This window comes from Nicotiana tomentosiformis, chromosome 2, assembly GCF_000390325.3.
Source record: "Nicotiana tomentosiformis chromosome 2, ASM39032v3, whole genome shotgun sequence".
Taxonomy (NCBI): domain Eukaryota; kingdom Viridiplantae; phylum Streptophyta; class Magnoliopsida; order Solanales; family Solanaceae; genus Nicotiana; species Nicotiana tomentosiformis.
This window is the reverse complement of record NC_090813.1, coordinates 16,016,290-16,088,378: the sequence shown is the minus strand read 5'-3', so window position 1 is coordinate 16,088,378 and position 72,089 is coordinate 16,016,290. Positions and strand designations below refer to the sequence as shown.

General features: G+C 39.6%; 1 protein-coding gene across 1 annotated transcript; it reads left to right on the top strand.

Moving 5' to 3' along the window:
* The first annotated feature begins 44,599 nt into the window (after window positions 1-44,599).
* On the top strand, window positions 44,600-46,441 carry LOC138904388 (uncharacterized). The gene is made up of 3 exons (XM_070192890.1): window positions 44,600-45,084; window positions 45,241-45,556; window positions 46,124-46,441. The coding sequence occupies exons 1-3, from the start codon at window positions 44,600-44,602 to the stop codon at window positions 46,439-46,441; spliced, it is 1,119 nt and encodes a 372-aa protein (XP_070048991.1).
* The last annotated feature ends 25,648 nt before the right edge of the window (window positions 46,442-72,089 follow it).

Below are 72,089 nucleotides of genomic sequence, written 5' to 3'. Positions count from 1 at the left end.
TATATATTTTTGTAGAGCCCGGGTGCACGAAATACCTAGAAGTGTGAGCCTTGGTCATGATTCTCTCCTGGAGACCATCTACATTTGGAACACATAGATGCCCTTGGTACCTTAGTCTACCTTCACCCATGCCAAGAGAAAAGGCCATGGTCTTATATTTATTAATCCCCTCTTTCAATTGTGCCAATAATGGATCGTTGTATCGCTTCTCCTTGACTTCCACAACAAGTGATGATTCAGCCCTATTTTGCACAATCACCCCTCCTTCACTAGAGTCCGCAAGACGAACTCCCAGACTAGCCAATCAGTGAACTTCCTTGGCCAATGGCCTTTGATATGCCTCCAAGTGTGCTAAACTACCGATAGATTTCCGGCTAAGAGCATCCGCCACAACATTAGCCTTCTCTGGATGATATAGAATATCAATGCCGTAGTCCTTTAGTAACTCAACCCATCTTCTCAGCCTCAGATTCAATTCCTTCTGCTTGAAAATATATTGAAGGCTCTTATGATCCGTGAATATATCCACATAGATCCCATATAAATAATGACGCCAAATTTTCAATGCAAATACCACCGCCGCAAGTTCTAAGTCATGCGTGGGATAGTTCTTCTCATGATTTTTGAGTTTCGTAGAAGCATAAGCGATCGCCTTGCCATGTTGCATCAATACACACCCAAGTCCGATTCTCAAAGCATCATAATATACTACAAACCCATTTGTACCCTCTGATAGGGTCAACACCAGTGCCGTAGTCAATCTTACTTTCAACTCCTGGAAGCTCCTTTCGCAAGCATCAGACCATTGGAGTTAGAGTTTTGTATGATCTTCTAGTTGCTCATACACTTGTGACACCAGGTCTTGGTACACATACTAGTAGACCTTATGAATTTGGAGTATTTATATCACTATGATTGCACTCAGTTGCTTTCATTTTATTTATTTAAATTTTTTACTTCTTAATCTCTTAATAAATGGAATTTAATTATTTGAAAACTTATTAAAAAGAGTAATCGCATAGTTAGTTCATCGTTGGCTTGCCTAGCGGCGACGCCGGGTGCCATCACGGCCTATAGGAGAAATTGGGTCGTGACATACTAGTGGTCCAACAAGACAAATACAGTAGAAGTAAACAGATGCGAGTCAGAGTAAATAAACGACATAACAAGTATAAATACATGGTACAATTCTCCTCTCAACAATAAGTCAAACCCTCGGCTAGTAGTTAACTCCTCAATCGGAATGTATATAATGGACCTCGCTAGATAGGTCGTCACAGTTCAAATCAGAAAAACTCCCAGATATACTGGCTTCTTGTCAATTATTACGCACGATTTCATAGGAGTATTTTATAGGAATGTCGAGGCGTACGGTCTGATCCCATCATAATATATGCACTGCCGAGGGTTGAACGGCACGAACCATAGATACATCTATTAATTTGCCGAGGCGAACAGCCCGCTCCTATGAGAGTGTGATACATAATCATGCCGAGGCGTACGGCCCGATCCTATCATAATGTGCGCTTTGCCGAGGGTCGAACGACACGAACCATAGATGTATCTATTATACTATCGAGGCGAATGACCCGATCCAATTAGAATAAGAAGCTTTAACGGGTCCTTGATCCCATTCACGAATAGACGTGTGAGTTATATATTTTAAGGAAAACCTTTCGATGAAAACGCATAACGCGGAAGAAATTCGTAAGATGAGTATAATTATTTTGCGGCTAATCATAAAACACGTCGAATCTCTACCATATCAAGTCTATCACTCTACGCAAGCCTAATATCAAGTTGTAATGTAAAATAAGGGATTTAATAGACAAGGGACAACTCAAATAGTACAACTATAGCATGGTGTGAACCTAAGTCTACCCGGACAATAACACGAATTTAGCTAAGTACGGACTCTCATCACCTCGTGCGTACGTTGCCCCCGCAACAAGTAGCACACATCAAATACATCACCTAGGGGTAGTTTTCCCCTCACACAGTTAGACAGGAGACTTACCTCGCTCCGAAGTTCTATAACTGGCTCGAACGCCACTCTAACACTCAACTCCAAGCCAAACGATCCGAAACTAGTCAAACAATGTGCAAATAAATCAAAATATACTTTGATGCTTACAATTTAATAATTTATAATAATTCCCAACTCCACTCGAAAAGTCATTAAAGTCAATCCTCGGGCCCACGTGACCGGATTTCAAAATTTTTCGAGGATAAACTTTACCCATAACACCACGAACTCAAATATATAATTTATTTCAATTTTCATACTCAATTCCGTGGTCAAAATTCAAAAATACCAATTTTTAGGTTTTCAACCAAAATCCCAAATTTTCACTAATTTTCATGTTTAAATTTATATATAAACCTTGTATTTAACTCACAATATACGAAAATTACTTACCTTGACATAGATGATGAAAATCTTCCCTCCAAGAGCTCCAAATATTGCCCAACCAAATGAAAATGTGAGAGAAATGGGCTAAGTCTCGGATTAAAAATACCCCCACTGCCTAGCAACTTTCGCACCTGCGGGCTAAATTATTGCACCTGCGAGCTCGCTTTTGCGAGACCAACCTCGCTTCTACGAATGACCACTGCCAGTTGAAGCCTCGCACCTGCGGACACTGGCTCCGCTTCTGCGGAACTGTAGGTTCGGCTAGAGTTGCGCTTCTGCGCTGCTCTTCCCTTCTGCGCCTCCTTCACCCGCTTCTGCGATCACGCAGGTGCGGGAAATTCTTCGCACCTGCAACCACTGCCAGACTCTGCCCAGCTCCCCCTCCAGTCGCTTCTGCGACGATTATCTCGCTTCTGCGACCAAGACTTCGCAGAAGCGGTTGCACCAGCAACCAGAATTTTTCCAGCTTTTCCTTAAGTCAAAATCCGATTCGTTAAGAAATCCACCCGAGGCCCCCGGGACCTTGAAGAATTATACCAACACATCCCAAAATACATTACGAATTTAGTCGAGGCCTCAAATCTTGCTAAAAAATATCGAAACTATGAATCGATGATCGAAATTCTTCTTTAACTTTCGAACTTTCAAACTTCGACGAACGCGTCCGAACCATACCTAAACATTCCGGAATGATGCCAAACTTTGCGTACAAGTTATGAATCATAATACGAACCCATTCCAAGGCTCGAAATCCCAAACAGACATCAATAACACCAAATCCCAGTTCAAACCAAACTTAGGAAATTTTTAAATTTTCAAAATGCCAACCTTCCATAATAAGCGTTGAAATGCTCTCGGGTGATCCGATACTCAATCTGAATATACGCCCAAGTCCGAAATCATCATACGAACCTATTGGAACCTTCAAATCTCGATTTCGAGGTCGTTTACTCAAAAATCAAACCTTAGTCAATTCTTCCAACTTAAGGCTTCTGAAATTAGAATTTTCCATCTGAATCAACTCTGAACTTCACGAAATTCAATTCCGACCACACGTACAAGTCATAAAGCATGAAGTGAAGCTACCCAAGGTATCAAACCACCGAATGACGCGCTAGATCTCAAAACGACCGGTCAGATCATTATATTAACATTATTGTAGGTTGGTGTTTGATTGGTAGAAATTTCCAACTGGTATTACTTGTTTGTACTACATTTGCAGGTCTTGTTTCCTTGTTCTGATATTTGATTCACAAACCTAATCCTCTACAACTAGGAGGGTTATTTAGTGGTAAGCACTTTCATATTAAACGACAGATAAAAAATTGTGTCAGAATTATTTGGTACATGTACTGTTAAATATCGAGTATTTGAGAAAAAAGAGGTGTCGCAAGTTGTTCGGACACTACCATTATAAAAGAATAAAAATTAGAGTCAAATTAAGATAAGAAATCATGGGCTAATTCTTGAAATGGAGTCAAAAAGTAGGGCTGCTTATCGGGCGGGTTAGACAGATATTTATACTTAACAGTCCGAGTTATTGGTTATCGCTTTTAAATGTGCTAAGCCGCTAACCAATAAGATTTCAAGTGGTTCGGTATCGGGTTAGATATTATCGGGTAAAAATATACATTTCTCTAAATTTTAGCAATTACAACGTTTTACCATTAACTCCTTGAATTTTGCAATAATCACAAGTATACAGATAAGGGAAGCCACAACAATATAATTCTTATTTATAGCACATCCAAAAGACTCAAACGTTATTGGAAATACACAATTAAGGTAACTAGTTGAACTCATAAAATTAGTTATGACTGAGATTGTACTGTTCGATCTTCTCCCATGATTTTGTCTTAATTCCAATTGATTGAACTCTTCAATCATAAACTAGCATCTCCACTCTATAAAATGCTACAAATTAGTTATGGTATAATGCTACAAACTTGTTAGATACTTTATATACATAGGGGTAAAAATATAAATATAATAATTATCAACAGGTTAACGATTTATCCAATAAGGAAATTAAGTAATCCCCCTCCCCCTGAGGTTATGATTCGATTATTGGTTATGATTCGATTTTGAACCAGCCTAGTAAAAAAAAAACTAATCCTCTAGCAAGTAACAAATATTGGCACAATTGTTTTCTTGGAACAAACATTGTTTAGGCCCAATTTTCTTACGTATGCATACACATGATTCTTAATTATTTACACAGATCAAGATTCTATATTGGATGGGTATGTTTAATTTATCTAGTTTTAGTGAACGTGCGTTGTACGTGTACATCGTGTCAATTAGTATAAAACATTTAAAAAGAATAAATTATTGAAATTAACAATTGATGTTAAAATAAATGTGATATTTGTTCAAATAATTACAATAAATGTTATTACATTAATACAATAAGTGAATTCAATATCTTCAAAATATATAAAGATGATGAATTTAGTTGAATTAGTTATATAGTATTTGGTGTTTTGGGATTTTATTAATTATTATATAGATATATATTATGTTGTTATATCTCACGCAACATCTCTTTTATTAATGTTATATTCATAACATCATAATACAATAAAATAATAAATTATTTATTACTTAATAAATTGTTAATTTTGGATAAACATGTATTTTCAACGCAACTAAGCATACAATCTTTCAGTTGGTATAAATAAAGTATAAAAACTTTATGATAATCATCGTGTAAGGAATAAATTAGTTTTCTATTTTATTGGACAATACAAAAATAAAATCTAGTTTTAATTTATCATGATTCTAATATAAATATTTTATGTAGAAAAATGAGGTTAAGTTACTATATAAAAAGATATTAAAAGTTTAAAAACGTGTTGTGCTCTTTTCTTTTTTTCCTTTCTTGGGTTTAGTCTAACATTAATTTTTTTAATTTAAAAATTTATATGTATGTTTTTAGCACGTGAAATTTGTTCTTTGTAACTTAAGTACATAAAACTCTTATTTGTTCATTTAAAGGTCATCAAAATTATATATACGATAAGTGAACCTCTTCTTATGTAAAAATATTGACTAGATTCTTATTGGTCTAAGTCTAAATTCCTTCTATACATATTCATCGAAGACCAAATAAAAGTTAACATTACCTTAAACTCATTCTGAATAAACTCTGCCATTGACAATTTTACAATTTTAAAATCATGTTCATTAAGACAAATTTTCAAATTTATAGTTATTTCAAAGTTTCAAATATATTAATTTATTTAAAGTTTAAATATCAGTTATAGTTATTGTAATGACCTAACCGGTCATTTTAACTTTTAGAAACCCGTTCCCTAAAATAAAACTCCTCGAACATGTTATTATTAATTTATGACTCGCGGTGATGGTTGGTTCGGGATTTGGAAGTGTGTGGGTTGAAATCGGAACACTTGGTTCCTTAAGTTAGCTTTAAATGAACAAGTTTGACTTCGGTCAACATTTTGAGAAAACGACCCCGGAATCAGGATTTGACGGTTCTAACAGGTTCGTATGATAATTTTGGACTTGGGCATATGTCCGAATCGGGTTTTGGATAACCCGGGAGCGTTTTGACGCTTAATAGTAAAAATTAACTATTTGAAGGTTAAAATTCTTTAAATTTGGTTTGGAGTAGGATTTTGAGTAATTGAAGTCCGTTTGGAATTCCGAGGTTGGAAATAGTTCCGTATAGTGATTTAAGACTTGCACGCAAAATTTTTATGTCATTTCGAGTAGTTTAAGTATATTTCAGCGCATTGGAAGTAAATTGAAGAACTTGAAATTCTTAAGTTTGAATCAATTTGGTTTAGGGTTTGATTCTTAGATTTGATATTGTTTTACGCGTTTTGAGAGTTCGAGCGAGTCCGTTTTATGATTTCAAACCTATTGGTATGTTCGGGCGGGGCTCCGGGGATCCCGAGTATTAACCGGACGAGGCTCGGACCAATTTTGGGAAATTGAGCAAGGACTGAAGCTCCCAGCTACTGTCATAATCGCACCTGCGCTTGGACAGCCGCAGGTGCGAGCTCGCAGGTACGAGCCACCAATCGCATGTGTGAAAGAGAGGAGCCTGCCCAACCATCGCAAATTCGGAGTAATTTGGCGCACATGCGAACGCGTAGGTGCGAAGGTCTTGTGCGCAGAAGCGGAGGGATGCACAGGTGCGAAGGAATGGGCGCACCTGCGCTTGCGCAGAAGCGAGCTATTTTTCCGCAGGTGCGCAACTAGAAAAAGAGGAAAAATGCGCACCTGCGAGAAATTTTCGCAGGTGCAAAAGTCGCATGTGCGGTATCTCTTCCGCAGGTGCGAAAATCACTGCTGGGTAGAATGGTTAAAAGTCGGGGCTCAGACATTTTTCCTCCATTTCCGAGCGATTGCAGAGCTTTTGAGACGGGGGTTTCAACTAGAAATTGAAAGGTAAGTTAATTCCACACCCCTTGAGTTAAATACATGGATTATAGGTAGGTTATAACTAGTAAATCTTAGAAATCAAAGATTTAGATGAAAAACCTAGATTTTTATAAAAATAAGATTTTAACCACGAAAATAGTTATGGAATTGGGTAGAAATTATATATTTAAGTTCTTGAGATTATGGGTAACGTTTTCATCCAAAAATTTCAAGAATCCGAGCACGTGGGCCCGGGGTGAATTTTAGAAATTTTACCATTTTGGATAAGGTAATTTATTTAATAGATAAATTTCGAATCATTTAGCATATATTAATTATTTTGTATAATATTTGGATAGTTTTGGATTTTCGGCGTCGAATCGAGAATTCAAAGCGACGTGGTAATCAGAAAGTGGATTTTGAGACGAGGTACGTCTCTTGTCTAATCTTGTGAGGGGAAAATTATCCCATAGGGATTAAATTGAATAATTGTTGCTAATTACGGGGGCTACGTACGCACGAGATGACGAGAGTTCGTGCGTAGCTACTATTAATGCTAAAGTCCGTGTAGTTTAGGACTCAAAGCATGAATTACATGTATACATTGTATTCTTTGTTTAATTAATATTAATTGATATAAATGAATATATTATGAATTGTCAGATAAAGATATTAAAGGATGGAAATCTCATATGCTTGATTTTTCTGTTTAAATTAATTAATTGTTAAAAGAAATTGTTCTTCCTCCCAAATTTATTATATAATAAATATACTCTCTTTCCGGAGGTACAAAAGAAAATGTCCTCCTTTCTTGTGGAGCGGACCGAATGCTTTGGCATGATAGATGCATCTATGGATCGCGTCGCACGTCCCTCGGCAGTGTACACGACACTCTGGATCGGGCCGTACATCCTCGGCAGAAATCGTGCTTAATAATAATAATTACACGATACTTTAATAGTTATTTTAAGCTTGCGAAGCTAATTGATAAATTGGAGAATCCTTGAAATTTAATGAATTATTATTCCTGCTTGTGAAGGAATTAGTTGTTATCCCTCTAAATGAGATTAATTGATAAATTTAAAATTATTTAAATTTAAGGAATTTAATTAATATATTGAGAATTGTTGCATTTGAAGGAATATGATTATTTCCGCTGGTTAAATAAATTATTGTAAATTCTGTGAATCATGCTGATTTAGATATTCTAATTGTATTTTAGTTATTATTATTATTGACCCATAGTGAGTGTCAAAGTCGGCCATCTGGTCTCTACCACTTCGAGATTAGGCTTGATACTTACTGGGTACATGTTGTTTACGTACTCATACTACACTTGCTGCACTTTTTGTGTAGGACCTGAGACAAGTACTAGTGGGGAACCTATCGTCTTACACCCACGTTATCCAGGGGCATAGTGGTGAGCTGTACTTTCTGAGCCGTTCTGCAGCTACTAGTGTCTCTCCTTGTATTTTTCATTCTGTCTTTTTTTTATTTCAGACAATATTTGAGGTTTTGTATAATCTATTAGATGCTCATACACTTGTGACATCAGGTCTTGGCACACACATTGGTAGAATTTGGTATTTTTATTATTTTTTTGGTTTTAAATTTTGTCAATATATGCTTAATTTATTAAGTTGGCTTGCCTAGCTGTAGTGTTGGGCGCCATCATGACTTATAGGTGAAATTGGGTCGTGAAAACATGGTATCAGAGCACTAGGTTCACGTAGGTCTCACAAGTTATGAGCAGGCCTAATAGAGTCTTGCGGATCGGTACGGAGACGTCTGTACTTATCTTCGAGAGGCTATAGGGTGTTAGGAAATTACCTTTCTTCATATTCCATCGTGCAATTGATGTAGTTCTAAATATACTTCTCTTATCCTCTCTCAGATGGTGAGAAAGCGCTCGAATGTGGTTCAGGGCCAGGGAAGAGCTACTCCCCCAGTTGCTAGAGGCCGAGGGAGGGCTCCATCCCGTGGTAGAGGGCGAGGACGTCCCAGGACTGTTCCAGTTATGCCGCCAGTAGGTCCAGCAGAGAACCTCATTGTTGAGGAACAGGATGAGGTGCCTGTGGCAGAGCCAGCTCCGGTGGATTTCACATCTGCACCGGGATTTCAGGATGTCATGGGTCGTATGCTGTGGTTTATGGACAATATGACTCAGGCCGGTTTATTTTCGGCAGACCCAACCACATCTCAAGTGGGCCGGGGAGCACAGACCCCTACCGCGCAGGCTCATGGACAGGCAGCTGCTGTATATCAGACCCAGGGTGCACTACCCGTGGGTGGAGCTCAGCCAGTGGCAGCAGCTACACCTGAGCCCAGGCCAGCTGTAGCCGCCGATCCTCAGAAACTATTGGACAGAGGGACTAGACTACATCCTCCTGTCTTCAGGGGTGAGCGACATGAGGATCCACAGGACTTTATTGATTGTTGCAGGGACAGACTGCACAATATGAGGATATTGGAATCTCATGGGGTTGACTTCGCTACTTTTCAACTAGAGGGCAGGGCCCGTAGATGGTGGCAGTCTTATGTTCTTGGCAGACCAGCAGATTCTCCTCCCATGACTTGGGACAGGTTCAACCGTATCTTCCTGGACAGGTATATTCCATCCTCCCAGAGGGAAGAGTTGCGGTTTCAGTTTGAGCAGCTCCAGCAAGGTCAGATGTCAGTGACCGATTATGAGACGAGGTTTTCTGAATTATCTCGCCATATACTTATGATACTCCCTACTGAGGCAGACAGAGTGCGGAAGTTTGTAGCCGGTTTACATACTGGCATTCAGGCCACTATGGCTCGAGAGGTTGAGATGGGTACTTCTTATGAGCTAGTTGTTTAGATAGACCGGAGGATTGAGGGTGTGCATCAACGGAGCCGAGAGCAGATTATGAGAGATAAGTAGCTCAGGTACTCTAGAGAGTTCAGAGGTGCTCCGTCTGGGGGCAGAGGTCAGTTCGTGAGGGGGCAGTCTAGTAGACCCCCATTTCCAGCACCACCACCTCCTCGGGGTAATCCAGTGCGACCTTATCTCAGTGCTATACCAGAGAGTTCTTACCTCCCACCAGCTATTCAAGGTCCTCCCAGTGGGTATTCAGGTCCCCAGGGTCAGACTCTTAGTCAGCAGTCCATCGCACCGAAGAGTTGTTACGAGTGCGGTGATCCCAGTCACATGCGGAGGTTTTGTCCCAGGCTTTGGGGTAGACCAGTACAACAGGGTCAGCAGCCTATGCTTACCGGACCAGTTGCTCCACCAGTAGTCCGACCACCAAGAGTTGGAGGACAGGTGGGTAGGGGCCGTCCTAGAGGTGGAGGTCAACCTGGCAGAGGCCAGCCAGTTGCCGCTCCAGCTCGGTTCTATGCTTTTTCGGCTAGACCGGATGCAGAGGCCTCAGATGCTGTGATTACAGTTATTATTTCTATTTGCGGAAAAGATGCCTCGGTATTATTTTATCCAGGATCCACGTATTCATATGTGTCATCTCTATTTACTCTATTCCTGGGTGTTTCTCGTGAGTCCTTGAGTACTCCTGTTTATGTGTCCACTCCTGTAGGCAATTCTGTTATTGTGAACTAGATCTACCGGTCTTGTATTATTATATTCAGTGGCTATGAAACTAGAGCAGATCTCTTATTGCTCGAGATGACCGATTTTGAAATTATTCTGGGTATGGACTGGTTATCTCCATATCATGCTATTCTAGATTGTCATGCCAAAACTGTTACCTTGGCTATTCCATCTTTGCCTAGGCTGGAGTGGAAGGGTTCGTCGGTTAGTTCATTTAATCAGGTTATTTATTTTATAAAGGCTCAACACATGGTTGAGAAGGGTTGTTTGGCTTATCTAGCCTATGTTCGGGATACTACTGTAGAGACTCCAGCTATGGATTCAGTGCCTGTAGTTCGGGAGTTCTCTGATGTATTTCCTTCAAATCTTCAGGTATGCCACCTGATCGTGATATTGATTTCTGTATTGACTTGGCTCCAGATACTCAGCCTATATCTATTCCACCGTATCGCATGGCTCCGAGAGAATTGAAAGAGTTGAAAGAATAGCTTGAAGAGTTACTAGCCAAAGGGTTCGTCAGACCGAGTGTATCGCCTTGGGGTGCACCAGTTTTATTTGTGAAAAATAAAGATGGCACAATGTGAATGTGTATTGATTATCGCCAATTGAATAAAGTTATTGTTGAGAACAAGTACCCATTTCCGCGTATTTAATGACCTATTTGACCAGTTGCAGGGTGCTAGGGTGTTCTCTAAGATCGACTTGAGGTCGGGGTATCATCAGTTGAAGATTCGAGATTCGGATGTTCCGAAAACTATTTTCCGTACTAGATATGGTCATTATGAGTTTCTGGTAATTTCTTTCGGTTTAGCTAATGCCCCGGCAGTGCTTATAGATCTGATGAACAGGGTATTCAGGCCATATATTGATTCGTTTGTCATTGATGACAGTTTGATCTACTCGAGCAGTAAGGAGGAACATGAGCGGCATATAAGAGTAGTGCTTCAGACATTGCGGGAACAAAAGCTATATGCTAAGTTCTCTAAATATGAGTTTTGGCTAGAGTTTGTAGCATTTTTGGGTCATATTGTATCGGGCGAAGGTATTAAAGTTGATCTCAAAAATATTTAGGCGGTTCAGAATTGGCATCGACCCACTTCGGTGACTGAAATCAGGAGTTTTCTGGGTTTAGCTGGTTATTATCGTCGGTTTGTGGAAGATTTTTCATCTATTGCAGCACCTTTGACCAAATTAACCCAGAAGGGTGTTCAGTTCCGATGGTCCGATGATTGTGAGTCAAGCTTTCAGAAGCTCAAGACAGTATTGACTACAACACCAGTGTTAGTGTTACCTTCCGGTTCGGGAATGTATACAGTATATTACGATGCTTCATGCGTTGGTTTGGGTTATGTATTAATGCAAGAAGGGCGAGTTATTGCATATGCTTCACGTCAGTTGAATCCCCACGAGCAGAATTATCCGGCACATGATTTGGAGTTAGCTGCGATTGTTCATGCCCTTAAGATTTGGAGACATTATCTTTATGGGGTGTCTTGTGAAGTTTACACTGATCATCACAGTTTGCAGCATTTGTTCAAGCAGAGAGACCTAAATTTGAGGTAGCGCAGATGGCTGGAATTACTAAAAGATTATGATATTACTATCCTATATCATCCAGGTAAAGCAAATGTAGTTGCAGATGCCTTGAGTAGAAAGGCGGAGAGTATGGGTAGTTTGGCTTTCATTTCAGCAGAAGAAAGGCCATTAGCTTTGGATATCCAGTCCTTGGCCAACAGACTTGTGCGGCTAGATATTTCAGAGCCCAGCCGAGTTCTTGCATGTGTCGTAGCTTAGTCTTCATTATTTGAGTAGATCAAGGCTCGCCAGTATGATGACCCACACTTAATGGTTCTTCGAGAAACGGTACTACGAGGTGGTGCCAAGGAAGTTACTATTGGTGCAGACGGTGTTCTGCGACTCCAGGATCGTCTGTGTGTTCCTAATGTGGGTGAACTGAGGGAAAAGATCCTGGAGGAGGCACACAGTTCTCGGTATTCTATTCATCCAGGTGCTACGAATATGTATCGTGACTTGAGGCAGAATTATTGGTGGCGACGAATGAAAAAGGACATAGTTGAGTATGTAGCTAGGTGTCTAAATTGCCAGCAAGTTAAATATGAGCACCAGAGGCCAGGTGGCCTACTTCAGCAGATGACCATGCCAGAGTGGAAATGGGAACGAATTACTATGAACTTTGTAGTTGGGTTGCCGCGGACCTTGAGGAAGTTTGATGCAGTTTGGGTGATTGTTGACAGGTTGACCAAGTCGGCACATTTTATTCCTGTTGTGACTACGTATACTTCAGAGAGGTTGGCCCTGATTTATATTCAGGAGATAGATCGGTTGCACGGTGTGCCAATTTCCATCATATCAGATAGAGGACCTCAGTTTACTTCACATTTCTGGAGAGCAGTACAGAGTGAATTAGGGACCCGTGTAGAGCTCAGCACGGCCTTTCATCCGTAGAACGATGGGCAGTCAGAGCGGACAGTTCATATTTTGGAGGATATGCTCAAGGCATGTGTGATTAACTTTGGAGGTCAGTGGGATCGTTTCCCGCCTTTGGCCGAGTTTGCTTATAATAACAGTTACCAATCCAGCATCGAGATGGCTCCATTTGAGGCTTTATATGGCCGTCGATGCCGTTCAACTATCGGATGGTTTGAGCCCGGTGAGGCTAAGTTATTTGGTACTGACTTGGTAAAGGATGCCTTGGAAAAGGTAAAGTTGATTCAGGAGTGACTTCGTACAGCACGGTCCAGACAGAAGAGTTACGCGGATCAGAAAGTGTGTGATTTATCATTTATGGTAGGTGAAAAAGTTCTCTTGAAGGTTTCGCCGATGAAGGGAATTATGAGATTCAGGAAGAAGGGCAAGTTGAGACCCAAGGTTTATAGGCCCATTTGAGGTGTTGAGACGAGTTGGGGAGGTTGCTTATGAGCTTGCATTGCCTCCCAGTCTATCGGGAGTTCATCCGATTTTCCATGTATCTATGCTCCAAAAGTATCATGCTGACCTATCACATGTGTTGGACTTCAGCACAGTTCAACTAGATAAGAGTTTGGATTATGAAGAAGAGCCATTTGCCATTGTTGATAAACAAGTTCGCCAGTTGAGGTCCAAGAGGATTTCTGCAGTAAAGGTCCAGTGGAGGGGCCAACCAGTCGAGTAAGAGACTTGGGAGGCCGAGGAGGACATGCGGAGCAAATATCCACATTTATTTAGCACTCCAGGTATTATTCTAAACCCGTTCGAGGACGAACGTTTGTTTAAGAGGTGGAGAATGTAATGACCCAACCGGTCATTTTAACTTTTAGAAACTCGTTCCCTAAAATAAAACTCCCCAAATATTCTTTTATTAATTTATGACTCGCGGGGATGGTTGGTTTGTGATTTGGAAGTGTGGGTTGAAATCGAAACACTTGGTTCCTTAAGTTAGCTTTAAATGGACAAGTTTGACTTCGGTCAATATTTTGGGAAAACGACCCCAGAATCGAGATTTGACGGTTCCAACAAGTTCGTATGATGATTTTGGACTTGGGCATATGTCTGAATCGGGTTTTGGATAACCTGGGAGCGTTTTGACGCTTAATAGTAAAAATCAACTATTTGAAGGTTTAAAATTCTTTAAATTTGGTTTGGAGTAGGATTTTGAGTAATTGAAGTTTGCTTGAAATTTCGAGGTTGGGAATAGTTCCGTATAGTGATTTAAACTTGCACGTAAATTTTTGTGTCATTCCGAGTAGTTTAAGTATATTTCGGCGCATTGGAAGTAAATTGAAGAACTTGAAATTCTTAAGTTTTAATCAATTTGGTTTAGGGTATGATTCTTAGATTTGATGTTGTTTTATGCGTTCTGAGAGCTCAAGTGAGTCTGTTTTATGATTTCAAACCTATTGGTATGTTCGGGCGGTGCCCCGGGGGTCCCGAGTGTTAACCGGACGAGGCTCGGAACAATTTTGGGAAATTAAGCAAGGTCTGAAGCTCCCAGCTACTGTCATAATCGCACCTGCGCTTGGACAGCTGCAGGTGCGAGCTCACAGGTGCGAAAGAGAGGATCCTGCCCAGCCATCGCAGATGCGGAGTAATTTGGCGCACCTGCGAATGTGTAGGTGCGAAGGTCTTGTGCGCAGAAGCGGAGGGATGTGCAGGTGCGAAGGAATGGGCGCACCTGCGCTTGCGCAGAAGCGAGCTATTTTTCCGCAGGTGCGGAACCAGAAAAAGAGGAAAAATGCGCACCTGCGAGGAATTTCCGCAGGTGCGAAAGCCGCATGTGCGGTACCTATTCCGCAGGTGCGAAAATCACTGTTGGGCAGAATGGTTAAAAGTCGGGGCTCAGACATTTTGAGCCTATTTTTCCTCCATTTTCGGGCGATTTCAGAGTTTTTGAGACGGGGGTTTCAACTAGCAATTGAAAGGTAAGTTAATTCCACACCCCTTGAGTTAAATACATAGATTATAGGTAGATTATAACTTGTAAATCTTAGAAATCAAAGATTTAGATGAAAAACCTAGATTTTTATAAAAGTGAGATTTTAACCACGAAAATAGTTATGGAATTGGGTAGAAATTATATATTTAAGTTCTTGATTTATTGGTAACGTTTTCATCCGAACATTTCCAGAATCCGAGCATGTGGGCCCGGGATGAAATTTAGGAATTTTACCATTTTGGATAAGGTAATTTATTTAATAGATAAATTTCGAATCATTTAGCATATATTAATTACATAGATTATAGTAGCTTGTGACTTGGTGATATTCCAGGTCTTGGAAAAATATTTTGTATATGCCAAGTGGTACTACTCTTGGCTATTCACAAATGTTGTTTATCTTTAAAATGTTGTGTTTTCTTTATATTTTTCGTAATATTAGGCTTACCTAGTCGTAAAGACTAGGTGCCATCACGACACCTTACAGAGGGTCAAATTTGGGGTCGTGCCAAGTTGGTATCAGAGCATCTAGGTTCATAGGAGTCGCGAGTCACAAGCCGGTTTATTAGAGTCTCGCGGATCGATGCGGAGACGTCCGTACTTATCTTCGGGAGGCTATGTAAATGTTAATAACAATCATATTCCTTTGATTTCCTTGTCGTGCGAGTTATTGACATCAAAATTCTAAAACTCTATTCTATTCTTTCTCACAGATGGTGAGGACCCGTACAGGGAGGACCGACGATCAGGCACCCGAGCCCCCTGCTAGAGCCGCCAGAGGCCGGGGTCGGGGTAGAGGACGACCACGCGGTGCAGCCCGAGCACCTGCGAGAGCTACGTCAGTGAATCCCCCAGCAGCTCCAGCTAGAGGGCCAGCACCGGAGATCCCTATTGCTACTCCAGCCCTGCAGGAGACTTTAGCTCAGTTCTTGAGCATGTTCAGCACTCTGGCTCAGGCTGGACTATTTCTGATAGCTCCCACTACATCTCAGGCCGGGGGAAGGGCACAGACTCCCGCAGCCCGCACTCCTGAGCAGAGGGTCTAGGTTGATCTAGCCCCAGAGTATATTCCTATGCCCCGGTGGCTCCGGTTCAACATGAGACCAGGGTAGCTGCTTCTGAGGCAGAGCAGCTCAGACTTGAGAGTTACAAGAAGTACCACCCACCTACTTTCAACGGACTAGCTTTAGATGATGCTCTGGGTTTTCTTGAGGAGTGTCATCGTATTCTCCACACTATGGGCATTGTGGAGACGAGTGGGGTTTCTTTCACCGCTTTCCAGCCGAGGGGAGCATCATATTAGTGGTGGTGTGCCTATGAGATGAGTAGTCCAGGCGAGGCAGCCTCACTCACTTGGACTCAGTTTTCAGAGATGTTCTTGCGTGAGTATGTTCCTCAGAGCCTTAGAGATTCTTGGCGCGCAGAGTTTGAGCAACTGCGTCAGGGTGCCATGACTGTGTCGGAGTATGCAATCCATTTCAGTGAGTTAGCTCGCCATGCACCGGCTCTGGTTGGTACAATCAGAGAGAGGGTCCGTCGCTTCATTGGGGGACTCCACCTCAGTATTCGAACCAGTATGGCCAGGGAGTTGGAGATGGACATCACTTATCAGCAGGCAGTGAGCATTGCCAGGAGAGTGGAGGGCATGCTTGCCGGGACAGGGAGGAGAGAGAGGCTAAGAGGTCTCGAGAGACTGGTCATTATTCAGGAGCTTATGCACCAGCAGCACGCTATGGTAGGGGTTTTGTGAGTCGCCCTGTTCATTCAGCTCTTCCAGCAGCCAGTGGTGTTCCAGCTCCTCCTAGACCTCATGAGCCTTATTATGCACCGCTAGTATCTAGTATACCTCACACTCGAGGTGCTATTACCGGCCAGTCCAGTAGGCCAGGTCCGAGTCAGTCTCAGCCGCCGCGCCCTCCGAGAGGTTGTTTTGAGTGTGGTGACACTCGTCACCTGGTTAGAGATTTCCCGAGGGCCAGGAGGGGTGCACCCTCACAGACTTATCAGCCTCCACGTGCTCCACCGGGTCCTCCAGCCATTCTTCCAGAACCAGCTTCCACCCCACCTCCTCAGCCAGCTCGAGGCGGAGGTCGGGGAGGTCAAGGTCACCCTAGAGGGGGAGGCAGCCCAGATACTATGCCCTTCCAGCCCATTCAGAGGCCGTCACTTCAGATTCAGTCATCACAAGGTATCGTCCCTGTCTTTCATAGGGATGCATCAGTATTATTTGACCCAGGCTCTACGTATTCATATGTGTCTTCTTATTTTGCTCCACATTTGGGGATATCTCGGGATTCTTTGAGTTCCCCTGTTTATGTATCTACTCCCGTGGGAGATTCCCTTGTTGTGGACCGCGTATATCGATCGTGTTTGATTGCTCTTAGTGGTTTCGAGACCAGAGCCGATTTGTTATTACTTAGTATGGTAGATTTTGATGTTATCTTGGGCATGGACCAGTTGTCACCCCATTATGCTATTCTTGATTGTCACGCTAAGACCGTGACGTTGGCTATGCCAGGTTTGCCGAGATTAGAGTGGAGAGGTACCTTAGAGTATACTCCCCGCAGGGTCATTTCATTTCTTAAGGCTCAACGAATGGTTGAGAAGGGGTATGATTCGTATTTGGCCTATGTGAGAGATGTCAGTATTGATACCCCTACAGTCGAGTCAGTTCCAGTAGTGAGGGACTTTCCAGATGTGTTTCCAGCTGACCTTCCGGCATGCCGCCCAACAGAGATATTGATTTTGGCATTGATTTGTTGTCGGGCACTCAGCCCATATCTATTCCTCCTTACCGTATGGCTCCTCCTGAGTTGAAGGAGTTGAAGGAGTAGTTGTAGGAGTTGCTTGATAAGGGTTTCATCAGGCCCAGTGTATCACCTTGGGGCGCTCCGGTCTTATTTGTGAAGAAGAAGGATAGTTCTATGCGTATGTGTATTGATTATCGGCAGTTGAACAAGGTTACAGTGAAGAACATGTACCTTTGCCACGAATCGATGATTTATTTGATCAGTTACAGGGTGCCAGGGTGTTTTCCAAGATTGACTTGCGTTCTGGCTATCATCAGTTGAAGATTCGGGAGTCGGACATCCCGAAGACTGCTTTTAGGACCAGATATGGTCATTATGAGTTTCTTGTCATGTCATTTGGGCTGACCAATGCCCCAGCAACCTTTATGCATTTATTGCACAGTGTGTTCCGACCTTATCTTGATTCCTTCATCATTGTGTTTATTGATGACATCCTGGTATATTCCCGATCTCGGGAAGATCATGAGCGGCACCTGAGGACCGTGCTTCAGACTTTGAGGGAGAAGAAATTGTATGCAAAATTTTCTAAGTGTGAATTCTGGTTTGATTCAGTGACATTCTTGGGCCACATAGTATTTTGTGATGGGATCAAGGTAGATCCGAAGAAGGTGGAGGCAGTGCAGAGTTGGCCTAAACCGTCATCAGCTACGAAGATCCACAGTTTTCTTGGTTTGGTGGGGGTTTTACTGTCGCTTTGTGGAGGGATTTTCATCTATTGCGGCACCTATGACCAGATTGACCCAGAAAGGTGCTCCATTCAGGTGGACCGAGGAGTGTGAGGAGAGCTTTCAGAAGCTCAAGACAGCTTTGACTACAACCCCAATATTAGTATTGCCTACAGGTTCGGGGTCCTACACTGTATATTGAGATGCCTCGAGGATTGGCCTTGGAGCGGTATTGATGCAGGACGGTAGGGTGATTGCCTACGCGTCTAGACAGTTGAAGGTGCATAAGAAGAATTTTCCGGTTCATGATCTCGAGTTAGCAGCTATTGTTCACGCCCTGAAGTTCTGGCATCATTATTTGTACGGTGTTCCCTGTGAGATTTACACTGACCACCGGAGTTTGCAGTACTTGTCCAGACAGAAGGACCTTAATTTGCTTTAGCAGAGGTGGTTGGAGCTACTTAAAGACTATGATATCACTATATTATATCACTTGGGGAAGGCCAATGTAGTGGCCGATGTCTTGAGTCGCCGGGCAGAGAGTTTGTGGAGTTTGGTATATCTTCCGGCAGCTGAAAGTCCCTTAGCCTTGGATGTTCAGGCCTTAGCCAGTCAGTTCGTGAGGTTGGATATTTCAGAGCCTAGCCAGGTATTAGCTTGTATGGTTGCTCGGTCTTCTCTTTATGACCGTATCAGGGAGCGCCAGTATGATGACCCTCATCTTCTAGTTCTTCAGGACAGGGTCCGGCGAGGTGATGCCAGCGATGTAACTATAGGTAATGATGGTGTGATGAGGATGCAGGGTCGGATCTGTGTGCCCAATGTAGATGGGCTTTGGGAGTTGATTCTCGATGAGGCCCACAGCTCGCGGTACTCCATTCATCCCGGTGATGCGAAGATGTACCAGGATTTGACACAGCACTACTGGTGGAGGAAGATGAAGAAGGATATAGTTGGGTTTGTAGCCAAGTGTCTCAACTGTCAGCAGGTCAAATATGAGCACCAGAGGCTGGGTGATTACTTCAGAGGTTAGAGATCCCAGAGTGGAAGTGGGAGCGGATCACCATGGACTTTGTAGTTGGACTTCCACGGACTTTGAGAAGGTTCGATGCTATTTGGGTAATTGTGGATCGGCTGACCAAGTCAGCTCATTTTATTCCAGTGTTGACCACTTATTCTTCTAAGAGGTTGGCTGAGATTTATATCAGAGAGATTGTCCGCCTTCATGGTATTCCAGTATCCATCATTTTAGACAGAGGTACACAATTCACATCATAGTTTTGGAGGGCCGTACAGCAGGAGTTGGGTACTAGGGTGGAGCTGAGCACAACCTTTCACCCTCAAACGGAAGGGCAGTCTGAGCGCACGATTCAGATTCTTGAGGATATGCTCTGTGCCTGTGTGATGGAGTTCGGAGGGTCATGGTACCAATACTTGCCACTTGCAGAGTTTGCTTACAACAACAGTTATCAGTCCAGCATTCAGATGGCACCGTATGAGGCTTTGTATGCTAGGCGGTGTCTATCCCCAGTGGGATGGTTTGAGCCGGGCGAGGCCCGATTGTTGGGCACAGATTTGGTCCAGGATGCCTGGATAAGGTGAAGGTGATTCAGGAGAGACTTTGCATAGCCCAGTCCAGGCAGAAGAGTTATGCGGACCGGAAGGTTCGTGATTTGGCATTTATGGTTGGTGAGCGGGTCTTGCTTCGGGTATCGCCTATGAAGGGCGTCATGAGATTCGGGAAGAAGGGCAAGCTGAGCCCGAGGTTCATTGGTCCTTTTGAGATATTGCGGCGAGTTGGGGAGGTTGCTTATGAGCTTGCCTTGCCTCCCATCCTAGCAGGAGTTCACCCGGTATTCCACGTGTCTATGCTCCAGAAGTATCACGGTGATCCGACTCATGTATTGGATTTCAGCTCGGTCCAGTTGGACAAGGATCTATCTTATGTTGAGGAGCCAGTAGCCATTTTGGACAGGCAGGTCAGAAAGCTAAGATCAAAGAATATTTCTTTCGTGAATGTTCATTGGAGGGGACAACCGATCGAGGAGGTGACTTGGGAGACCGAGCAGGATATGCACAGCTATTATCCTCATCTTTTCATCGCTTCAGGTATGTCTCTATGCTCATTTAAGGATGAACGATTATTTTAAGAGGGGGAGGATGTAACGACCCGGCCGGTCGTTTTGAGAGTTAGAGCCCCGAACCCCTATTAACTGTTTTTCAACCCCTATTAACTGTTTTTCCCATATCTATTTCTGCTATTGTGACTTGCCAGGATGATTGGTTTTGAGTTTCGAAGTGTTTTGGGACACTTAGTCCCTAAATGAGAGCTTAAGCCTTAGGATTTAGACCGTAGTTAGAATTGTATAAAGACGACTCTGAAATGGAATTATGTCAGTTCCGTTAGGTGAATTTGGGTGTAGGGGTATGTCCGGATTGTGTTTTGGAGGTTCGTAGCTTATTTAGGCTTGAAATGGCGAAAGTTAAATTTTTGGAGTTTTGGGCCGGTAGTGGAATTTTTTATATCGGGGTCGTTTTCCGATTCCGGAAGTTGGAGTAGGTCCATAATGTTGATTATGACTTGTGCGCAAAATTTGAAGTCAATCGGACGTGATTTGATAGGTTTCGGCATCGGTTGTAGAATTTTAAAATTTCAAGTTCTTTAAGTTTGAATTGGAGGGTCATTCGTGATTTTAGCGTTGTTTGATGTGATTTGAGAGCTCGACTAAGTTAGTATGGTGTTTTAGAATTGGTTGGTATGTTTGGTCGAGGTCCCGGGGGTCTCGGGTGTGTTTCAGATGCTCAACGAGTCATCTTTGGACTTAGAGAAGTAGCAGATTTCTGGTGTTTTATTGCAGAAAATTCCTTCATCGCGTTCGCGAGAGGTGCCTCGCGATCGCGTAGAGCATCTGGGAAAGGCAGCGAAGTTATTCTTTGCATTTGCGATGTTGTTCCCGTGTTCGCGAAGGTGTGGGACTTTAAGCCTACGCGTTCGCGATATGGTCCTCGCGTTCGCGTAGAGGAACGAGGCAGAGGAAGCTTCGGGCAATAAGCCTACGCGTTCGCGAAGAGGTTCCCGCGTTCGCGAAAGGTCTGTCAGTGGAAGGTACGCATTCGCGGGAGTCCCCTCGCGTTCGCGAAGTAGGAATTTTGGGCCAGTGTAAGATTGTTCATCACGTTAGCGATCGTGATGTCACATTCGCGAAGAAGAACGCACCTGGGCAAAATTTAAGGTTCAAAAACGAGGGTTGAGTTCATAACACAAAAATTTGATTGAGAGTTCAGTAGAAGGCGAAATTTGGAGAGATTTTCTGAGGAAGTTGTTGGGTAATGATTCCTAACTCCTTTATGGTTATATTCCACTAATCTATGGTTGATTTCATCATTTAATTTTGAATTTTGGGGTTGAATTGGGAAAATTTGGAAGAACTTATCAAACAAAGATTTCGAGTTTTGAAAGGGGATTTGTGGTCGGATTTGAGAAATTGTTATATGGTTAGACTCGTGAGTGAATGAGTATTCGTATTTTATAATTTTTACCCGATTCTGAGACGTGGGCCCGGGGAGAATTTTTGGGCGTTTTTCCTAATTTTACGCTTTAGCTTCGAATTAATTAGCTAAATTAATTACTTGTAGTTATATTTACATTATGCAATTAATTTGAATAGATTCGGGCCATTTGGAGTCGGATACTCATGGCAAGAATGTGATATCGAGTTGATTTGAGCGGTTCGAGGTAAGTGGCTTACCTAATCTTGTGTTGGGGACTTTTCCTTAGGATGTTTGATATTAATTGATATGTGGGCACCATGTACATGAGGTGACGAGTACGTACACAAGCTATTATTGCAAAAATCCCATTTTTCCTTTCTAAATCATAAACTTTTTTTCCTTATTAAATTGCACTGATACGTTTAATTGTTAAACTTAGATTAGAGAAGTATGCTTACGTGTTTTAACTGCCTAATTGACATTCTGTGCGCCATGCTTAGTTAAGTCCCTATTTCCCTTATCTGTTTCCAGTATAAACTGTATAACTCGATGACTTACCTATCATTTCATCTTGCGTTGCATATTTAAATTGGGACTACAGACGTATTTCGGGAGATCCCCCTGTACTGCATATTTACTTTGGGACTATGGACGTATTCCGGGAGATCCCCTAGAACTGCATATTTACTTTGGGATTACGGACGTATTCCAGGAGATTTCCCAGCACTGCATATTTACTTTGGGACTACGGACGTATTTCGGGAGATCCCCCTGTACTGTATATTCATTTGGAACTACGGGACGGTATCCCGGGAGTTTTCCCATTGTGTTTGCCTTATTCTGAGCCGAGGGCTCCCTTAACTGTTACATTTTCGAGAATTTCTTTAACTGTGTTACCGTAAACCTTACTTATATCTTTTACTGTTTAATTTATTATATTTATCCCGGTAGGGCCTTGACCTGACCTCGTCACTACTCGACCGAGGTTAGGCTTGGCACTTACTAGGTACCATTGTGGTGTACTCATGCCCTTTCCTGCACATATTTTCGTGTGCAGATCCAGGTGCGAGCTATCAGCCTCGGGGTTAGTGCGTGTTGCTAATTTTAGGAGACTTCAAGGTACTACTGCTTACGTCCGCAGATCTTCGGAGTCCCCTTCTACTCCCTCGCCTAGAGACTTTCTTTATTATCTTCAGACTTTTGTATAGAGCTACATAGATTATAGTAGCTTGTGACTTAGTGATATTCCGGGTCTTGAAAAAATATTTTGTATATGCCGAGTGGTACTACTCTTGGCTATTCACAATATGCTGTTTATCTTTAAAATGTTGTGTTTTCTTTATATTTTTTTGTAATATTAGGCTTACCTAGTCGTAAAGACTAGGTGCCATCACGACACCTTACGAAGGGTTAAATTTGGGGTCGTGACACTTGTGACTTATTTCTATCAGGTTTTGGGAGTTGTAATTATGTAAAGTTTGAGATTACTATTTTTATTCTGCATTGATAGGCTTACATAGTCTTAGAAACTAGGTGCTATCACGACATCCTACAAAGGGAATTTGGGATCGTGACATACATGTTCCTTCATAAGGTCAAATGCTTGTTATTATTTTCTCTACATTCAGCAATTGAAGTATCGTTGAGTGCGGTAAGATCGTAGATATCTTGGAATAAATCTTACAAAACTACAATCTACCATCAATGGATCTTTCTGCTTCTAGATTCAGTTAATAGACTAAAATGTGAGTCGACTGATTCTCTTACAAATATATGAAGTACATTATGAAAAGCGTAACTAGTTATAATAATAACTACCAACTATCATACACTAAGAGAACTAAGAATCAGAGAAGGTAGGACTTCGAAGTACGGATCATTTTTGTCCAACAAAAAAAATGGTTAATATAGAGAAAATGAAATAAGATGCAAGTGGTATAAGTAAAGCAATCTATCAATCATAGGGGGGATAGCGGGTACCCTTATTTGCCTTTTCAAAATGTGGAGGGGGGATATTTTATTAAGAGGTTAGGAATGAAATTTTTGATGAAAATTTTTAGTATGCCGTTTGGACATAAAAATTATAATTTTAAAAAAAAAATAATATTTGAAGTTAAGTTAAAAAATGGTATTTAGAGATTGAAATTATGTTTGGACATGCATTCCACTTGAAAATTTGTTGTAGTTTTGTGAGTGGGAAAAAAGTTTTTCTGAAATTTTTGAAAAGTGATTTTTGAAATGCTCATTTTCTAAAAAAAATAAAAAACTTACAAAATTTCATGGACAAACACATTTAAAAAAATATGAAAATAAAGTTATGAATAAACAGGGCCTTAGTCCACACTTAGGAAGTGTAGCTTTTAAAATTAAAAAATAGCAACGATTTAAAAGTGTTATAATATAGGTGAATAAGTGTTGTCAAATATTTTATGACTTGGCAACACTTAAAAGGGCATGCTCTTTACTTTCTAAAAGCAGCCTTTTAAAGCGTAGCCTAAAAATACATCAACATTAGAAGGGATATTAGTAGGGATGGAACTGATGTAATGTATATTGTAGATGTAGAACCACCTTAGATGTTCCCCATATGTAACTCTTTTACTTTTTAATGCAATATTTGTCTTTCATGGCCAAAACAAATGTAGCCTAAACCTCGTAGCCAAAAGTCGGAGGCAAAGGCTACCCCTAAAAATGCGTTCTCTTATATGCTTGCGGCAACAATTCTCAATTGTAGTCTAAAATTAGTGTTACCTTATGTCAAATTAGCTGTAGTGAGCAAAGAAGAATCCTCCGCTATATTATCTATCATTAGCATTGTTGTAGTTGCATGAAATGAGATGCTCTTCACATTCATTTCCTTTTAAAAGAAAACATCAATTCACTAATCTTGTTACTTCTAAGAAATTCTTGAACAATAACATTGTAAGTTGCATTGTTTGGCAAACAACTATTATCCTCTATTTTTCTTAGCATATATTTAGCTTCATCAAACAATCCTTCTAGACAAAACTCGTTAACTATTATAGTGTATGTTAGGACGTAAACCTATTAAAGAAACCTTCTCAAAAATAATATGAGCTTTGTCAAATTTATCATTTTTGCACATACCATCAATAATAACATTGTAAAGTTCAATATCAATATATCCTTTCTCTTTCCAACTTATGAAATAACGCCATAGCTTTCTCAACAAATCCATTCTTAAAATAGCCATCAACCATTCATATCAATATAAAGTGCTATGAGTGCAAAAATCAGGTTTATGTCCCGCATATGGCATCTCAACAAAGAATTTTTGCGCACGACTAGTTCTTCCAACTTTAAGCAGACCTTGCATAATAGTATTGTATGTATAAAAATTAGGTTTCAATCCTTCTCGAGAAATTTCAAGAAACAACTGCATAGCCTCTTTTAATTTCTTTTGATTACAATGTTCATTTATTAGTATGTTATAGCTAAAAATGTTAGGCTCAATGCACTTATCTGTCATGGAATATAAATTCTCCTCGCTCTATCCACTTGAGCATAAGGCTGGCAAGTGGGCCGGTCCAGGCCCGGGACCGCGGACCAAACGGGCCAAACGGCTAAACGGGCCAGGACCGTTTGGTCCGGTTTTAGCGGGCCTGGTCCGGTCCTATAATTTGGGCCCGTCAGGGCCCGGGACTTGATCGGGACCGGCCTAGTCCCTTAGCGGACCTAGCGGGCCCAAAGGCCGTTGGGCTGTCAAAAATAGCCGTTGGTTATTTATGAAATAGCCATTTAACCCTCCCCAACTTTGTTTTAATCCCAAACTTTTTATAATTATACTTTTTCCCTATTTTCAACTATAAATACCCCATCATTATTTCATTTTTTCTTACAAAATCATCAATCTATCACAATCTCTCTCTAATTTACTTCTATAATTGCTACTATTGCTTACTTTATTGTTATAATTTGTGAAACAATTGTGAAGTTGGTGAATTGAAGTCTTCAACGATAATCAATTTCCAACAAGTTATTCGTCAATTCGGTAAACTCGTTCCAACTCTTAAGTTTTAATATTATAATTTTGTATGTTTTATTTACTTTGCTTGATTAATTAAGATGGCTTATTCCTTAAAAAATATGTTTAGTAAAAATAAGGAAAAATCGAAGAGTGGTGAATCTAGTGGCCAATATGTTCCTCCTCCACTTCCCCCGGCTCCCCGACCCAAACATGTTACCCGTCCTACACCTCCTATTCTTGATAGTGATAATAGTTTATTATAATTTACCGAGAGTCAATTTTGCCATAATATTGCACCCGGTGAACAATTAAACTATGAATATATGAATGCTCTTTATGGTAATCCAACTATTGATGAAAATGATGATAAAGAAATAGATTTTGATGAAACGCAACTGGATGACGATACACCCACTAGTCCTGCTCCTGAAGTTAACCCAACTAATAATAATCTAGATGATCCCCCGTCTGACCCTCCTATTAGTGCCCCTACTTTTTCTAGACAACCTTCTAAACGGGCAGAAACATCTCTTGTTTGGTAATTTTTTACTCAACTAAGAGAAAAAAATAGGGCTAAGTATAAAACTTGTGGCAAAGAGTTAATTTTTCAATATGTTGGAAGTCGGGAGGGAAGTCGGGGGGGAGGGACGGGAAGTTTGACTAGACACATATTGCTACACCCTCAAGATAAAGCTAGATATTTTCGTATGAAAGCTTTGGCTGAGGGGACAAGTGCACCTAGTCAGGCTGACCTTAGTACAGGGTCAAATCAATTTCAACCGAGAATTAACACTGTTACCGGTGGTATTTTATATTATGATCCAAAAAAAGATCGGGAAGAATTGGCAAAAATGGTTACTGTTATGTGCTTACCCTATAGTTTTTCTTCTAACCCCCACTTTGTGCATTATATTAGAAAAGTTTATAATCCTACTTATAAAGGTTTTCCTCGCACAACCGTAAAGAGTGATATTTATAAATATAAACATGAATATGAACAATATTTGCGCTATTTATTTACTCATATAAATTATCGTTTTGCTATTACAACTGATATTGGTAGAAGTGGTAATGACTGTGATTACCTTACTGTTACCAATCATTGGATTGATGAGCATTGGATAATGCAAAAGCGCATTATTGCTTATAGAATAATTAATTTACGTCAAATAGGGCAGTTTATTTCTAGCACGATTGCGGATATTTGTAGATATTTTTGCATTAGTGATAAAATAATGTCAGTTTCAATGGATAATGCTACTAGTAACACAAATGTTGTAGCCTTGCTTACCACTACACTAAGTCCTGTATTTAGTAAAATTTTTCATGTTAGATGTATTTGTCATATTTACCATTTAATTGTGGGTGATGGTATGCGAATTTTAAATGTTGAAATTGAAAAGGTTAAAATGGCTCTTAATTGGCTTTTTTATTCAAATCGTAGAAGTAGACTTAGAGAATATTTTAAAAGATGCGATGAATTTGGCCTAAGAGAAAGAAAGATTCCTAAACCTTGTCCAACTAGATGGAATTACATGTATGAAAGTTTAGTTATTGCATATGAATATAGAAACCCCATAAACTCAACGTTTAATGCTCATGTAAGTGATGATGATGAGCACCTTACAAATGCGGATTGGGCTAATGTTAAAATGCTTGTAGGTTTTTTAGAAAAATTTCATATTGCTACAAATGAATTTTCTGGGTAATATTATCCAACTATTTCTAACTGTTTAGTTTATATTGCAGAACTTGCAAATTTGTTTGATCATTTTTCAGAGGGTAGGGAAATTTATCAACTTGCTATTGATTCCATGAGAAAAAAATTTAAAAAATATTTTTTCCCTATTCCCCCTATTTATGGTATTGCTGCATTGTTAAATCCTACTATGAAATTAGGAGGTCCTTAATTTTGGTATGAAACTGTTTATAATGGTTTAGCACTTGAAGATGAGGAGTTGTCTAAACTTCCGAACGCAATAGCCTCAATTAAAATAAATGTTCAAACTATTTATAATGCTTATCAAGTTGCATTAGATCATGCTAGACCAAATATTCCAACTCCTTCTTCTTCTAGTTCTCAATCATCTAAAAGAACTGCGGGAGTAAGAGCACTTAGTGCTTGGGCAGGGTTCAGGGGTTCTCAAGGTTCTAGTACTAGTGATTTTTCACAACTAAATGAGCTTGAAGTTTATTTGTCACAGGGAATTGAGGAAGTGAATCCCGACGGCTCCTTTAATATTTTGGAATGGTGGAAGGACAAAGAAAAACACTTTCCGATTCTTTCAAGGATGGCCCGAGATATTTTAACTATTCAAACTTCAACAGTGGCATCAGAGAGCGCTTTCAGTCCAGCAAGACTTTAACTCGGTGATTATAGAGCGTCTATGAGGGAGAGCTTGGAAAAATTAGTACTTTTCAGAGATTGGATCCGTTCGGAAAGAAGAAGTTTTGGACTTGCTGAATCACAACCAGAGGTAGACGAAGCTTACGAAGAAATGCTAGCTGAACTTGCGGAGGATGATGCTTCGCCTGGAAGCGGTGATGACCAAGCTTCATTTCCGCCACCACCAACGGAAATTCCTCCGGACCTTGAAGGATTTATGAAATTTGTAAGAGATACCATGTAAATTAATATGTAACTTGTATTTTGGCACATCTTGATTAGTTTCTTTTTCTTCTCAATGGTGGTATTAGCACCTTGTTGTGCTCATTCCATAGAGGGGAGGAAGACTAAGAAAAATATTGTTATAATTTTTAATGCTATAATAAAAATATAACGCATTGATTTGAATATCTCTGTACAATATTTTTGTCTTTTTATATATCTTAAGCTATACATATAGTATAATATAGTATAGTATAGTATAGTATAGTATAGTATAGTATATAATATACTATATATACAACTTAAGATATATAAGCTATATTCGATATACATATATATATATATATATATATATATATATATATATATATATATATATATATATATATATATATATATATATATATATATATAAGCTTATATTTATACTATACTATAGTCTATACTATATATACATCTCATAAGATATATAAGCTATATTCGATATACATATATATATAAGCCTATATATATACTATCGAATACGGCTTATATACTATAGTATAGTATAGTATAGTATAGTATATATATACTATATATACAACTTAAGATATATAAACTATATTCGATATACTATATATACATCTTAAGATATACTATATATACTATACTATATATACATCTTAAGATATACTATATATACATAGTATACTATATATATATATACTAGATATATATAGTAGATATACATGTATATATAGTATATCTTAAGATGTATATATAGTATATAAATCGAATATACCTTATATATAGTAAGATGTATATATATTATAGTATAGTATAGTATATATATAAGCTTATATATATATATGTATATCGAATATATCGAATATAGCTTATATATCTTAAGTTGTATATATAGTATATACTATACTATACTATAATATATATACATCTTACTATATATATTATATATATCTTAAGATGTATACTATCGAATATGACTTATATACTATGTATATATAGTATAGTGTGTGTATATATAAGATGTATATATAGTATAGTGTGTGTGTATATATATATATATCTTAAAATGTATACTATCGAATATGACTGAGAAGGGGGGGCGCCGGATTATCCTGCCTAACTGGAAGTGAATTTGTATGGGATGATCCTATAATTCTAGTAGTAGTAGAACTGGACGAATCCGTTTCTCCACTTGAGGAAGGGGAGTCAAAAAAATGCGAAAAAAAGAGCAAAATGTCTATATGACCATGACCCTTTCTTAATAAGTAAGAAATTAGTAGCAGATAGAGTATCCGTATTAAAATATGTATTAAAAATCTTACTACTCGGGATAGTAAATAAGAAAGTTTCATCCAAAAAAGCATTTGACCTAAAGTGAAAGTGCCATATCTTCCAAAACTTCCCTTCCATATAGATCGTCGTGGCATGAACTAATTTCTTCGCTTCGATTCCGCCCCTAAAGCTAGCTCCTACTCCTCCTCCTTCTCCTTTAGGATAGGATCCTCCTTGGTCCTTTTTACATAACATTCTCGGCTGCCTCCGGTCCGGTAGGTCGGTCGCCCTCTAGCCAGTGACTAGCCCAGCTATGGAGCTAGGTCTACACCGCCACGTCGAGACTCTCTTTCGAAAGTGAGATACCGGCTTTCATAAGAGGGAAAGATCACTCCGTCATGCAGCAGAGCAGTGTTCATCTAACTAGAAATTTCATAAGAGAAGAAGAATCGTAGCGTAGGGTCGACATAAACAATCGGTTAAAATAGTCTAATGAGAAAGCATCTGTTCACGTTCGTAGTTGCAATAAGTTTTCTTTTTTTAATCGAGATTGGCTTGGTCTTCAGTCTACCCTAATGAAACCTAAAATCTCACTTAGTGGAATATGGGGAGGGTAGTGTGTACGCAGACCTTATCCCTATCCGGGGTAGAGAGGTTGTTTTCGACAGACCCTCGCCTCCCTCCCTCCAAGAACTCCCCACCTTGCTCTTGGAGTGACTCGAACTCACAACCTCTTGGTTAAAAGTGGAGGATACTCACCACTCGAGCAACCCACTCTTGCCCACATTTGAATAAATATTAAGATTTACCATCTCAATCAACAAAGTTCTAACATTTTCCCACTGATCAAACTTACACAAATCATCAATCAATGAACTGCATGTTAGTGGTCTCTGTCCAGGCTTAGGTAATGTTTTTAGAAAGATTCATATTAAGGTAAAAAAATAAAATTTATCCAGTGACATAATAAAAAGATTTTACACTATCAGTGCAATTTAACATTTTATAGCTAATTAGGTACTATCTATTATGTTAAAATAGCACGGGCTAGCCAGTTTTCGGACTGGTCATTCAAAAATAGCCGGCGTTATTCAAGTCATTGAAAAATAGCCACTATTTTGCTGCAACATAGACCGGTCCAGCATAATATACTGGAGTTCGGTGCACATGTGTATGAACTTTCAACATATTATGCTGGACCGGTATACTTTGCTGGCTCCAGTATAATATACTAGAGTTCCAGTATACTTTGCTGGAACTCCAGTATAATATACTGGATTTCCAGCAAAGTATACTGGAACTCCAGTATATTATATTGGAGTTCCAGTATATTATACTGGAATTTCAGTATATTATGCTGGAGTATTTTCCGAATTTTGAACAGTATTTTCGTTTAGATTTATCTTTACATGAAAAGTGGCTAAATTTCAATGACTTTTGAAACTGTGACTATTTTTGAATGACCACTTGTAAATCTGACTATTTTTGAATTTCTCCCGACTGTTATACATTGCCAAACAATATTTGTTACACAAAGTTATTTAGAATTTTCTTTTGAGTTATTTACTTGTGTATTAACATTTTTTATAGCATAGCTTAAACTCTAATATTACCATATGAGCTAACAACATTTATTTAGCTACAAAACAATTATGTAAGGGAGGAAATTGCATCATGCTATAAAACCAGCCTAAGAGAAAGTGACTACTTGATTTACTCAACCAAATTAATCTCTTCTTGAAAGGCAGCAACAACATTTTCTGAAGATTTTACTAAAACGTCTGTCCATTAATCCTTCTTTGAGGTAGGAATGTTTGCATTCTGTTTTATGGAAACATAAACCTCTGTAATTGTTGTTTTCTGCCTTACTAAGTGTCACGACCTAAACTAACTCCTGTCGTGATGGCGCCTATCGTGAAACTAGGCAAGTCGACTCATTTCCAAAACAAACCGATATTACCATTTTAAAGATAATTTTAATGTTATTTAACACAAAAACCTTCGTAAAGGAGTTCCAATCAAAATAAAAGTACGGAAGGAGAAGCCCGACATCGGGGTGCCACTAGTCATGAGCATTTACTACAATCTGTCTAGCAATATCAAGGCTAACTCAGCCTGGAAAATAGCTAAATACAACTAGAGGAAGATAAGAGGTAGAAGAGCAGGTCTGCGATGGCCAGGCAGCTACCTTGCTATCCCCGGAAAAATCTGCAATCAAAACAATCAACAACCGCTACCGTGTCCAGCTACACCTGGATCTGCACACAAGGTGCAGGGAGTAACGTGAGTACGCCAACTCAGTAAGTAACAACAATAAATAAAGACTGAGCAGTAGTGACGAGCAATAAAGCATATAACATTCACATCAGAAAATCTCAGTAAAAATACCACATGCTTTTAAAATCAGGTTTTGAATCAAAATATTTCGTTTAGACCCAGTTCCAATAAAAATCATTTAAAGATATTTTTCAATAATTTTCAAACAGAGGAAAAATGCAAAGGTGAGCAAAAATGATGAAATCATAAACAGCCCCTCGGGCAAAACATCACTCATATACAGCCCCTCGGGCAAACCTCACGGTTACTCGTGCCACTCGGGCATACCTCACAATCACTCTTTGCCACTCGGGTATACCTCACAATCACTCATGCCTCCCAGTCATTCAGCACTCGGCACTCGTCACTCACACTCAGTAGGTACCTGCGCTCACTGGGGGTGTGTACAGACTCCGGGGGGGCTCCTTCAGCCCAAGCGCTATATCAAGCCAAATCATGGCATAAATCACTCAGGCCCTCGGTCGATATCAAACATACTGCGGCGTGCAGCCCGATCCCATAAATATGCAACATGCTACGACGTCCAGCCCGATCCCATAAATATCTTCACAAATTAGGTCTTCGGCCTCACTCAATCATAAACCTCTCAAGCCACTCGGGCATTTCAGTAAAAATAGGGCATTCAGCCTAAAATAATATTTATATGTATCAAAATAGAGTAATAAATCTGAGTTATGCAGAAAACGAGTATAACCATGAATGAGTATAGATTTTCAATCGAAAACAGTGAGACGATAAGTAAGAAAAGGCCCCTAAGGGTCCAAACAATACTGGCATAAGGCCCAAACATGGCATTCAGCCTAATTTACAGAAACTCTTTCTAAAACACATAAGTATCATATAGTTTCAACAAAATATACAACTTTACAGTTGCTAGGGGACGGACCAAGTCCCAATCCCCAACGGTACACGCACACACGCCCGTCACCTAGCATGTGCGTCACCTCAAAATAGTACAATGATACAAAAATTCGGGGTTTCATACCCTCAGGACTAGATTTACAATCGTTACTTACCTCGAACCTGTCAAATCTCTACCCCGCAATGCTCTTACCTCTGGACTCGGTCTCCAAATGCCCTGAATCTATTCACAATCAGTACAATACCATCAATACGCGCTAATGGAATGAATTTCACAAGAAAAGCTACAAAATTAGACCAAAACCCGAAATTGGCTCAAATCCGGCCCTCGGGCCCAAATTTCGAAATCCGACGAAATTCACAAAACTAGAAAGCTCATTCACTCACGAATCTAACCATACCAAATTCATCAAAATCCGACATCGTTTGGTCCTTCAAATCTTTAAATTACTCTCCAAAATTTTCAAGCCATAACCCCTCATTTTCACTAATTACATGATTAAACAACGTAAAATCACCATATATACGAGTATAAGGGCTCAAGTAACTTACCTCACTGATAGCCCTTGAATTACCCTTCAAAAATCACTCAAAAAGCTCCAAAACCCGACTTGAAAATGGGAGAAATGAACCAAATTCGCAAAGGGTTCTATTTAAGGTTTCTGCCCAGGTTTTTCGCACCTGCGGCCATTTACTCGCACCCGCGCGACCGCACATGCGGTCCAAGGAGCCGCACCTGCGCAACTCACTTATTCGCCCAGACTCCGCATTTGCGGCAAACCCATCGCACCTGCGCGTGGCGCGCTGCATCTGCGAAGCCAGCCTTCTTCCTTCCTTTCGCACCTGCGCCCAAGGTCTCGCACCTGCGGGCTCGCAGATGCGATAGCCTTCTCGCACTTGCGCATCCTGCCTAGCCCAGTATTGCCCGCACCTGCGAACCCCCTTTGCACACCAGTGACCTCGCACCTGCGACTCCTCCTTCCGTAGGTGCGAAAATAGCAGAAGCAGCAGCTTCAGCTGCAAATTCCAACTTCGATAAATCCGTTAACCACCCAGAATCACCCCGAATCCCTCGGGACCTCAACCAAAAATACCAACAAGTCATATATCAACATACCAACTTAGTCGAACCTTCGAATCACTCAAAACAACATCAAATCATCAAATTACTCTCGGATTCAAACCTAAGAACTTCTAAATTTCCAAATTCGGCAACCGATTCCGAAACCAATCAAACCACGTCCGAATGACCTCAAATTTTGCACACACATCACAAATGACGCTACGAACCTACTCCAACTTTCGAAATTCCATTCCGACCCTGATATCAAATTTTTCCACTGCTGACCGAAATCGCCAAATTTTCAATTTCGCCAATTCAAGCCTAATTCTACCACGGACCTCCAAATCACATTCCGGACGCACTCCTAATTCAAAAATCACCTAACGGAGCTAAAGGAACCATTAGAATTCAAATCTGAGATTGTTTATACATAGGTCAACATCCAATTGACTTTTCCAACTTAAGTTTCTACTTAAGAGACTAAGTGTCTCAATTCACTCTGAAACCACTCCAGTCCCAAACCAACTAACCCGATATAACATAATATATCTAAATAACACAAAAATAAGTAGAAATAGGGAAAACAGGGCTATAATTCTCGAAACGACCGGCCGGGTCGTTACATCCTCCCCCTCTTAAACATTCGTTCGTCCTCGAACGAGTCTAGAAACATACCTAGAGTCTCAAATAGGCGTGGATATCTGCTCCGCATCTCCCGCTCAGTCTCCCTGGTGGCCTCCTCCACAGGCTGACCTCTCCATCGCACCTTCACTGAAGCTATATTCTTTAACCTCAACCTTCGAACCTGCCGATCCAAAATAGCCACCGGCTCCACATCATAAGTCATATCATCCTCCAACTGAACCGTGCTGAAATCCAAAACATGGGACAGATATCCCATATACTTCCGGAGCATGGAAACATGAAACACTGGATGAACACTCGACAAGATAGGTGGCAAGGCAAGCTTATAAGCCACCTCCCCTATCCTTTGAAGCACCTCAAAAGGCCCAATGAACCGGGGGCTCAACTTGCCCATCTTCCCAAACCTCATAACACCCTTCATGGGTGATACTTTCAGCAAAACCTTCTCCCCAACTATAAAAGACACATCACAGACTTTCCTATCCGCATAGCTCTTCTGCCTAGACTGCACCGTGCAAAGCCGCTCCTGAATCAATTTCACCTTATCTAATGCGTCCTGGACCAAGTCTGTACCTAAGGGCCTAGCCTCACCCAGCTCAAACCATCCAACCGGAGATCTACACCTCCTCCCATATAAAGCCCCGTACAGAGCCATCTGAATACTCGACTGATAACTGTTGTTATATGCAAACTCCGCGAGTGGCAGGAACTGGTCCCATGAACCCCCAAAGTCAATGACACAAGCACGCAACATGTCCTCCAATATTTGAATAGTGCGCTCGGATTGCCCATCCATCTGAGGGCGAAAAATTATGCTCAACTCAACCTGAGTACCCAACTCTCGCTGCACGGCCCTCCAAAACTGTGATGTGAACTGAGTACCCCTATCTGAAATGATGGAAACTGGGACACAATGCAGGCGAACAATTTCTCGGATGTAAATCTCAGCCAACCGCTTTGAAGAGTAATTAGTACCAACTGGAATGAAGTGCGCGGACTTAGTCAGCCGATCCACAATAACCCAAATAGCATCAAACTTCCTCGAAGTCCGTGGGAGCCCAACTACAAAGTCCGTGGTGATCCGCTCCCACTTACACTCTGGGATCTCTAATCTCTGAAGCAAGCACCTGGTCTCTGATGTTCATACTTAACCTGCTGACAGTTGGGACACAGAGCCACAAACCCAACTATATCCTTCTTTATCCGCCTCCACCAATAGTGCTGCCTCAAATCCTGATGGATGGAATACCGCGAGCTGTGGGCCTCCTCAAGAATCAACTCTGGAAGCCCATTTACATTAGGCACACATATCCGGCCCTGCATTCTTAGCACGCCGTCATCACCAATAGTCACATCCCTAGCATCACCTCTCCGAACCCTATCCTGAAGAACGAGCAAGTGGGGTCAACATACTGACGCTCCCTGATACGGTCATAAAGAGAAGACCTGTAGACCACACAAGCCAATACCCGACTAGGCTCCGAAATATCCAATCTGACAAGCTGGCCCGCTAAGGCCTGAACATCCAATTCCAAAGGTCTCTCTACTGCTGGAAGATATGCTAAACTCCCCAAACTCTCTGCCCGGCGACTCAAAGTGTCGGCCACTATATTGGCCTTCCCCGGATGGTACATGATAGTGATATCATAGTCCTTAAGAAGCTCCAACCATCTCCGCTGATGCAAATTAAGATCCTTCTGCTTGAACAGATGCTGCAGACTCCGGTGATCTGTATAGATCTCACAATGAACCCCATACAAATAATGACGCCAAATCTTCAAGGCGTGAACAATGGCTGCTAACTCAAGATCATGGACATGATAGTTCTTCTCATGGGTCTTCAACTGGCGCGAGGCATAGGCAATCACCCTACCCTCCTGCATCAAAACACAACCAATGCCTATCCTCGAGGCATCATAATACACGATGTAAGAAGCTGATGGCAGAACTAACACTGGAGCTGTGGTCAAAGTAGTCTTGAGCTTCTGAAAGCTCTCCTCACATTCATCCGACCACCTGAATGGAGCACCCTTTTGGGTCAATTTGGTCAAGGGCGATGCAATAGATGAAAATCCCTCCACAAAGCGACGGTAATACCCCGCCAAACCAAGGAAGATCCTAATCTTTATGGCTGAGGACAGTCTGGGCCAACTCTGCACCGCCTCTATCTTCTTCGGATCCACCTGAATACCCTCACTGGACACCACGTGTCCCAAGAATGCTACTGAACTGAGCCAAAACTCACACTTGGAGAACTTTGTATAAAGCTTCTCATCCCTCAATCTCTGTAATACAATCCTCAAATGCTGAGCGTGCTCCTCCTGGCTACGAGAGTACACCAGGATGTCATCAATGAATACAATGACGAATGAGTCCAAATAGGGCTGGAATGCATTGTTCATCAAATGCATAAACGTTTTAGGGCATTGGTCAGCCCAAAAGACATCACCAAGAATTCATAATGGCCATATCGAGTCCTAAAAGCTGTCTTAAGAATATCTGAATCTCAAATCTTCAGCTGATGATAACCGAACCTCAAATCAATCTTGAAGAACACCCTCGCTCCCTGAAGCTGGTCAAATAAATCATCAATACTAGGCAAAGGATACTTGTTCTTGACTGTGACCTTGTTCAACTGCCTGTAATCAATATACATCCTCATGGAACCATCCTTCTTCTTTAGAAATAGAACCGGTGCACCCCAAGGTGACACACTAGGGCGAATAAACCCCTTATCAAGGAGTTCCTGAAGCTGTTCTTTCAATTCCTTCAACTCCGCCGGTGCCATACGATACGGTGGAATAGAAATGAGCTGAGTGCCCGGCACCAAATCAATACCAAAGTCAATATCCCTGTCAGGTGGCATGCCCGATAGGTCTGCAGGAAACATATCCGAAAATTCACGTGCCACCGGAACAGAATCAATGACAGGAGTCTCTGCACTAGCATCCCTCACAAAAGCCAAATAAGACAGGCAACCCTTCTCAACTATACGTTGAGGCTTCAAATATGAAATCACCCTACTTGGTACATAATCTACAGAATCGCTCCACTCAACCCTCGGAATTCCCGGCATAGCCAGCGTCACCGTCTTAGCATGACAATCTAGAACAACATGACATGGAGATAACCAATCCATACCCAATATCACATCAAAGTCGACTATACTGAGCAGCAAAAGGTCCACTTGGGTCTCCAGACGCCCAATAGTCACCACACATGACCGATATACGCGGTCCACAATAATAGTATCGCCCACAAGAGTAGATACATGAACTGAAGAAACTAGAGACTCACGAGGCATATCCAGAAAATGGGCGAAATATGAGGAAACATATAAATATGTAGAACCAGGGTCAAATAGTACTGAGGCATCTCGGTGACAAACTGAGACAATACCTATAATCACAGCATCTGAAGCAATAGCGTCTGGTCTGGCAGAGAGGGCATAGAAACGGGCATGGCCACCCCCTGATCTGCCTCCCCCTCTAGGGCCACCCCTAGTTGACTGACCTCCACCCCGAGCTAACTAGGTGGGTGGTGAGGTAACTGGTGCTGAAGTCGGAGGCTGACTCCTCTGCTGAGATAGACCTCCATGACAACGAGGGCAATGCCTCCACATATGCCCAAGCTCCCCACACTCAAAACAACTCCCTGGTGCTGGTGGCAGAAACTGAAGGGAACCCCTAGCACCGGGATGACTGGTAGAAAAACCTGGCATGGAAGAGCCCTGAACAGGTGGAGCACGGGACGAACTTTGAGCTGGAAGGGAATTAAGTGATAAATGGCCCTGATGAGAACTGTGAGAACCATGGCCAGATGATGCACCCCGATGAAATGGTCGAGCTGACTGAGCCTGTCTGAAATGACGACCTCTACCATGCTGGAACTGACCCCCAAAAGGAGCACCGCTGGATCCACCCTGACCACGAGGCCTCTTGGCCTCCCTCTCAACCCTCTCCTGACTGCAAACCATCTCAATCTGCTGAGCAATGTCGACAACATCATCAAAAGTAGCACCCGAAACCCTCTCTCTGGTCATGAGTAACTGTAGCTGATAAGTGAGACCATCAATAAACCTCATGATCCTCTCCCTGTCCGTGGGAACCAACCAAATAGCATGACGGGCCAACTCAGATAACCGCATCTCATACTGTGTCGCAGACATATCACCCTGGCGAAGCCACTCAAACTGTCTGCGCAGCTCCTCTCTATGGGATCGAGGCACGAACTTCTGCCAAGTAAGGGGTGCTGCGCCAACAAGCCTACGCCTCTCGTAAGTCTCCCACCATCTGAGTGCAGCCCCAAAAAACTGAAAGGTAGTGAATGAGACCCCACAAGTCTCCAAAATACCAGCAGTACGGAGTATCCTCTGACATATATCCAAAAAGTCCTGAGCATCCTCTCTCTCTATGCCACTGAAAGGTGGTGGATGGAGTCTCCCAAACCTCTCCAACCTACGCTGATCATCCTCAGGCATAGCAAAAACCACATAATCTTGAGCAACTGTAACCGGCTGGGCTGGTGGTGCCTTCGGTGTCTAAAGTCCCTGAATAACCTGCTCGGGTGTGCGAGCGACGGGAGTCTGAGTGCCTCCCCTGGCCTGAGAACTGGCTATGTCCGTCGAGATAGAGACCGCCTAAGCAAGGCCGGTACACGCTGTCAGAACCTGAGCTAGGGCCTCCTGAAGGCCTGGAATCACAATAGGCATGCCTGAGCTGGTGCATCAACAACTGGAACCTGGTCCTAATCTGGGACCTCCGGTGGATCTGCAGGTACTGCCCCAACTGCTGTACGGGCTGCAACTCTGCCCCTACCATGGTCTCTACCGCGGCCTCGACCTCTCCTGGCTAGTGGTACTGGTGGATGGCCCTCCTGACCGGTAGCACGAGTCCTCACCATTTGTGAGAGAATAAAACAACAGATGTTTAGTTACTAGAATCAACAGATTCACACGACAATAATTCAAGAATGTGGAGCTTCCTAAAGGTTCTGCAGCCTCTCGAAGATAAGTACAGATGTCTCCGTACCGATCCGCAAGACTCTACGAAAACCACTCATGACTCATGAAACCTATGTAACCTAGGCTTTGATACCAATCTGTCACGAACCAAACTAACCCCTTTCGTGATGGCGCTTATCGTGGAACTAGGCAAGCCAACTTATTTCCAAAACAAACTGATATTTTCATTTCAAAGATAATTTCAATGTTATTTAACACAAAAACCTTCGTAAAGGAGTTCCAATCAAAATAAAAGTGTGGAAGGAGAAGCCCGACATCGGGGTGTCACTAGTCATGAGCATCTACTACAATCTATCTAGCAATATCAAGGCTAACTCAGCCTGAAAAATAGCTAAATACAACTAGAGGAAGATAAGAGGGAGAGGAGCTGGGTTGGGATCGCCAGGCAACTACCTTGCTATCCCCGGGAAAATCTACAATCAGAACAATCAACAACTGCTACCGTGTCCAGCTACACCTGGATCTTCATACAAGGTGCAGGGAGTAACGTGAGTACGCCAACTCAGTAAGTAACAACAATAAATAAAGACTGAGCAGTAGTGACGAGCAATAAAGCATATAACGTTCATATCAGAAAATCTCAGTAAAAATACCACATGCTTTTAAAATCAGGATTTGAATCAAAACATCTCGTTTAAACCCAGTTCCAGTAAAAATCATTTAAAGATATTTTTCAACAATTTTCAAACTGAGAAAAATGCAAAGGTGAGCAAAAATGATGAAATCATAAACAGCCCCTCGGGCAAAACATCACTCATATTCAGCCCCTCGGGCAAACCTCACAGTCACTCGTGCCACTCGAGCATACCTCACAATCACTCTTTGCCACTCGGTCATACCTCACAATCACTCTTTGCCACTTGGGCATACCTCACAATCAATCATGCCTCCCAGTCACTCAGCACTCGACACTCGCACTCAGTAGGTACCTGCGCTCACTGGAGGTGTGTACAGACTCCGGAGGGGCTCCTTCAGCCCAAGCGCTATATCAAGCCAAATCATGGCATAAATCACTTAGGCCCTCGACCGATATCAAACATGCTACGGCGTGCAACCCGATCCCATAAATATGCAACGTGCTGCGGCGTGCAGTCCGATCCCATAAATATCCTCACAAATTAGGCCCTCGGCCTCACTCAATCATAAACCTCTTAAGCCACTCGGGTATTTCAGTAAAAACAGGGCATTCGGCCCAAAACAACATTTATATGCATCAAAATAGAGTAATAAAAGTGAGTTATGCAGTAAACAAGTATAACCATGACTGAGTATAGATTTTCAATCGAAAACAGTGAGACGATTGTAAGAAAAGGCTCTTAAGGGTCCAAAAAACACTGGCACAAGGCCCAAACATGGCATTCAACCCAATTTACAGAAACTCTTTCTAAAACACATAAGTATCATATAGTTTCAACAAAATATACAACTTTACAGTTGCTAGGGTAAGGACCAAGTCCCAATCCCCAATGGTGCACGCCCACATGCCCGTTACCTAGCATGTGCGTCACCTCAAAATAGTAAAATGATACGAAAATCCGGAGTTTCATACCCTCAGGACTAGATTTACAATCGTTACTTACCTCGAACCGGTCAAATCTCTACCCCGCAATGCTCTTCCAACTTAAGTTTCTACTTAAGAGACTAAGTGTCCCAATTCACTCTAAAACCACTTCGGTCCCAAACCAACTAACCCGATATAACATAATATAGCCGAATAACACAAAAAGAAGTAGAAATGGAGAAAGCGGAGCTATAACTCTCGAAACAACCGGCCGTGTCGTTACACTAAGTCTCTCCCTTTGCCTTTACTGTAGATATCAGACTAATCTCTGTTGGTAAAGATTAATGAAGAAATGCCATAAATATTACTTTATGAGTTGTGAATAATTGCCGTGATTATATATATACAGATATATATTTATATAATTATATGCGAATACACACGTTAATTTGGGGTGTTTCAACTACTTGAAGATAGTTGAATTCATGGACTTCATGTGGTCTTCACAACCTAAAATCATGCAAGGCACAAAAATTTACATAGTAAGCTGGGAAAAAAGTAGAGAAAAAATGGGGGGATTTGCAGCCATACCCTATATTTGTGCCACCTTTTAACCTGTACCCTATTTTTTAAAATTAATAATTTGGTATCCGATTGACAAAACATCCGTAATAATATGACCATTATACTCCTGACAAAATATATAAAAGATTCATCACGCATAAATGACTTTACGGTTCTCCTCCATCACTCCGTCCCTCCTCAGATATTCTCTCGCATCTGCCATAATCACGAAACCAGAAAGTTGAACCAGATTCAAATTCAAAATTCAAAATTACAAAATACATTGTAAGTATTGCAAATCATCTTCAGAATTCAAATTAGTTTTTGAAACTGATTGATCTTCATGAATTCATCATGCTTTTTAAGTTTTAATTCAATCAACCCATATATTTTAATCACACTTGCATGGAGTTATAGAATAAATTTGTTTCTGGATACTGTTAAATGCAGGACACATAGGTATTCAACAGTTTTGTCACGAGGACAAACATGCTGAAGTTTTTGGTTTATTTGCTAGAACATGATACTAAACAAGCTGAGTTTTTACATAATTTGCTAAACCTTTACATCAAAATGCTGAAATCTTTGTCTCGCAGTATAAAAAAGCTGATATTTTTTAGTTCATTTGCTAATACTTCAGCACTAAAGTATGCTAAAGTTTTGTCCTGGATTCAATAGTTTTGTCATGAGCTTTTTCCGAAACTTCAGCAGAAGATGCTGAAGTTGTTTAGTTCATTTGTACAAACTTCAGGACAAACCTATTGAAATTTTCCTCCTGCACTATGTAATTTCCTAGTAAATTTAACTAGCTGAGTTTTTACATAATTTGCTAAACTTTCACACCAAAACGCTGAAGTCTTTGTCTTGCAGTATAAACAAGCTGAAGTTTTTTAGTTCATTTGCTAATAGTTCAGCATTCAATATGCTGAAATCATGTCCTGGATTCAATAGTTTTGTCATGAGCTTTTTCCGAAATTTCAGCATACGATGCTGAAGTTGTTTAGTTCATTTGTAAAAACTTCAGGACAAACCTGCTGAAGTTTTGCTCCTGCACTATGTAATTTTATAGTGAATTTAACTAGCTGAGTTTTTACATAATTTGCTAAACCTTCACACCAAAACGCTGAAGTCTTTGTCTTGCAGTATAAACAAGCTGAAGATTTTTAGTTTATTTGCTAATACTTCAACATTCAATATGCTAAAGTTTTGTCCTGGATTCAATAGTTTTGTCATGAGCTTTTTTCGAAAGTTCAGCAGACGATGCTGAAGTTGTTTAGTTCATTTGTAAAAACTTCAGGACAAACCTGCTGAAGTTTTCCTTCTGCACTATGTAATTTCATAGTGAATTTAACTAGCTGAGTTTTACATAATTTGCTAAACCTTCACACCAAAACGCTGAAGTCTTTGTCTTGCAGTATAAACAAGCTGAAGTTTTTTAGTTCATTTGCTAATATTTCAGCATTCAATATGCTGAAGTTTTGTCCTGATTCAATAGTTTTGTCATGAGCTTTTTTCGAAAGTTCAGCAGACGATGCTGAAGTTGTTTAGTTCATTTGTAAAAACTTCAGGACAAACCTGCTGAAGTTTTCCTTCTGCACTATGTAATTTCATAGTGAATTTAACTAGCTGAGTTTTACATAATTTGCTAAACCTTCACACCAAAATGCTGAAGTCTTTGTCTTGCAGTATAAACAAGCTGAAGTTTTTTAGTTCATTTGCTAATACTTCAGCATTCAATATTCTGAAGTTTTGTCCTGATTCAATAGTTTTGTCATGAGCTTTTTCAGAAACTTCAGCAGAAGATGCTGAAATTGTTTAGTTCATTTGTAAAAATTTCAGGACGAAATTGCTGAAGTTTTCCTCCTACACTATGTAATTTTCTCCTGCATGTTGAAGTTAAATTTCGTTCATGCTTAAGTTTTGTCCAGCATTAAATAGCCTTTTCATGAGCTTTATTTCGAAAACTTCAGAATAAACAAGCTGAAGTATTTTAGTACATTTGCTAAAACTGCAGCTTAAACGTGCTTAAGTTTTTCTCCTACAGTATGTAATTTTCTAATGAATGTTTTATAAACTTCACACTTAAATTCTTTTGTTCAGTTTCCTAATATTTGATACTAAACATGCTTCTGCAGGATGAGTTCGATTTACCTTGTTATTACTTTCAATGGGAGGTGGACTTTTGATTTCAAATACTTGGATCATGATACAAAACTTGTTCTGCTTAATAAACAAGTATCATTCAATACTTTCCAAAAGAAAATTAGTGAAGTTACAGATATTGATTCAACCAAATATTCACTAAAGATATGGTTTGATATCAAACTAAATACAAGCAAAGGGATGCTTGTAACTTCACATGAAGAACTCAGATTCTGTATACATTTGCTAACAACTGATTCAACCTACAAGAATTACCATTTTGTCGTCGAAAAAATACAACTCATTTCTGATAGTATAGATTCTTCAGAATTTGCAACATTCAAATCATCTCTTGCATATACAATAGCTTCAGAACAATTTGTTGATTATCAACATGAACTAGAACAGCCAATAATGGAAGTAGACAACGAGCAACAACCTTCTAACATTACGGCTGCTTCAGAATATGGAATGCTACAACAATTACATGTCGCTACAATAAATTCATACCAGTTTGTTGACAACCAAGAAGAAGAAGGACAACTAATAATGCAAATAGACAACTAACACACGATTCAACAAAGTTTTTTGTTACCTTCTGCAATGACAAGCAACAACGAAGATGAAGAAAATATGGAATTTATACCTATAATAGCGGATACAATTAAAAAAATTGCTGAAACTTCTACTGCTTCTAAGAAATCAAGAAAAAGAGTGAGGAGAAAGCTGAAAGAATCTCCACCATGTAAAATACTTAGGCACGATGCATTGCCTAAGGAAGTAAGAGTAGGATCAGTTTTTTGACAACAAGAAGAACATGACTAAATTTTTCTGCAGCTTGGAGATAAACCAAAAAGTTGAATTCATTGCTGTTGGATCATGTTCAAAGAGATACGAGCTGAAATGCATCGTGGAGAAATGTGGTTGGAATGTACGTGCTACCAGAATAAAAAATTTCTCACTTTTTAGGGTGATAAAATATCATAACAACCAAGAATGCTCGGTGGATGCAAGAAAATCAAATCAGAAGCATGCTACATTAAATTTTATAAGTGAACAAATTTTAGAACATGTTCGAGATAAAAAGATTGAGGTTACACCAGCCTTTGTAGAAAGTGAAATGAAAAAGAAATTTGGAATTGACATTGGATATCACAAGGCATGGCGTGCTATTCAAAAAGCTATTGCTTCCATAAGGGAAACACCGGAAGAGAACTACCAGATTCTTCCTTCATACCTACACATGATGGTGCATAGAAAACTAGGGACGTACATTAGTATAAAAAGAGATAAGCAGAATCGGTAAGCAAAACAATACTAACCATCAGCCTGAAGTTTCAAATGTTCCTATCTGAAAAACTTCACACCTTATGATTTGTTTTTTTGTGTTTCACTGTACATATTTGCTTACATGTTCTTTGCTCCTACGGTATCAATAACTGGTTGGTGCTACTGTAGACCCGTGATTGCAGTAGATGCAACATTTTTAAAGTTAAAATATCATGGCGTTCTATTTGTTGTTGTATCAAAGGATGCAAATAATCAAATCTTTCCTCTATCTTTTAGTATAGCAGATTCAGAAAACAATGATGCTTACATTTGGTTCTTCGGGGAAATGAGAAAAGCAATTCAAGTCCATCGTGAACTGGTTTTCTTATCAGATAGAAACCAATCAATCGCAAATGGGATTAGAAAAGTTTATTCTGAAGCTCACCATGGTATCTGCCTCTATCACTTTGAGAAAAATTTAAAACAAAGACATGCAAAAGCCACGGTAATAAATCTTTTTTAAAGCGCTGCAAGGTCATACAAACGTGAAGATTTTAATCAGTTAATGTCCCAAATCAAAAGTGTTGACAAGAAAATATACACTTACATAATGAAAGAGCCGCCAGAGAGATGGGCTAGATCGTGGTTCCCACGGCGACGTTATGATATGCTGACGACAACAAACATGGTAGAATCAATGAATTCCATGTTACTAAAAGTGAGAGAGATGCCTATTTTAAGAATGTTAGATTTCATCCAAGAAAAGTTGGGAGAGTGGTTTTACGAACGAAGAAAAAGAGCACATGAAACTTTTCACAAAGTATCAATATGGGCAGAAAAAGAGATGAACAAGAAGATGGACTTGGCTTGCAAAATATTTGTGAGTATATTTATTAACTTCAGAATATACTTCAACGTGTTTTCTCTGAAGTAATTAACTAATGCATAATCACTTCAGCCTTTTATATCTGCTGCAGTGATTTACTAGTTACATATAAAAAAACTTCATACTTTTTCTTTTTGAAGCAATAATACACTAATATATTTTTTTTACTTTTTTATTCCTTCTTAGGTGTTCAACCTTGATTTAATGTTGTTTCGAATAAATAGTGAAGGAATGAAATTCATTGTTGACTTAAAGAAGAGAACTTGTGACTGCTTGGAATTTCAACTTGATGAATTGCTCTGTTCACACGCAATTGCTGCTATTAATAAGAGATATTTGCAGAAATCTGATTATTACTCAAAATGGTATTCAAGGGAAACATGGTTCAAAACATATGAGGGACATGTGAATACTGTGGCAGATCAAAATGCATGGGATATTCCACAAAATGTAGAATCTGAAATCACAAAACCTCCCGATGTAGAGATTTTACAAGGAAGATGACAAAAGAAGAGGCATATCCCTGCGACTGAATCAGTACCATTGAAGTCTACCAAATGCAGTCGCTGTAAACAAATTGGGCATAATAGAACAACTTACTTGTCTTTTCCAGCATCTCATCCATATTCCAAGAAACACGCTGAAAAATACTCCAGCGTTCAATAATCCTTAGTTTGAATTTACACTTTTATTATTAAATAATATATGTGAAATATGATTGTTTTCGTCGAAATAAAAAAAATAAGTTCTTGTATTGAAAAATACTCTTTTATATATTGCTTGAAGTATAAACCACTCATTTTTGTTGCGCGACTTACAGGTTTGGTTGCATTTTAAAATAGCATGCAATGACTTCAACGAGAAAAAACTATAAGTGAAATACATATCTTTAAAAAAAACATATGTATAACAAAACTTCAGCATATTTAGACTGAAGTTTTAGAAAATAAACTAAATAACTTCAGCATATTCTCTCTGAAGTTTGGAAAAAATCATTACAAAAACTGCAGGCTGTTGGACAAAACTTAAGCATGTTTTGTGTGAAATTTTATAAAATGAACAAAAACATTTCCGCATATATAAGTCTGCCTCTTAAAAGATTGCTTATTACCGGAAAAATGTAAGCAAAAAAAAACCAGCCTATAAAGTGTGACTATCAAAAGCATAAAACTTCAGATAAAAAAGGTTCAAGTTTCTAACTTATATTTGCTAACTTCAGCTTATAAGGCATGAAGTTTTATGTTGACATACTATGTTATTACATTAAAATCATAATGCAGCCTTCAAAATTTAAAAAATATATACAAAAGACGTAACAAGATTTTCATTAATATAGCAACATAAACATTAACAAAACATGACCATTATCAAAACATTGACAAACCAAAAAGAAGAGCCATAAAAAATATTAACAAAAAACACAGAAGAAAAACATAAAAAAGGATTACAAAAACTAAGCATCATCACTATCATCAGAACAGTAATCTTCAATTTCTCGATATATCTCATCATCATCCGAATTAGAGATAACTATAGGATACTCAGGCAAAAGACCACAAAGTCCAATGAGATCACACTTTAACTTGTTGAATTCATCACGTAACTGACTTTGTTCAATTATTACTCTGTCCATAAGATAAGGAAGACTCTTTAAGTTATTTTGCAGCTTGGCATAGTCGTCCCAGATAGAAAACTTAAAAAAATCAAACTGCTGGACAACCTTGTCAAACGAGGTTGAATAACCTTCATAAATGCGTTCGAGGTTCATCCTGTTCTTGAATGATTCATCGGCAACAAACTGTGGTCTGATTCTTTCCCAATCAGCCTTTATTTTATCCCACGTCTGCATATAAGATTAGCCATTGGTACGTTACTATTCCAATTAGACTTTAAACTCTCCCACTTCTGCATAAGTTCATCCATTGTAACTTTCCTACTTCCGCTAGCACCAGACATTATTTCTTTTAAAAAGCTAAAAGGCTAAGGATGAATATAAATTTATAGAAATATGATAGAAGTACATGGATGACTATAAAATTTTCAAGTGAAGAGATTGTTAATATAGCCAAAGAGTGCACCTAATCAATTTAATATCTATAAATGCAAAGGTAACTTTTCAGGTCTATTTACTGTTTTACGTTCAGATAAATTGAATGTAACAAGATAAGTAGGTGGTAAATAAAACAAGTAGGTGATAAATGGAAAAAGAAATATAACTTCAGCTTAATAATTCCACAGTTTTTCTATAGTAAAAAAAAAAATAACTTCAGCCTGAAAAGTTGTAACGACCCGACCGGTCGTTTTGAGCCCTAGCGCGTCGTTTGGCGGTTTGAGGCCCTGAGCAACTTTACTTCAGGTATTATGACTTGTACGCATGGTCGGAATTTAATTTCGAAAAGTTCATAGTTGATTTGGAAAGAAAATTCTCATTTCTAAAGCTTTAAGTTGGAAGAATTGACTAAGGTTGGATTTTTGAGTAAACGACCTCAGAATCGGGATTTGAAGGTTCCAACAGGTTCATATGTTAATAAGTGCACGATTCACAATTATAAGTGATGTGGGGTCTAAGGAGAGCTCTAATTCTAAGTCAAGTTGGAAATTACATGATAGACTAAAGTTCGAAATGAGTACACACAAAACTTAACTTTGGACGAGCATGCCTATATATATATATATATATATATATATATATATATATATATATATATATATATATATATATATATATATATATATATAAGGTGTTGTATGGTGGACAACCTATCAAATGAAAGATCTTCGAGTCTAGTTTCTAACGCTTTAAACCGTTCGTCATTTTGATATTTCTACAAGGATTTATGGATGTTTTAGTAAAAGGTGTCCAGCAGGGGAAAACTTGTAATACGAGGTACAACCTGCACAGTGCACAATACAACTCGCAGAAGCACTTGTGCCTATATAAGGCAGTCACGAGCAGCAGCCATTTTGGGGGATTTGCTAGAGCTAGGGATTGGTTCTTTCATGGTGGATTCGACCTTGGGGACTACCTAAGAATACAAGGTGAATTTCTTTTGGATATTTTCAGTTAATAACATCCTATTAACACTAGTATTAATATCCTTCAATCTTTGAAATCCCTAGAAATCTTTCAAGTTGTTCAAGAACACCAAATTTCCCAAATATTAGAATTTTAAGGAAAATCTTCAAGAAGGTAATACTAATGCTTCAAGCTCATTTCTTATGAGTCGGTGAGAGTAATTCTAATACTTGTTTCAAGTTGTTGTGGTTGGATAATTGATTTCATAAACCCTAGTTCATGGCTTGAATAGTGTTTTTGAGAAAATGAGAGAAAGATAAATAGTGTTCTTAGAAATGAAATTAAAGGATGCAATGAACCTATGGAATCATTTTCTAGCTTAGTTGGAAGTGTTCAACTAAGTAATCACCAAATTGAATGTTTTGAAAATGTTGGTTAAGGAAGACGATGAATAGTAATTTGGCGGTGTTGGAGAATTAATGTAGTATCATTGATGACTTCAAATGGGTATTAAATGATAAGAGTGTAGTTGAATGTCATAGTAAGTGAACCTATTAGACGATTTGAGTTGGAGGCTTGTAGCCAACTTGTGAGTAATAAATGAATATTGATAAATATTTTTGAGTCATATTTTGATTGTAATTGGGATTGTAATTGTAGATATCAATTTGTTGGTGGTGTATGAGCATTTTACTCAATGTTACGATTTCGGAGGGGGATTGAAATCTTGTGAATGTTAATAAAGCGAAAGCGAGTTTTGGAGCATTGGGCATCGGTCGAGTTGTTTGAAAGGCTTGGGAGTCGGCTATGGAACTTCGGAGCGAGGTAAGTCTCTTGTCTAATCTTGTGAGGGGTAATTTACCCCATAGTTGATTAAAATAATAATTGTTGCTAATTGTGGGGGCTACGTACGCACGAGGTGACGAGAGTCCGTACGTAGGTACTATCTATGCTAAAGTTCGGGTAGTTTAGGACTCAAAAGCATGAATTATATGTGTAAATTATATTCTTTAATTAATTAAATTATTTGATATATATTGTGAATTGTTAGGGAAAGATAGTAAAATATGGAAATCTCATATACTTAATTTTCTGCTTAAATCAATTAATTGTTAAAAGAAATTATTCATCCTCTTGAATTAATCTTATAATAAATATTTTTTTCATTCCGGAGGTACATAAGAAAATGTCCTCCTTTCTTGTGGAGCGGGCCGAACGCCTCGGTAGTATAGATGCATCTATGGATTGCGCTGCACGTCCCTCGGCAGTGTACACGACACTCTGGATCGGGCCGTACGACCTCGGCAGAAATCGTGCCTAATAATAATAATTACACGATATCTTAATATTTTAATTGTAGTTTGTGAATTTAATTAATAGATTGGAAATTGTTGCATTTGAAAGAATTTAATTATTTATGTTGGTTAAATAAACATAATTGTTAACTCTGTGAATCATGTTGATTTAAATATTCTTATTTTTATTTTATTTATTATTATTGACCCTTAGTGAGTGTCAAAGTCGGTCATCTCGTCTCTACCTCTTCAATATTAGGTTCGATACTTACTGGGTACACGTTGTTTACATACTCATGCTATACTTGCCGCACATTTTTATTGTGCAGGTACATATATGTCTAGTGGGCTTGTGGGCGCAGATGTGTGGTTAAAATGCGGGGATTTAGGTGAGCTGTATTCTATATTACTATACGCAGCCAACAGAGTCTCCTTCAGAGTTATTTATATTTTTCCTATCTAATTTGTATTCTGGACAGATGCTGTATTTTATTTTTACTCCCTAGTAAATGCTCATGCACTTGTGACACCGGGTTTTGGGAATGGTTATGAATTGTTTAGAAATTTAGTTGCTAAAAATATTTATCACTTACTCTATGAGTTTTATATTTACTATTTCATTGAAGAAATTTGGATTTCAAAAATTCTAAAATGGGTAGTTAAGTTAAGTATGTATTGTTGGCTTGCCTGACAGCGGTGTCCGGCGCCATCACGACCTTCAATGGATTTTTGGATCGTGACAACATGGTATCAGAGCTAGGTTCACTTAGGTCTCACGAGTCATGAGCGAGTCTAATAGAGTCTTGCGGATCGGTACAGAGACGTCTGTGCTTATCTTCGAGAGGCTATAGGGTTGTTAGGAGCATTTCCCTTCTTGATTCCTCATCGTGCGATTTGATTCTTTTGAGGCTTATGCATTTGTTCCTTTCCAACTCGATCTTATGCGATGTGAAGTGCTTGTTATAATTCGGGAATTGAGGAAAATCGTAATGGTACTACAAATATGGCGCAAGATGTTTTTTCCTGCATAGTTGATTGGGCTATTGTCATCGCCTTGTAGAAGGTCGTTCTGTTGTTTCAGCCCAGTATCAGTACTACCTAAGGTTTTGAGATTTGACATTGATTGTTATGATGATTCGTGTGTTGCTATCGCACAATGTTTATGTAATGGTAGGATGCTTGTCTATGTGTCGGGGCAGTAAACGACTTAAAAGAAGGTTTTTCTCAGTACATAATTCAGAGGTTCAATGTTTTATTTCCAGCGGAGGAAAGGAAATTGGACTAAGAATGTTCAGGTTTGGGTTGATGGAGTAACAAAACTTGGTATTTTCAAGCGTGATGGAATTTTCATCTGTGATGTGGTGACGACGCCCGTGATTGAATCTGTTAAATTCGCTGGTGTTATGATCTTCTTTGATTTTGCCTTCGGAGCAGTGTGTTGTGAAATGGTGCTTGAGGGATGGTTGTCAGATAGGAGTGTGCAACGGAAATAGCGGTGTGCAGCGGTTCAAGATCGAATGGGTAACTCCAATGTTGATGGCTCTAAAAAAATGATCTTTTAGGAGATTTAGAATTGGTAGTAATTTGTTAGTTCAGGTGCTACAGAGATGGATTTTGATTTGATATGACATTTAGGTAACGAAGAATGAGAAAGGATATGTGGAAGGTGTCTTGCGGTGGTTAAACTTCTAAAAGGCCAAGTGTAAGAAAAACAGAAGTCGAGTAGTTGCTTAAAGGAGAAGGTTTGGCCAAAGTGGAAGAGTGGCAAAGTAGCATATAGGTTACGTGGTAGGATGACCACACGTCTTAAGGAGAGTTTGGAGTGATTTGGGATTTATGGTGGATAGTGACTAGGTCTACAGACTTAATTTGGAATGTTGGCTGTTATATTGGGGGAAGATTGGATGCGACAGAAATGAGTTTGCATGATATGAAGAGGAATGCAACATGACTTCGGGTTGGGATATATCGTCGCACCTTTAGTTGATGTCAACGGGGAGTGAACAGACTTCTACAACTAGTGAACGAGCACGAGCTCAGGATGGCTTATTTGTTTCGTGGTAATAGTACTCGGTGCAGCATTGTTGGAGGATGTCAGCATGGAATTTCCACAGGCGGGATATCTCCCGTAAGTAGATTAGCGGTTGTAGGGTGTTGATGGAGCTTCTACGAAGAATTTTACTAACTATCCAGTAAGAGGTCAAGTATATGAATGTGGCTAGTGATTCAGAATGTTCATGAAATGTGTAACATAAGGATTTCGAGGAATTTGGTGGGTCGATTATGCGAGATTGTGTCAATGGGGGATAAGGAGTCTTGGTGGGTTCCAGAGTTATGTAATTGTAGCTTCAAGCTAAGTGGGAAAATCCCACCATCTACAATTGGATTGCATGGTTGTCTATTTGTGAGGTTTCTGATTATCGGTGTATTGGTGGGTCATTACAACCAAGGAAAGAAAACATCAGTGGTAATTTGAGCAAAGGATTTGGGGAATGTATGCCATATTTGGCCTTATCGATTCATGTTCAAGCTTTGGGAAGACTCAGAGTCTATGCTTCGTGTTGATGTGATGTACAAGGAAGGTAATTTGGTCGGGTGCTTCTTTGAGAGAGTGTTCAATTGCTAGTAGAGCCTTGGAGTTGATTATATTCGGGACCAGGTCGGAATGGGTGACTCTCAACAATGGTCCTAGTGGATTCAAAACGTTAAAGTGCGATGCCTAAGGATTTCGAGCCTTTAGTACGGTTGAGTATCGAGCTTTTACAGCAGATTATGAAAGGGGCTTGGAGTGTTCTACGTTATCTTCGGGTTGCGGTGTAACATTTGAGGAATGGAAGAAAAATAACTTCGAATTCATAAATGGATTTTCCAGAATAGGTGTATCAGTTGAAGATGCGAATATGCGCATAAGTAGGGTATGAAATGGTTCGTGGGTTTTGGAGACAACGTGGTGTCATGAAATGAAGTCACTTAGGATGAGTGCGGATTTGGGTTCATGATGTTTTGAATGGAGCTATTATTATTCCTTGGGCAAGTCCGGAGTAAATTAGAAGAAGTCAGATCGGTTAGCAATGGTTGAATTGGCATGATGGTGGCGATGATTAGTTCCTTCAGCGTGCTAAGTTATACAGGTGGTTGTAGCGGTACGTGCGAGGCTTGACGGCCATCGAAATTTGATTTATTTGGAGGTGGTTGATTCAAATGGCTTTGTTGTGTATATGGAGTCTGGAAGAGTTATGACAGTTGAGATCACTATTTGAGGTGTGTCTTTTTCTACTATTTGGGGAAATTCGGTTGCGTGTTGCATTGGCCTTTCTGAAATGATGCTAAGTGGAAGGTTTCTAACCAGTGAAGTGTTTAATTCTACTAGTAGTTCAAGGGTTATAGTGAATACGTGTATTATCGCATAGCGGCATGATAAGTGCGGTGAGAGGTATGAAATTGGAAGTTGAGGATCGAGGTTACGGTTTGATGTTGACAAGAATGTCACAAGCTCGGACGAGCAAAAAATGATTTAGAGGTTTAAAGCAAGCTGGTATTGTCTTCAGCGTCACCTAAGATAGGTGTTATGTGTAAGAGGCTTTGTGTATTGATTTGCAGATCCTTGATTCTCTTTACAACATTAGTATGGCTGATGGTATGGATGTGCAGACTTGTTATCTGGTGCAGAAGGTCGTGGGAGCGGATTTCACAGGAAGATTGTATGAGTATGACCTATAGTCACTTAATTGATCAGGGATTAAGACCAAGTATGGAGATTGTGGTATTATCGCTAATTTGAGAAATTATGCCTGAAAGGCGCTCTATTCAGTTGGTTGAGAATGGTGAAAGTTTATTTCAAATTCGATGGTTGTTCTTGCGTGTTATAGAAAAATGGTCATTATGGATCCTTGAGAGATTATTTACCCAATCGTGATATGATAAAAAATCGGTTTGAGGTCCGTTGATGGGTCCATATGTGGATGTGTACTCTACACCAGCCTGGGTGTGTTCGTGGCAGCATAACATTCATTACGGAAGAATATTCGGGCGTGGCATGTTAATTTTGTCGCCAGCTATTTCATATGATACTTTATAGTGTCGTGTGGGCTGTGACACGGCTTAATTTTTGTACAATGTGTTGAGGCCTCGCACATTGGTGGTATTATGTAAGCAGGATGGCTCTCAAGATACAGATCATATATCGTACCTTAGTTGTGCTTGAGGTTTATAGCGTATGACGCTACCTGTCCTCCCAGGATTCGTATTATGCACTTGGCGTGCTTATGTTGATATTCAGGCATTCGTGAGTATAAGCGTTACGATTCGAGGTGTGTTTTCCTTAGATTATTACGTGTGGATCGGGTGGCACTCCGCCATGGGTAACATGGTTGGATCGGGTGGCACGCCGCCGCGGGTATCGTATGTGAATTGGATTACACGCCGAAGTAGTGTGATGTTGAGCACAGTTCCCTATATCTATTCCTGTGTGTTTTGTTCGCATTTTCTGAGAAAGATTCATGACATCTTTTCAGTTGTTAAATTAGTTACGCGGGTCGAGTAGTTCTTTCCAAAGTTCATTTTTCCCTATGTATCACATTTGAGTTTGTAGCCTGTTGGCGCATTGTTGGCGTCATACGAGATCTTGGTCAGTGTTTGAGTTGGCTTATTGCATGTGTAGCTTATACTGGATGAAACGAGACTACTGGACCTGAAATCAGTGCAATCAGATTTATATAAGGTATATTAAAGAACAAATATCGCTATTCAGATCAGAATGAGGTGATGATCCTTGTCAGGAGGAGAGACTCCATGATTTGTTAATTTGGCAGTTGGTTATGAATTTCTACACCTCTCTTCTGTCGTGGCAGTATTTCAAGAGTTGGAGCATGCCTTATATGTGTCATGAGGTGTGTTGTGGGCATCGGATTTGTGGAATTTCGGCTATTGTTATTAGAGGATGTTATTATGGTTATGTCAATTATGCGGTGCATGGTGTGGATATAACAAAGGTATGCAACCATGTATTGGTGCATCGTGTAGTGATTGATACGGTGTTCGGATGATGGAAACAAGCCTGGCGGAGAATTCCGAATGTTGGAATTGGGCTCTAAGGCTTATTTGACTAGAAACAAAAAAGAAGGTTTTTCAGAGTGGCTCGAGCTAGTGAGCTCAACTAAGTTATGGTAGCACGGGTAGGTGCACGATGAGTTAAACAATGATTTCAGACAACTCTAGAGTAGTTCTTAGCACGTTCGAGGACGAATATATGTTTAAGTGGGAGAGAATATAACGACCCGATCAGTCGTTTTGAGCCCTAGCACGTCGTTCGGCGGTTTGAGACCCTGAGCAACTTCACTTCAGGTATTATGACTTGTACGCGTGGTTGGAATTTAATTTCGGGAAGTTTAGAGTTGATTTGGAAAGAAAATTCTCATTTCGAAAGCTTTAAGTTGGAAGAATTGACTAAGGTTGGATTTTTGAGTAAACGACCTCGGAATCGGGATTTGAAGGTTCCAGCAGGTTCGTATGTTAATAAGTGTACGAGTCATAATTGTAAGTGATGTGAGGTCTAAGGAGAGCCCTAATTCTAAGTCAAGTTGGAAATTACATGATAGACTAAAGTTCCAAATGAGTACACACAAAACCTAACTTTGGACGAGCATGCCCATATATATATAATTTTGGACGAGCATGCCTACATATATATAAGGAGTTATATGGTGTACAACCTATCAAATGAAAGATCTTCGAGTCTAGTTTCTAACGCTTTAAAACGTTCGTCATTTCGATATTTCTATAAGTAGTTATGGACGTTTTAGTAAAAGGTGTCCAGCAGGGGAAAACTTGTAATACGAGGTACAACCTGCACAGCGCAAAATACAACTCGCTGAAGCACTTGTGCCTATATAAGGCAGTCAGGGGCATCAGCCATATTTGGGGATTTTCTTGAGCTAGGGATTGGTTCTTTCATGGTGGGTTCGACCTTGGGGACTACTTAAGAATACAAGGTGAATTTTTTTGGATATTTTAAGTTAATAACATCCTATTAACACTAGTATTAACATCCTTCAATCTTTGATATCCCTAGAAATCTTTCAAGTTGTTCAAGAACACCAAATTTTCCAAACATTGGAATTTTAAGGAAAAACTTCAAGAAGGTAATACTAATGCTTCAAGCTCATTTCTTATGAGTCGGTGAGAGTAATTCTAATATTTGTTACAAGTTGTTATGGTTGGATAATTGATTTCATAAACCCTAGTTCATGGCATGAATAGTGTTCTTGAGAAAATGAGGGAAAGATAAATAGTGTTCTTAGAAATGAAATTAAAGGATGCAATGAACCTATGGAATCATTTTCTAGCTTAGTTGGAAGTGTTCAACTAAGTAATCACCAAATTGAAAATTTTGAAAATGTTGGTTAAGGAAGACGATGAATAGTAATTTGGCGGTGTTGAAAAATTAATGTAGTATCATTGATGAATTCAAATGGGTATTAAATGATAGGAGTGGAGTTGAATGTGCTAGCAAGTGAACCTATTAGACGATTTGAGCTGGAGGCTTGTAGCCAACTTGTGAGCCATAAATGGATATTGATAAATATTTTTGAGTCATATTTTGGTTGTAATTGGGATTGTAATTGTAGATATCAATTTGTTGGTTGTTACGACCCGAATTTTCCACCTTCGAACAGTGATGGCGCCTAACATTTCACTTACTAGGCAAGCCAACGTTAGAATAATATTATCCTTTTTAAAACAATTTTTAAATATATTAATAACAAAGAAACAAATGCGGAAGTAAGGTCTGAAATATAGTGATTAATCCATAAAATAACAGTGTCTAAATACCATCCCAGAATTGGTGTCACAAGTGCACGAGCTTCTAGAATAATACAAATAAAGGTCTGAATAAAATAAAGTTGTCTGGAAATAAACACACAGCTAAAGTAAAATAGATGGGGACTCCAGAACTGCAGACGCCATGCAGTTATACCTCAAGTCTCCTCCGAGTAGCTGAAATCCGAGCAAGTCTATGGTACGCCGCTGGGACCAACTCCGAAATCTGCACAAGAAGTGCATAGTGTAGTATGGTAAGAAGTGCATGGTACTCCCATGTACTGGTACTCCCATGTAAGAAGTGCATGGTACTCCCATGTACTGGTAAGTGTTGAGCCTAACCTCGACGAAGTAGTGACGAGGCTAAGGCGGTTCACTTACATTAATCTGTACGCAATATTAGTAACAACAACAAATAATAGAAATAAATCAAGTAACTCGTTTATAATAATAGAAGCTAACTCAGCAGTCATAACCAATTATCATTTCCATCAATTCTGTTGCAGCGTATAACTCGCTCTCACAATATATTCACATTCAATTATGTTGCAGCGTGCAACCCGCTCTCACAATATATTCACATTCGGTTATGTTACGGCGTGCAACCCGCTCCTCCAATATATTCAATCAAGTATATATAGACTTTTTTATAAGTCTGTTATATATTTATTTCAATCAAGTATATATAGACTTTTTTATAAGTCTGTTGCGGCGTGCAATCCGATCCCCCAATATTGACTTTTAATAAGTCTGTTGTGGCGTGCAACCCGATCGTTCAATATGGACTTTTTAATAAGTCTGTTGCGGCGTGCAACCCGATCCTCCAATATGGACTTTTTAATAAGTCTGTTGCGACGGGCAACCCGATCCTCAAATATATCCATTTCAATCAATTTTATTGCGGCGTGCAACCCGAACCTCCAATATATCCATTTACCAATTCTTATAGAAGAAATTTCCCCTATAAATGCAACAATTAATATAAAATTATAAGACAACAAACATACAATAATTATGATTTAATTATGAAATAAACAATGACAAATAGCAAATTATTATGGAAATCAGGGAGAAAATAGATATTTTAATATTTAATATGCTAAATGTCAAGTAGCAATTAGTGCACATAATTCAAATAAGTATGTAGCAATTATTACAGGAATTTAAGAATTAACATTTGGCAAAGAATAAGAGAGAAACAATTATTATAACAATTAATACATGTATTAAAACAAATTTAGAATTTTTAAATAATTATGCAAACAATTAATTTGACGACGTATAGGCACTCGTCACCTCGCCTATACGTCGTTCATATACATTTCACATAACAAATAATTTAAGGGTTCTATTTCCTCAAGTCAAGGTTAACCACGACACTTACCTCGTTTTGTAAATTCCAATCAATTATTCAACCAAAGCTTTTCCTTTTAAATTTGTCTCGGAAAGCGTCAAATCTATTCACAAACAATTTGATATATTCAATACTAATCATAGAAATTGATTCCATATGAATTTATAAATTTTTCGGATAAAAATCCAAAATTTATTAAATTATTCGACAGTGGGACCCACATCTCAAATCCCGGAAAAACTCACGAAATCCGAACACCCGTTCTGCTACGAGTTCAACCATACAAAAATTATCCAATTCCGATGTCAAATGGACCTTTAAATCTAAATTTTCGTTTTTTTTGAAAAGTTTTACAAAAATTCCAATTTCTTCCATCTAAATCCGAAATAAATGATGAATATAGACATAAATTTGTGAAATATAATCACTTTTGGTTATAGAACACTTATCCAATTCAAAGTCGTGAAAATCCCTCTTGAAATCGCCCAAATCCGAGACTTGAAACTCAAAAATGAGTAAAAATAACGACTTACGAATTTATGGGCTCTACCCAGTCATTTTCGCATCTGCAGATGAAAGTTCCGCATTTGCGGAATTTCATTTGCGAGATAAATCTCGCATTTGCGATGCCAGGCTGCCAGGTGAAGTTCCGCATCTGCGGACATTCCTGTCGAACCTGCGACATCCGCTTCTGCGCAAAATGGCCGCACCTACGAAGACCACAGGCCAGCCCAGTCCCGCATCTGCGTGATTTGGTGCGCATCTGCGGACACGCTTCTGCGAGAAGCTGTCTGCTTCTGCGATCGAAGCCTGGACACGCTTGGGCTCATCTGCGATGGAAGGCTCGCTTCTGCGAGCTCGCACCTGCGGTCAAAAAATCCGCAGGCGCGATTACAACAGAAGGAAAAATTCAGATTTTGCTTAAGTCCAATTCTTGATCCGATTTCAATCTGTATCACTCTCGGGGTACTCGGGACCTCGTACGAATATACAAACAAGTCCAATAACATAATACGAACTTACTTGGGGTCTCGTATCACGTCAAACAACACTGAAATTACAATTCACACCTCGATTCAAACTTTGAGTTTTAAACTTTTCAATTTGCAAATCTCGTGCCAAAACATATTAAATGAATCCGGAATGACTTCAAATTTGGCACACAAGTCATAAATGACATAATGGAGCTATTTAAATTTCGAGAATTGGATTTTGGCTCCGATATGAAAAAGTCAACCCCGTGGTCAAACTTGAAAATCTTTAGCCTTTAAATTGCTAGTTCCGTTAAATGGTCATAACTTGAGCTAGGAATCTCCAAATTAAATTCCGGGTATACGTCCAAGTCCCAAATCACGATACGGAGCTACCAGAACTGTCAAAAAACTGATCCGAGTCTATTTGCTAAAAATTTTGACCAAAGTCAACTCAGTTGAGTTTTAAAGTTCTATTTTACATTTTTATCCATTTTTTACATGAAAACTTTCCGGAAAATTTTATGGACTGCGCACGCAAGTCGAGGAATGATAAATGGTGTTTTTCAAGGTCTTAGAACATAGAATTACTTATTAAATTTAAAGATGACATTTTGGGTCATCACATTCTCCACCTCTAAAACAAACGTTCGTCCTCGAACGGAGTTAGAAAAAAGTACCTGAGCTGGTGAATAAGTGTGGATATTTACTCCGCATGTCCGACTTGGACTTCCAGGTAGATGCCTCTACCGGCTGACCTCTCCATTGCACCCGAACTGAAGGATAACTCTTAGACCTCAACTGTCGGACCTGCCGGGCTAGAATAGCCATCGGCTCCTCCTCGTAAATCAAATCTTTGTCCAAATGGACTGAGCTGAAATCTAACACATGGGACGGATCACCATGATATTTTCGGAGCATAGACACATGGAACACCGGATGAACCGCTGATAAACTAGGTGGTAATGCAAGCTTGTAGGCTACTTCAACCACCCTTTCAAGAATTTCAAAGGGTCCGATATACCTAGGGCTCAACTTGCCCTTTTTTCCGAACCTCATTAAACCTTTCATAGGTGAAACCCGGAGCAATATTCTTTCTCCAACCATGAATGCAATATCATGAACTTTTCGGTCGGCATAAATCTTTTGCCTAGTCTGAGTTGCGCGAAGCCGATCCTGAATAATCTTTACCTTATCCAAGGCATCCTGTACCAAATCGGTACCCAACAACCGAGCCTCTCCCGGTTCAAACCAACCAACTGGCGATCGGCATCGCCTTCCGTATAATGCCTCATATGGAGCCATCTGAATGCTCGACTGGTAGCTATTATTATAAGCAAACTCCGCAAGTGGCAAGAAATGATCCCAAGAACCTCCAAAGTCTACACAAGCGCGGAGCATATCTTCCAATATCTGAATAGTGCGCTCTGACTGTCCGTCTGTCTGTGGATGAAATGTTGTACTCAACTCCACCCGCGTGCCTAACTCACATTGTACAGCCCTCCAGAAATGTGAGGTAAATTGCATACCTCGATCTGAAATAATAGACACGGGCAAACCGTGAAGGCGGACAATCTCACGAATGTAAATTTCGGCTAACCTCTCTGAAGAATAGGTAACTGTCACTGGAATAGAATGTGCTGACTTGGTCAACCTGTCCACAATAACCCAAACTGCGTCAAATTTTCTCTGAGTCCGTGGGAGCCTAACAACAAAATCCATAGTGATACGCTCCCACTTCCACTCAGGAATTTCTAACTTCTGAAGCAAACCACCAGGTCTCTGATGCTCGTACTTAACTTGCTGACAATTCAGACACCGAGCTACATATGCAACTATATCCTTTTTCATTCTCCTCCACCAATAATGTTGCCGCAAATCTTGATACATTTTGGCGGTACCTGGATGAATAGAATACCTGGAACTGTGTGCTGCTTCAAGAATTAATTCACGAAGCCCATCCACATTAGGCACACAAATACGACCCTGTATTCACAAAACTCTATCCCTCCCCACATCAACTTGTTTAGCATCACCGTGTCGCACCGTGTCCTTAAGGACAAGTAAATGAGGATCATCATACTACCTCTCTCTGATGTGCTCATATAAAGAAGACCGAGAGACTGTGCAAGCTAGAACCCGACTGGGTTCTGAAACATCTAACCTTACGAACTGATTAGCCAAAGTCTGAACATCTGCAGCTAATGGCCTCTCACCAACCAGAATATACACAAGACTGCCCATACTCACAGCCTTTCTACTCAAAGCATCGGCCACCACATTGGCCTTTCCGGGGTGATACAAAATGGTGATATCATAGTCGTTGAACAACTCCAACCATCTTCTCTGCCTCAAATTAAGATCCTTTTGTTTGAACAGATACTGAAGGCTATGATGATCAGTAAATACCTCACACGAGACACCGTAGAGGTAATGCCTCCAAATCTTCAGCGCATGAACAATGGCTGCCAATTCTAAGTCATGAACAGGATAATTCTTCTCGTGAACTTTCAACTGTCGTGACGCATATGCAATCACCCTTCCATCTTGCATTAATACTGCACCAAGCCCAGTGTGAGATGCATCACAATATACTGTATACGATCCTAAACCTGTGGGTAATACCAACACTGGCGTCGTAGTCAAAGCGGTCTTGAGCTTCTGAAAGCTCAACTCACACTCGTCTGACCATCTGAATGGGACACCCTTCTAGGTTAGTCTAGTCAATGTGCTTGCTATAGATGAAAACCCTTCCACGAACCGACGATAATAACCTGCCAAACCCAGGAAACTCCGGATCTCTGTAACTGAATTAGGTCTAGGCCAATTCTAAACAACCTCTATCTTCTTAGGATCCACCTTTATGCCTTCTGCCGATACCACATGCCCCCAAAAGGCAACTGAGTCTAACCAAAACTCACATTTTGAAAACTTGGCATATAACTGATTATTCTTCAAAGTGTGAAGCACACTTCGAAGATACTACTCATGCTCCTCTCGACTGCTGGAGTAAATTAAGATATCATTAATAAATACAACCACAAAAGAGTCCAAATAAGTCTTGAACACCCAATTCATCAAATCCATAAATGTTGTTGGGGTATTTGTCAACCCAAATGACATCACTAAGAATTTGTAATGCCCAAACCGAGTTCGAAAAGCTGTTTTAGGGACATCAGATGCCCTAATCTTCAACTGATGGTAACCAGACCTCAGATCAATCTTCGAAAATACCTTGGCACCCTGAAGCTGATCAAATAAGTCATCAATTCTTGGCAGTGGATATTTGTTTTTGGTAGTGGCATTGTTCAACTGTCGATAATCTATACACATCCGCATAGAGCCATCTTTCTTCTTTACAAATAATACTGGTGCACCCCAGGGCGAGACACTGGGTCTAATGAATCCCTGATCAAGCAAGTCTTGTAATTGCTCTTTCAATTCTTTTAACTCCGGCGGGGCCATACAGTATGGTGGAATAGAAATGGGCTGAGTGCCTGGAGCCAAATCAATATAGAAGTCAATATCTCTGTCGGGTGGCATCCCCGGCAGATCTACAGAAAATACTTCTGGAAATTCACGAACAACTGGTACTAAGTCCATAGAAGGAACATCCGCACCGGGATCGTGAATATAAGACAAATAGGCTAGACACCCTTTCTTTACCATACGCCGAGCTTTCATATAAGAAATAACCCTGCTGGCAAAATGGCCAGGAGTTCCTTTCCACTCTAACCGAGGTAACCCCGGAATAGCTAGGGTCATTGTCTTGGCATGACAATCCAATATAGCATGATAAGGGGACAGCCAATCCATACCCAAGATGACATCAAAATCTACCATATCAAGAAGTAGAAGATCCACACTAGTCTCACGATTAACAATAGTAACCCACACAAAAAATAGACATGATCTACTACAATAGAGTCTCCCACCGGTGTAGATACACACAAAGAAGCACTCAGAGAATCACAAGGCACAACCAAATATGAAGCAAAATATGAGGACACATAGGAATAAGTAGATCCTGGATCAAATACAACTGAAGCATCTCTATGGAAAACTGGAATAATACCTGTGATCACAGCATCAGATGACTCGGCCTTAGGCCTAGCTGGAAAAGCATAAAATAGGAGCTGGGCCCCACCACTCTGAACTGCGTCTCTGGGACGGCCTCTAACTGGCTGGCCTCCACCTCTAACGGTCTGACCTCCACCTCTAATGGCATGACCTCCATCTCTAATGGCCTGACCTCCCCCTTTAGCTGCATGACCCCTACCTCTAGCTTGCTGAGCAGGCAGTGAAGAAACCGGTGCTGGTATGATGGCACGAAAATCTTGCCGAGATCTGTTACTTGCCAATCTAGGGCAATACCTCCTGATGTGACCAATGTTTCCACACTCAAAACACCCATCCTGATGCCGTGGCTGCTAAAGCTGAAGCTGACCCAAATGGGCCGGATAACCGTTGTAGTAACTCTTGAGTGGTGATGCACTGATAGGAGCTGAATGTGCACTGAATACTGGCTGCCCAGAGTAAGGCATAACAGGACTGTGGCTCCCTGCAGCATCAGGAGATACATGAAGTGCTGAATGAAACGGTCTGGGAGGATGATCCCTAACAAAATTACCTCTACCTCTAGACGAGGCACTACTGAAACCACCGAACTGACAAGGCTTCTTATCGGACCTTTGCCTTCTATGGTGTGCAAGAACCATCTAGATCCTCCTTGCGACATTAGCAGCCGCCTGAAAAGAAATCTCACTTCTGGACTCCTTGGCCATCTAAAGTCTGATAGGATGAGTGAGTCCCTCAATAAACCTCCTCACTCTCTCTCCCTCCGTAGGTAGTAAAAGGAGAGCATGACGGGCCAAATCCACAAAACGGGACTCGTACTGAGTAACAGTCATACTGCCCTGCTGTAGACGCTCAAATTGCTTGCGGAATTTCTCTCTTAGTGTGATAGGGAGGAACTTCTCCAGAAATAGCTGAGAGAACTACTCCCAGGTAAGTGCAGGCGATCCGACTGGCCGGGTCAATGTATAATCTCTCCACCACACCTTGGCGGAATCCGTCATCTGAAATACAGCAAAATCAACCCCATTGGTCTCAACTATACCCATGTTCCGCAGCACCTCATGGTAGCGTTCAAGATAATACTGTGGGTCCTCAGAAGGTGTACCACTGAAATGAACTGAAAAGAGCTTAGTAAACTTATCCAGTCTCAATAAGGCCTCAAAAGACATGGCGGGCCTATCACCGGTCTGTGCCGCAATAACTGGCTGAACTACCCCAACTAGCGGGGCTGTTGGAGCTTGATTCTGGGGAGCTATCTGCTCCAGAGCGGGAGTAGTGGGAGTTTGTGATCCTCCCCCAGCCTGTGAGACGGCTGGTGCCACTGGAAATGTACCATTCTGGGCCACGCCCTCCATAAGACTTACCAAACGGACTAGAGCGTCCTGAAGTACTGGAGTGGCTATGAATCCTTCAGGGACCTGAACTGGTCCAACTGGTACATTCTGAACCGGAACCTCCTCCTGAAGGTCCACCTGAAGTTCTTCAACAGGTGCAGCTTCTCGAGCTCCGGACTGAGCTCTACCTCGGCCTCTAGCACGACCTCGACCTCTACCCCTGTCCATCGGTAGAGGTATTACGTGTCCTCACCATCTGCGAGAGAATAAGAGTGGAATGGTTCAATCATCGATGATAGAATAAAATCGCACGATATAATAAGAAAGAAGTGATATTGTTCCTAAACTTCATAGCCTCTGAGAGATAAGTACAAACGTCTCCGTACCGATCCTTCAAACTCTACTAAGCTTGCTCGTGACTCGTGAGACCTATGTAACCTAGTGCTCTGATACCAACTGTCACGACCCAAATTTTTCCACCTTCGGACCGTGATGGCGCCTAACATTTCACTTACTAGGCAAGCCAACTTTAGAATAATATTATCCTTTTTAAAACAATTTTTAAATATATTAATAACAAAGAAACAAATGCGGAAGTAAGGTCTGAAATATAGTGATTAATCCATAAAATAACGGTGTCTAAATACCATCCCAAAATTGGTGTCATAAGTGCACGAGCTTCTAGAATAATACAAATAAAGGTCTGAATAAAATAAAGCTATCTGGAAATAAACACACAGCTAAAGTAAAATAGAAGGGGACTCCAGAACTGCGGACGCCATGCAGTTATACCTCAAGTCTCTTCCGAGTAGCTGAAATCCGAGAAAGTCTATGGTACGCCGCTGGGACCAACTCCGAAATTTGCACAAGAAGTGCATAGTGTAGCATCAGTACAACCGACCCTATGTACTGGTAAGTGTTGAGCCTAACCTCGACGAAGTAGTGATGAGGCTAAGGCGGTTCACTTACATTAATCTGTACGCAATATTAGTAACAATAACAAATAATAGAAATAAATCAGGTAACTCGTTTAAAATAGTTGAAGTCAACTCAGCAGTCATAACCGATTATCATTTCCATCAATTCTGTTGCAGCGTGTAACCCGCTCTCACAATATATTCACATTCAATTCTGTTGCAGCGTGCAACCCGCTCTCACAATATATTCACATTTAGTTATGTTACGGCGTGCAACCCGTCCTCCAATATATTCAATCAAGTATATATAGACTTTTTTATAAGTCTGTTATATATTTATTTCAATCAAGTATATATAGACTTTTTTATAAGTCTGTTGCGGCGTGCAATCCGATCCCCCAATATTGACTTTTAATAAGTCTGTTGCGGCGTGCAACTCGATCCTCCAATATGGACTTTTTAATAAGTCTGTTGCGGCGTGCAACCCGATCCTCCAATATGGACTTTTTAATAAGTCTGTTGCCGCGTGCAACCCGATCCTCCAATATATCCATTTCAATAAATTTTGTTGTGGCGTACAACCCGATCCTCTAATATATTCATTTACCAATTCTTATAGAAGAAATTTCCCCAATAAATGCAAAAATTAATATAAAATTATAAGACAACAACCATACAATAATTATGATTTAATTATGAAACAAACAATGACAAATAGCAAATTATTATGGAAATCAGGGAGAAAATAGATAGTTTAATATTTAATATGCTAAATGTCAAGTATCAATTAGTGTACATAATTCAAACAAGCATGTAGCAATTATTACAGGAATTTAAGAATTAACATTTGGCAAAGAATAAGATAGAAACAATTATTATAACAATTAATACATGTATTAAAACAAATTTAGGATTTTTAAATAATTATGCAAACAATTAATTTGATGACGTATAGGCACTCATCACCTTGCCTATACATCGTTCATATGCATTTTACATAACAAATAATTTAAGGGTTCTATTTCCACAATTCAAGGTTAACCACGATACTTACCTCACTTTGCAAATTCTAATCAATTATTCAACCACAGCTTTTCCTTTTAAATTTGTCTCCGAAAGCTTCAAATCTATTCACAAACAATTTGATATATTCAATACTAATCGTAGGAATTGATTCCATATGAATTTATAAATTTTCGGGATAAAAATTTAAAATTCATTAAAATATTCAACAGTAGGACCCACGTCTCAAATCCCAGAAATAATCATGAAATTCGAACACCCGTTCTGCTACGAGTTCAACCATACAAAAATTATCCAATTCCGATGTCAAGTGGACCTTTAAATCTAAATTTTGTTTTGTTTGGAAAGTTTTACAAAAATTCCAATTTCTTCCATCTAAATCTGAAATAAATGATGAATATAGACATGGATTTGTGAAATATAATCACTTTTGGTTATAGAACACTTACCCAATTCAAAATCGTGAAAATCCCCCTTGAAATCTCCCAAATCCGAGACTTGAAACTCAAAAATGAGTAAAATGACGACTTCCGAATTTATGGGCTCTGCCCAGTCATTTTCGCATCTGCGGATGAAAGTTCTGCATTTGCGGACTTGCATTTGCGAGACAAAGCTCGCATTTGCGATGCCAGGCTGCCAGGTGAAGTTTCGCATCTGCGGACACTCCTGTCACACCTGCGACATCCGCTTCTGCGCAAAATGGTCGCACCTGCGAATACCCCAGGCCAGCCCAGTTTTGCATCTGCATGATTTGGTGCGCATCTGCGGACACGCTTCTACGATCAAAGCCTGGACACACCTAGGCGCATCTGCGATGGAAGGCTCGCTTCTGCGAGCTCGCACCTGCGGTCAAAAAATCCGCAGGTGCGATTACAACAGAAGGAAAAATTCAAATTTTGCTTAAGTCCAATTCTTGATCCGATTTCAATCCGTATCACTCTTGGGGTGCTCGGAACCCCGTACGAATATACCAACAAGTCCAATAATATAATACGGACTTACTCGGGGTCTCGTATCACGTCAAACAATGCCGATATTATAATTCACACCCCGATTCAAACTTTGAGTTTTAAAATTTTCAATTTGCAAATCTCGTGCCAAAACATATTAAATGAATCCGGAATGACTTCAAATTTGGCACACAAGTCATAAATGACATAACGAAGCTGTTCAAATTTCCAGAATCGGATTCCGGCTCCGATATCAAAAAGTCAACCCCGTGGTTAAATTTGGAAATCTTTAGCCTTAAATTGCTAGTTCCATTAAATGGTCATAACTTGAGCTAGGAACCTCCAAATTAAATTTCGGGCATACGCCCAAGTTCCAAATCACGATACGGAGCTACCGAAACTGTCAAAATATTGATCCAGGTCTGTTTGCTAAAAATGTTGACTAAAGTCAACTCAGTTGAGTTTTAAAGCTCTATTTCACATTTTAATCCATTTTTTACATGAAAATTTTTCGGAAAATTTTAAGGACTGCGTACGCAAGTTGAGAAATGATAAATGGTACTTTTCGGGATCTTAAAATACAAAATTACTTATTAAATTTAAAGATGATATTTTGAGTCATCACATTGGTGGCGTATGAGCATTTTACTCAATGTTACGATGTCGGAGAAGGATTAAAAGCTTGTGAATGTTAATAAAGCGAAAGCGAGTTTTGGAGCGTTGAGCATCAATCGAGTTGTTTGAAAGGCTTGGGAGCCGGCTATGGAACTTCGGAGCAAGGTAAGTCTCTTGTCTAATCTTGTGAGGGGGAATTTACCCCATAGTTGATTAAAATAATAATTATTGCTAATTATGGGGGCTACTTACGCACGAGGTGACGAGAGTCCGTACGTAGCTACTATCTATGCTAAAGTCCGGGTAGTTTAGGACTCAAAGCATGAATTATGTGTGTAAATTGTATTCTTTAATTAATTAAATTATTTGATATATATTGTGAATTGTTAGGGAAAGATAGTAAAAGATGAAAATCTCATATACTTAATTTTCTGCTTAAAATCAATTAATTGTTAAAAGAAATTATTCATCCTCTTGAATTAATCTTTTAATAAATATTTTTCTCATTCCGGAGGTACATAAGAAAATGTTCGCCTTTCTTGTGGAACGGGCCGAATGTCTCGGCAGTATAGATGCATCTATGGATCACGCCGCACGTCTCTCGGCAGTGTACACGACACTCTGGATCGGGCCGTATGACCTCGGCAGAAATCGTACCTAATAATAATAATTACACAATATCTTGATATTTTAATTGTAGTTTGTGAATTTAATTAATAGATTGGAAATTGTTGCATTTGAAAGAATTTAATTATTTCTTCTGGTTAAATAAAAATCATTGTTAACTCTGTGAATCATGTTGATTTAAATATTTCTATTTTTATTTTATTTATTATTATTGACCCTTAGTGAGTGTCAAAGTCAGCCATCTCGTCTCTACCTCTTCGAGATTAGGCTCGATATTTACTGGGTACACGTTGTTTACGTACTCATGCTATACTTGCTGCACATTTTTATTGTGCAGGTACATATATGTCTAGCGGGCTAGTGGGCACAATGGTGTAGTTAAAATGCGAGGACTTAGGTGAGCTGTATTCTATATTACGATCCACAGCCAACAGAGTCTCCTTCAGAGTTATTTATATTTTTCCTGTATAATTTGTATTCTGGACAGATGCTGTATTTTATTTTCACTCCCTAGTAAATGCTCATGCACTTGTGACACCGGATTTTGGGAATGGTTATGAATTGTTTAGAAATTTAGTTGCTAAAAATATTTATCACTTACTCTATGAGTTTTATATTTACTATTTCATTGAAGAAATTTTGATTTCAAAAATTCTAAAATGGGTAGTTAAGTTAAGTATGTATTGTTGGCTTGCCTGACAGCGGTGTCCGGCTCCATCACGACCTTTAATGGATTTTTGGATCGTGACAAAAGTTTTCATATATTATTTTTAAATTCAAAATTAACTTTTCAGTTCATTTACTATATGGTCAGACAAATTTTAATGCAAAAAAGATAAGTATCTAGTAAATGCAAAATAGATGAAGTAGGTAATAAAAGATAAAAAGTAGCTAGTAAATACAAAAAAGATAAGTATCAAGTTAAAAAAATACCAAAACATGCTGAAGTTTTAAGGGTTAGCAATGAGTTTCCCATAAAAACTTCAGTCTACAGATGCAGAAGTTATTTAGTTCATGTGCTAAAACTTCAGACTGAACATGCTGAAGTTAAAACTTCATGCTAATATGCTAATATTTATTTCATGTGCTAATATGCTGAAGTTATTTAGTTCATGTGCTAAAACTTCAGTCTACAGATGCTGAAGTTATTTAGTTCATGTGCTAAAACTTCAGACTGAACATGCTGAAGTTCTTTTGTTCATTTCCTAACACTTTACACTAAACATGCAGAACTTAAAACTTCATGCTAATATCCTAATATGCTAATATGCTAAATATGCTAATGAACTTTTTATCCTACAGTCGACACTTTTTATCCAAAACTTCAGCCTAAACAAGAAGTTATTGAGTTCATGCTGAAGTTTAGTGTGCTGAATTTTCACAAAAATATACTTAAGTTCATGATAAAAGAGACAAAAGTATTTGATACAATCCAAGACAACTAAAAGACTAATTAACGTGAATAGAACAGAAATTTAAAATACAGACATCCCATAATTCATAAAAATTGATGTATATTCACAAATCCAATTTTGTTTTCACTTACATCCTTGAAAAAAAAGAAAAAAATTATTTTTCATTTACAAGTTATTCTATATCGAAAAAATTTACATAGAGTGTCTTCATATTCTCCATAGTCATGTCCTAGTTACTCTTCTGAAGTTTCATAACCGCTATCTTGTTTCCACTTTCCATGAGCCTAAAATTTTGCAGCCAATTCTCTCATGAATATCAATGCATAACTTTGATTGAATTTGAAGACATCTTCCTGCTTCAACCGCATATCAAGGAACTTAAGAGCAAATATACCACAATCAACACTACAAAAAGAACATGAAAAAGAATTGAAGAATAGTTAACACAAGAAGAAAAAATAATAAACATAACATGCATGGTAAACATATGCCAAACACATACTTGTTATCCTGTAGGGGTGTGTTCATCCACTTAATTGCAAATTTTTCCACATGATTTTTCCCATAAATTTTATTATGTGTGCCAAAGTCCAAGCATTTGAGACAGTGTGGGATCAACCGGGCATAATTTTGGACATGTTCTATCGCACTCTCATATGGTGTATTGCTCATGGAATCATACATATATATAGTTTTATCTTTAAAGTGCAGAATTCCAAAAATATAATGCATAGATCTCTGGCCCGACCTTGGCTTAATTCGAAATGGAAAGAATATTTTTTCGGCAAATGCCCATGTGATACCACATGAAAGGTCAATGCCTCTTACGTAGTTGGCCACCTTTTCACCAGTTGATTCTTCAATAAGCCAAGTAAACTCGATAAGATCCTCAATCTCCACTTCTTTTTCTTCATAATCCTCATATTCCTGTTTTTTGGCAATCCTCTTTCTCTTTGATTTGCTCTTTTTCCCTTCCATTTTCTTTTTCTCCTCCATTCTCTTTTCCTTCCTTATTCTAATTTTCTCCTTCTGTTCATCTGAAGGATGAACACTAGCCAACTTAGTCATATACTGATAAAAAATTAAATTTGTTACTGCACATCTTGATTTTGGATAACTTGGAAGGTGATAGCAATATGTTTTGTGCAAGAAATATACGCCCACTTCAATATGCTACAAATGAACAACAACAAAAGAAAATATGTGAAATAAAAAATTTCAGCATGCATAAGTATGAAGTTTAGAAAAAATACATTACAAAACTACAAACTGCATGACAAAAACTTAAGCATATTCAGTATGAAGTATTAGGAAATAACCTAAAAAACTTCAGCATGTTTGATTTAAAGTTTAGAAGAAAAAAAAAACTAGAGACTGCATGTCAAACACTTCGGCAAGTTTTACCATGCATAAAACTGAAGTTTACCAAATTATAGTACAAAAACTTTTAAACAAAAATAAGCTGAAGTTTTGGAAAATATAGTTGAAAATCAATTCAAAAAACAAACTTAATAACCTACTTCATCCGAAAGATCAGAGGTAGGATCCACAAGCTCAGTAAAAATGACTTTGGAATATCAATTCCAGCTAATCTGAATGGCTTGGAATTATATTCACTGGCATCTGTCTTCTACTAGTCTGTAAATCTTTGCATCAATGCACTATCTTGATTAACATAATGGAAGGGACACCTTCGTGTAGTCTTTCCTACTTTTCAATCTTGCCCCCTTCGCTTTTGT

Bases quoted from the DNA above. Each gene is read 5' to 3' on its own strand.
- LOC138904388 (XM_070192890.1), top strand. From the start codon at position 44,600: ATGACTAAATTTTTCTGCAGCTTGGAGATAAACCAAAAAGTTGAATTC. The intron at 45,085-45,240 runs GTAAGCAAAACA...GTGCTACTGTAG, and splicing joins AAAAGAGATAAGCAGAATCG to ACCCGTGATTGCAGTAGATG. The intron at 45,557-46,123 runs GTAATAAATCTT...ATTCCTTCTTAG, and splicing joins AAAGACATGCAAAAGCCACG to GTGTTCAACCTTGATTTAAT.